A 72,089-nucleotide genomic window follows, 5' to 3' on the forward strand; every position below is an offset into this window, starting at 1 on the left:
AAACGGATACACACAATATGATAGAGACAAAAACAAAAACAATAAGGTTGTGTTTAGTTAATAGATTTTGGTAGAAATTTATAAAGGAAAAGGGAAAATGAAAGGGAAAGGAAAAAGTGTTAGTCCAGCAAAATAATAAACAGGATAATTAACATGAATAATATAATTTTAGTGTCAATAAATAATATATATAAAGACAAAAAACTAAGAGTAAAGAAAATAGCTGTGAGATTTTAGGAGTTGTGTTATTACCGTCTTAATTTTTTTTTTTCCTCTCATCGTGAAGATACAATCGGAAGAAGCAATTCAAAAATAAAACCCAAGTAGCTTACAGCGTCCATCATCTAGTGTTCACGACCACCAAGAGATTTGAATCAAGCCCCATGAGCCAAAATTATCCAAAATACATAAAAATAGATGAACAACACTCTTAGAAAATCCTTTCTTGAATATATAAATCTCTATATCTTTCTAGTCTACAAAAACACTTTTCATCTCTCAAATCATCTTTTGTATCTTCTCAACATATCTTCCCTCATAGATATGACAAAGCATATACATATAAGAAAATAGGAATAAATAATATAATAAACTCTCAGTTAAACTCAAATTAATATCATAATTGTTTTTTTACCTAAAACCTCATAATGATATGATAATAGCATTAGAGTTTTGTAACCACAAAATAATAAAGCAATATAAATTATAATTAATTAATTTTTTATTAAAACATCTCAACAATCCCCTATTTTTAATAAAAATAAAAGTTTAAATACTATTACAAAATGTATGCTATACCCCCACATTTTAAAACTACTTCTTGAAAACAATATAAACAAAAAATATATAATATGGGGGTAACGTATACTGCGTAATAGGTGTAGGTGTCTCTCAAACTTGAACCTCACTTAGTGTTAATAGTTCCCCTTCAAAGAATTATAGTGAACTGAGTCTTGAACAAGATTCTTTGGACGGAAGTTTAACATGTTACACACACAACACTGATATTGGACAATAGTTCACAAGTTAGTGCTTTTATTGGCCGTGCACTCTAATCTTGATTCTTATGGAAATTTTAGAGATTAGCCCAAGTTCCACGGTCGCGGCTTCACGACAGTTCCCACTTAAGAGAATTCTTTGAAGGTACGGTGACGAAATGCAACTTGCAGAGATCGCCTGCCTTGGATTCATTCAAGGTAACACCCTTCCTATCCAATCACTCATCAGTACTGATGCCTTAGGGATGGGTAGGAGAACCACTCTTATGGTGTCTCCTAAAATATAAAGTGCTAGAATCAAGTCACGCCATAAGGATTGTTTCTATCCATTGAACCTCCTTCATGAGGTTGTCAATCATAGAGATTGAGTTACTTCCTTAGGTGACTTCATTAATGCTTAGCCCATTCCCCTCGACAAATAAAATGCAGATCTAGCATCGCTAGTCCGGAGGCAATAATTCCTCGAGTTAAATAATTTGAATTTTCCTCAAATTTGACTTCACAAGTCATAAACAATTTGAGCTTCTCAAGTTTCAAATTTATTTTATTATATCGGCTTCTCAAGTCTAACTGTTGATCGACAATGTATTTCTCCATCTCATGGAGTATATATAAGAGTAAACTACCAATATGTCCTAATAGTTTTACTTAATTCCCATTAAATCTTATTGAAAATAAGTCTTAGTAAAATAGTCTCTAAAAACAATTTTTTATGATAATTTTTTACAGATAACCAAGAAATACACAGACTTTAGATCGAGGTTGAAGTTTGTGAGAGGTATAAGACCTTAACTAGGGGTAACACTTGCAGCCAAAAACATTGAGAAAAGCATAATCAGGAGGTGTATAGAAGAGAAGTTCAAAAGGACTAAGATGGTTTAGTTTAGGACTGGTCATTCTATTAATCAAATAAGTGGTAGTGGCAAGAGCCTCAAACCAGTACTTGAGAGGTACAGAAGACTGATCAAGCAAAGCAATAGCTGTTTCAATTAGGTGACGATGCTTTCTCTTAACCACTCCATTTTGAGAAGGAGTATAAGGACAGCTCATTTGATGAACAATACCAACCTGCTACAAAAAATGCTTAAATGGACCACTAGTATATTCACCACCACCATCAGCTCTTAAGACTTGTAAAGAGGAAGAGAACGGTCTTTTAGCATAGGCCTTAAATTCGACAAACTTGGAGAACACCTCACTCTTATAGGACAAAGGGTATAGCCAAGTAAAGTTACTAAAGTCATCAATAAAGACAATGCAGTAAGTATAAGAGGCATTAGTATGAGCAAATGGACCCCAAACATCAAAGTGAATTAAAGCAAGAGGTACAGTGGTTTTATTATTTGACAAGACAAAAGGAAGTCTGTGACTTTTGGATACACAACACTAATGACGAGAAGAATTACAATCTTTATGAGAGAATGAAAAACCAAACTTATTTGCAATAGTATGAAAAATAGCAGTAGAAGGATGTCCTAGTCTCTTTATGCCAAAGATAAGCAAGAGAGCTAGTTCCATAGAAAGCTTTAGGAAATGTGGAGGCATCAGACAGTAACTGATACAATCCATTGTGACGATGACCTCTACAAAGTACCTTGTTGCTGAGTTTGTCCTGAACAACAAAGGACTTATCATCAAATGTAACAGTACAGTTATTATCAGAAGTGAGTTGATGCACAGATAACAAATTGGAGGAAATTTGAGGGACATGAAGTGTATTATTAAGCTTAAAAGTAAAATCAGGTGTAGGCAAGATACCAGTGCCAGAATTGTAGATAGGAAGAGTGTTTCCATCTCCAATCAATACTTGATCCTAACCTTGATAAGGTTGGTACAAATGCAAGTTACTCAAATCATTAATGAGATGAGAAGCAAATCCTGAATCAACATACCATGGAGTAGAGACATTAGAAGGCATAGAGGAAATAGTAGATTGAGTAGAAAAAGCTCTAGGAGTTGCAGAAGAAGGACCCATAGTGTATGATACGAACACTGGTTGAAAATTTGTATTTATTCTATGTCTACACTCCAAGGCTGAGTGATTGTTCTTGCCACAAATTTGACAAGCCAAACCATAGCTTTGTGGTCTACCACCTCTTCTATAATTGGTGTACCTGCCTCTGCTAGGCTGGAAATTTTGACCACGACCATCTCTGTTATATGAATAATTTCAAGTAGAGTTGGTACTACCATAGCCACTTTGGGATGATCCACCAAAAGAAGCAGATAGACTGGTTTGAGAACTAGTAGTAGTAGCATTGAATGCTACTGTGAGATCTGAAGAAGCTCCTTGTTTATGACTTTGTTCAACATGAATTGCTTCTGAATAAAGCAAAGCACACAACTCATCCATAGTTAAAACTTCAGATTTAGCACATATAGTTGTTTTGAAAGAATTGTATTCATCAGGTAGCCCATTGAGTACAAGAAAAATAAGATCTTCATCACAAATAGGAGATGAAGCTAGGGCTAGTTGATCAACAAGATCCTTGACTTCTTGAAGATATTCTTTCATGGATCGTGTTTTCTTTGAAACAGTGCTCAATTTATTTTTGAGCTGATGAATATGAGAATGCGAGAGAGATGTAAATCTTTTTTCAAGTGCAAACCACAGATCCTTACAGTGCTTCAAATGAAGTACTGAAGAGAAAATTGAAGATGTGAGTGTGGCTATTATACAACTAAGAAGACATGAATATGTGAGCTTCCATTTTTGAAATTCAGGATTAGCAACTGTTTGATTATTTGTATCCAAGACTGTAGCAGATGGACATATAGATGATCTATCAAGGAATCCAAAGAGCTCAGTAGCTTCAAAGAAATTTCAAATTTGTTTCCTCCAGATAGAGTGATTTCCAGACTCAAGCTTTACTGTGATCAATGAATTTAAACTTGAAACCAGTAGAAGAACATTGGAAGGCAATGAAGCCTTCTTAGATTGGATCGCCATTGTTGCTCGTGAGAGCTCAGACTTGATGCTCTAATACAATGATAGAAATGCAGAATCAGAAAACAGAGAAAATAGAAAGAGAAAATATCTATGATTGATATTCAGTTCATTACAGATCTATATGATCAAGGTAATTATTTATACACAATGAAAAATATCTACTATCTAACTAAGTCTAACTAAGTTCTAACTGTCATGGAGTTAGTTAGAAGAGAATTAATATGCTATAGCAGCTCTATAGTATGGTGATACACCTACAAGTTCATTTGAACATCTGTTACATTTACCTGCTCTGCTCTCAACCTGGTTCAACTGAGACTTGGCCTCTGCCTCTTGAGAAGACTTAGACCTGGCCTCTACCTTTTAAGATCCCGTAGAGGGTATTTTGTGGAAATGGCGTGGTTCCTGTCACGACCCCAAACCGCCCCTAGTAGTTTGGTGTCGTGATGGCCAGTAATCCGAGATTACCGAAGGTCAACCTTCAAAATTCACACACAATCAGAGTATAGATATAGGGGGCTCACAAGTGCGGAAGCAATAATCTAAAATACAAGTGGTCCATAAGAGCAGTGCATAAGTCAAATGAAATGGCATACATCTTTATATAGCTTTTAGAACTTGAATACAAATAAAATAAAGTACAAAATACATGTTACATCTTGATAAAAGGCTTCTCAAACCGATATGTTCAAAATACATAAGCTTCAAGATTGTCGACATAAACAAAAACACTTGAGCCACAAATCATGAAACATAATCTTCAGGATTGCCGACATCCTTACAGCCGGCCTAACATGCATACAAAACACACATCTCGGCGTAGCCGACCTCTTGCTTGTTACCTACATATATACATAGGGAGGGTGAGCTTGGATACTTAGTGAATGGTACAAGTAATAAAGGGGTTAAATGAATGATTCCCGAGGTCTTTCAAAACAATACATAACATATCTTTGTCAAAACCATACTTATCATAGCTTGTACAAAACATGAGATAAATCTTGTTCATCAAACTTGATCTTACAAAACTTACATACTTCACATGCATCAAATCTTATAACATAACCTCGGCATAACCTTGGTCCTTCAAAACTTACTTACTCACTTACTTACAAGACCCACGCGATAAACCGCCAATGGCAAAACAAGACCAAGCAAGAGCCCGTAGCCCTTTAACACTTGGGTGCTGCTCAAGTTTAGAGTCCTCCAGCACAAGGGACCTATGTTACAAGAGCCCGTAGCCCTTTAACACTTGGGTGCTGCTCAAGTTTAGAGTCCTCCAGTACAAGGGACCTATGTTACAAGAGCCCGTAGCCCTTTAACACTTGGGTGCTGCTCAAGTTTAGAGTCCTCCAGCACAAAGGACTTCCCGAGAATGTCATCAAAACAAAACTTGCTTGATACATTGCCATTCAAAACAAAGCTTATACTTGATACATAAAACAAGGATATCATTCATGCTTAACAAATACTTTTATCAAAACAAGGCAAAGCTTTATTAAACCTTAAGAACATAACTTTATTAAAAATACCACTCACTTAGTTCTTGGGACGTCGGGGTCAAGGCAAAGGTCCAAGTCCTACAAACACATGGCAAAATCTACTGAACATACATCTCAAAACAAGTCTTATATGCATGCAAATGATCTCGGAAAACATGCTGGAAGTCAAATCACAGTTTTACATGTCAGGAAGACATGCTGGGTACCAACCAGGTCTTTGCCGAGGTCCCACACCTTCTAGCCGAGGTGTGGCTACCTAGGCTTCGGCATGCGGCTGCATGCCGAGGTGCGCACAAGGCAAACTAAAGGTGTAAGTGATCATGCAAGGTAGGCCAAGGTGAGATACGATGCTTGGCCTAAGTGTGAGGTCTAGGTAAGAGTGATCTCGGCGACTACACCTCGGGAAGTGAGGTCTAGAGATCTGGGTTTCCACCCGTGAAGAACATGAAGAACATGGATGCTAAAATCATAACTTCTTTGTTACAAAATCTGAAATTTCATGCTATGAGCTCGAAAACATGGACCTGGGTACCCATACTTGAAAATCATGCGAAAACAAACACAAAAACATGGATCTAGGCATGAGCCTTCGGATCAAAACATGACTTTTCTTGAAGAACACATGAATGCTATTTTCTCTTTCTAAAACCGAACTTCAAAGCAATGCATGACTCACAAATCATATTCAATCATGCAATGCAATAACATGAACATAAAGAACAACATGAGCAGATCAAGAATCTAACCTTAGAACGCGGATCTAACGGTTCGATCTCTAGGGATCAAGCTTAGAAATCCACTCTCTCTCTCAAGAACTCTTCTCCCTCTTCTAGAGCTTCTCTCTCTACTCTTCAAAACAATATAGGAATAAATGATGGGTTTCTCTCTCTGCCGGCTGACTTAACTCTCAGGTCGGACACGTGGCAGCGGCCGATTGGTTCTCTTCGAAAAGGTGATAGATTGACAAGACAAGGCAATGACAAAGCGTATCTAACAAGCTACTCGGTAAGGCACTCCGGCAAGTGATGACATCGGCTAACAATAAGACTTTGGCGACTAAGGTGACAATGACCTCGGCTAGGAAGGACAACACTTGACTAAGCTGTGCCACACCTCGGTCTAGGTCATACCACTCCAGGACAAGATCACTCAGGTGCAAAGGTAACATCTCGGCCTTGGTGATTCACACCTCGGCCTAGATAATGACATCTCGGCCAATATGTCAAAGCAAAGGTGGAGGTCAAACGAAGGGGTTCCAAGATACTTCTAGACTGAAGATGACCTCGGCTTGGAATGATCTAGGCGTAACATGACCTAGGCTTGGCATAACTTCGGCTAACATAACTTAGGCTTGGCGTGACCTAGGCTTCACATCAAGGAAGGGGCAAAGCATGTGAGCAACACTTAGACAAATCACATAAACACAAAGCAAGACAAGATTCAGGGATGCAAACTTAGCAAGGCAAAGTTGTGTAAGTGAACATGAGCATGACTACAACATGAATATGGGTTGCTACAGCAATCTTAACATGGCAAAACATATAAATGCATGCAACATGACTAGGACAAAAATGTGGGTTGTTACAGTTCCACTCCCGTACTTGATTTTTGCTATGAAAGCTGTTAAATTGCTTAGAAAGGGATATAGGGGTCATCTGTGCTGTGTCTTGAACGTGACTGTTGTTGATCCTAATGTGGAAACTATAGTGAGGAGTCATCTGTGCTGCATATGCCTGCTCGCCCAGTATCTTCTTACCCCTAGTGACAATGGGGTCTGCATCTGACTGATCGAGGTCGCCCAATGTCTCAAGGAAGGCCAAAGCTGTATAGGCTTGTCACTGGCCGAGACCATAATGGGTTTAGATGCCTTCCAGAGGGACTGTTGTGCGACTGGATGTGCAGTAGATCTGTGACTGACATTGTTTGGCATTGCCCCTGGCTTAATTTGACTGAGATGAGCTACATTATGTCTTGCTAGCTAGGTGTACAGTTGATTGGCCTCACATACAGCGTGTTTTACTTGCCGTTCTGGTTCAGACGCTAGTTTGGGCATAATCAAACTCATCCAGATGAGGGGGTGGAATACCCTGCTCCATTTTCGGTTCGTGCTTCGCACTTGACCCAATACCTCGCTGCTTGGAGGATGAGAGAGCTTCTGGCCCCTACTGCTAGGATTAGTTATGCCCTTTCTAGCAAGTGCTTGGCTTGGGTCGAGGACGAGACATGGGTTGGCCCGTCCTTGGCTACAGAGACTTCTGAGAGTATGGGCAAGAGGTAGAGAACTACTACCTGACTTATCTGTGCCCTTAGTTTATTGCTTTGAATTTTCTTTTCAAGTTTTTGTGATATAAAAGCAACTTTGATTTAACTTGAGAGTTGGAGGATGTACTTGTGTTGAAATCATGTAAGTAAAGTTGTGAGTACTAAAAATTTTCCTTCTTGGTCCAAATAATGGTCTATTTTGCAAAAAGTGAAATTTTGAGAAAATCAACTTCATTAAAACTTTCCAAAACAAGCTTTCGCAAATGGTCACTACCTGACACGCATGGAATCAATCCTCAAGACACACAGCCTCGAATAAAAAGATCACAACTGCCCATAGAAATTCACCTTCACTGTCTAGTACTACCTTTTGCAATTGACCTTTTTTCCAAGTGGAGGTAAAATAACCAAGCCAATAGATGATGAGATGGATTGATTAAACATGGCTAGGGCAGTTGAGTTGACAATGGTTAGAGCCGAACTTCAAGATGAAGTTTCCTACGTATCCTAAAGATGGGAATCAGGCCTTACCTAGTTCACGATTAAGGTTCACTCGAGTATTAACTTTTTCCTTTTGCGCTCTAACTTTTGCCAAAGCCGCCATTTTGGATTTTCAACCTTGCGAGCTTTATTTTTCTTTATTTCTAATTTTTTATGCTCTAACTTTTGCATAGGTGGTGCTTTCAGGTTTTCGGCCTAGCGAGCCTCTCAAGGATAGTATTTTTTCAACTTCTCCATGTTGACTGGTTGCGAAAAATCCAAGCCATTTAAATCCACGAGGATGATTGCTCCTCTTGACCAGTTAGATTTGATGATGTAGGGACTAGTCCAATTAGGTTGGAACTTTTCCCTAGGGTCATGGATGGGGGCTCGGTTGTCTTTAAGCACCATATCTCCCTATTTGAGGTTTTTGGATTTGACTTTCTTGTTGAAGGCCCTGGTGATTCTGCACTGATATCCCTTGATATGATATAACACCTTTGACCATTTTTCGTCAAACAACATCAATTCTTCGAATCTGTTCTGCTACCACCTCTGTTATCTGGCATTCGACCATGATTCTTAGCGACGGTACTTTAATGTCGATCGGCAGAATAGCTTCCATCTCGTATACCAGAGAGTAGGGGGTCAACCCCGTAGATGTTTGAATTGACATTCTATGACCCCAGAGTGCAAAAGGCAATTTGTCTGGCTAGTTCTTGTAGGTTTCCACCATCTGTCGCAGGATGTTCTTGATATTCTTGTTTGCGGCTTCAACAGCTCCATTGGTCTGTGGTCTGTATGTTGATGACTTATGAAAAGCCACATTGTATTTCTCAAGAAAATCCATTGCCTCCTTTTTGAAGTGCAAGCCATTATCCAATATGATCTCATTTGGTACCCCATACTTGCAGATGATGTTATTCTTGATGAACTTGGCCACATGTGATGCTTTCAACACTAAATACGACTACGCCTCGACCCACTTAGTAAAATAGTCGATCGCCACTAAAGTGAACTCCTGTTCGTTCGAACCCTTTGGCGAGACTGCTCCAATGACGTCAATTCCCCAGACTGAGAAAGGCCATGGTGAAATCATATTGTAGAGCTTCGACGACAGGATATTCATGCGATTAGCATGGATTTGACACTTATGGTGTCATTGAACAAAGTTGATACAATCATCTTCTATGGTTGACTAATAATATCCTTGCTTGAGGATCTTCCTGGCCAGCATCACACCATCCATGTGTGTTTCACACTCTCCTCCGTGGATGGCCTCCATGAGACATTTTGACTCTTCCTCTTTGATGCAAAGCTTGTGCATTCCCAGATGTCCCTTTCTTATACAACTTACGTCCGCAGATGATGAACTAAATTATAAATGTCTTGTTTTTCTTTAATTGAAACGGTGCCATTTTATGAATAGGAGACGTTTATTAACGCCTTCAAATGCGTGTTGCCTCACACACTTCCTTTTTCAATCTGAGAATCTCAACTCCCAAATTGAACCGATGCACTCGCAAATAATCTCTCTCTCTCTCTTCTCTCTCTCTCTCTCTCTCTCTACTGTCTAAACCCTGATTATCACAGAGATTCAGTTGCTTATCAATGGAATCCTCAGAAATCGAAGTTCTCTCTCGAAATCGAAGTGATTCATCAGAGCGATTTCGAAGTTCATCTCAGCAACTCAGATCTCGAAATCGAAGTTCATATCTCGAAATTTTAAAATTTTGAGTTCATATCACTTCGATTTCATATTGCGATTCAAATCTGAGTTTATATCACTTCGATTTTGATTTAGATTTGAGTTCATATCACTTCGATTTCGATTCAGATCGTGATTCAGATCTTAGCGATTCAAATCGGTCTCAGTGATTCATATCTCGAAATCGAAATCGAAGGTCATCTCAGCGATTCAGATCGATGATTCAGCTTGGTGATTCAGAGGTTCAGATCGATCTCAACGATTCAGATCGGTGATTCATCAGAGCGATTTCGAAGTTCTCTCTCAAAATTGAAATCGAAGTTCATCTCAGCGATTTAGATCGGTGAGCTCCACACTCTCTCTCTCTCTCTCTCTTAAGGTGAAATCAATCCTGTGTTATTCTATGAATGGTTTTGATATTTGATTTGAAATGATCCTGTCATATCCCTCATTTATCAACCTATATGTATTGACCCTTTCTCATCTATAAAAATTATACTAATGCCCTATTCTAAAAATTATGGTTAGGTAAAAAAACCCGGGTTCTGATTTCTATATTGAATGATTTGTAGGAAGAGATAGAGCTTGGACTTTCCAATGTAAAAGTTCAATCATTTCCTATATCATTCTCTTCTCCTTCAACTTTATTAGTGTTTCTATAGATTCAAGCACAAGAACCTTATTCTTGTTTTGTTGATTTATTAAATATCATGTCATTGCAACTTTATTACTTTTGTTTTTGTAATACATCCTTTTTCAATTGTAGTAAAGTTATTATCAAGTATATCCATCCTTAATGTGCTGCTAGTTGTCAAAATCTACTATATCTATCTGCTGCTTAACATTTGGCCAAGATTATTTTCTAGACATAGGCTTGGTTATGTTGTGCTAAAATATGTTCTTTCGATTGGGAAGACTTCCTAATATTCCGGTATAAAAACTATGTGCAAAATGTAATGTCCTTCAATATGAGGACGTAATGTCCTGGGGTGATGTTCTATGAGCTTATAGTTTTGAGGGTTTATTTGTCGAAACAAATGGCAGTTGATGCCATTCTTGACATGATAGAAAGATGGCTTCTTATCCTCTCATCGGTCAGTTCGAGCACAAAATCACCACCATGGGTATTTTTTTGGTGATTTTGATACGATTTCTTATTGGATTGTTTTGTTTGTGATTTCGTTTTCTGATGTGTTTTCTATTGAGCCATTTGTGATATTGTTTTCGGATTCCCAACTAAAATTGATTATATTTATATAATAAGTCATAAGATTTATATAGAGCAATGAAATCTTTAATTAAATATGCTTTTTTAGACACTTTCTCACAGTTTCTGGGTTATGAGGTCTTCTTTTTGTTGCACAAATGACTTACCAAACATTTCTTTGTTGCCCCTGTATCATAACAGATAAGCTGAAATGTGATTAACTATACATTTCTCTATCACTTTAGTACTATTTCTTGTATATACATATTACATGCTTAAATAAGAATTATGTAGTCACATATGATTAACTATATCTGGATTAGATGGAGGTTGGGGTGGTATATTTTGAAACCTGAAATGGGTTAATGTTAATATGATGCTATGTTGCCTTTTAATCATGTCAAAGTCAGGCTTTTCCTTCATCCTCTCCCTTCTTCCAAGTTTTTGAAATCCACCCATTGCCATTCACAATCCTGAAAGGAACATACTTGAGCCTTTTGTTTTCATCTGATGCTTTTTAGTTTTTTTGCTATGGCCTCCCTTATACTTGTATGTTCTAATAAAATAATGTAATGTAGGGACTCTGTCAGCCCATTTAACTGCTTAGACCAACTTCTAATTGCATGCGGTTCTTTGAACATACGAGCCATGCTGCTTTATACCGCTTTTGAAAATTAGTGCATTGAAGAGTTCTGCATTTTGGTTTTTTATTAGAACATAATAATTGTTCTAATAATTGTTCATAACCTCTAAGATTATAGGCCTATCTAGAAGCTTCCCATTATTTTTATTTCTAGGTTTTTTTTTTTTTTTGGTTTTTGTTTATCACAATTTTTTTGTTAGCTCCAGCATCTACAAAAAAAATTTTGTACTTGCGCTAACTTGTAGGAATTAAAGTCAATTTATTCCATTGTTAGTTTATTTTATATTGTGAGCATGTGGTTGTGATTTATTCCATTTTCTTTTTTCTTTCTGTCACTATTCAGCCTTGGGAGGAAAGATTGAAGAGTGCACATGAGCAAGGAACACTTGTCCACCTTTCAAATTTGGATCCAGAATATACTTCCGGAGAAGTGGAGGTAATGTCCATATTATTTGGCAAGATCAATATATTGTGCATGACTCCTGTGTCAGTTTTCTTTCGCAATTTTTATTGCACATCTAGATTTCTACAATGCTTCAATCTAAGGTGGGTGAATTTATCATCATTATTATTGTAATCGTATAGTAGGTGTTCTTTTGAAATTATGGAGAATATTCTTTTGGAGAAAAGTACTTTTAGTTTCACATTTTTGGTCTAGACATGGTCAAATGACCCCAATTTGGCAGAAATGCATAATCTACAAATTGTTCCCGCTTGATCTCCAATAATGTTTAATTTATTCTGCAGATGGCTCTCCCTACAATCATTGAGTGACATTAAGTAGAGAATTATCGAGTTTTGTTTTATTTTTTTGTTTTTATCATAGTTGATGACTACTAATGATGTACTTTGGGGTACCTAATGAAGTTCAAATACAAGACCTACATACTACATTTCTAAAGCATAATCTTGCCATGGGATCATAAGCACCTTAAACAATATACTGTGACCTCCCATCCCATAGCACACAAATAGTCTCTACTTTCTCTACTGTCTCTATCAATTTTGAAAAATGTAGGTAATTCCAAATAAGGGGGACAAAATGTACTTAGTTCCCCTCAAACCTGTTCATTCCTAATCTCATATTTCCCAAATATTCAACTTCCACAGCTGTGTCATCAACAACTCATTTCACAAGGCCTCTAGTGGGATATAATATTGTTATGAACAAGTAGCAACAATAAAGGCATAGAAAGACGTTTTTTGTTTTTAAATTCTTTCCCTTGATTCCTTGTTTGGCTAATGTGAATAAGATTCATTTACCATAAGTTAACATCTTGACAGCTCTTGATTCTTTGGCAAATCTAGATATATTTTGATGGTTTAGACTCTTTGAGGAAGAAGGGAGGCATTTTTTTTTTCTTTTTTATTTTTTTGACATTTTTGCCAAAGAATGTCAAAAAGGTGGGAGTTTTTTTTCTGTTCAGTTGATGGTGCATTGATGAGTTGGGCATTGCTTACATCTGCCTTTTCTGTTTTCTCATGGTTAGTTATTTTCTTTTCTGTTTTCAGTCAATTGTTGGAGACAAGAAATACAACAACAACTCTCCTTAGGAATGAATAAACCAATGACGTACAAAAACCAACAATAATTTTATTTTTATGGCAATAAAAATGGCACATGCTATATGTATTTCTCTTGGGAAAACTAAACCAATGATTTAAATATATTAGCAATATAAATGATGAGGGAATCCCCTCTTTTGGTCCAATGACTTAAATATATTAGCAATATAATGCTTTGTGGATAAATAGATTTGCTTATTTGTGTTGTGTGTGTGTGTAGCATATGGATTTTTCCTTCATTCTAATGACAAGCTGAAAGTAGTTGGTCTCCTATGCATGAGGAGTTGCACAGATAATCTTCTCTCTGGGGCTCTATTTATTTTTTTTTTCATTAAAAAATAAATAGTTGAGAGGGATAGTAGTTGGCCTTTTTGAATGCAAGAAGTGTAGCTCTATTGGTTTGTAAAGAGTGTTGAGAGGGATAGTGGCGCCGATAGCTAGAAATTGGTTGTCCAGTTATTATAACCAAATATTGCAGTAGAAAAAGGAACATGGCTCTGTTGAAGATCATAATGGAGAGATTGGATGCTCGCAATGATAGTTTTCCTTTATTGGACCCTCTGTTCTGCCTTTCTCTCCATGTGCATACTAATAGAACAAGACTGGCATACTAATGCATGTTTCCATGCCACATGTGTGTATGGGAGAGAGAGAGAGAGAGAGAGAGAGAGACCAGAGAAGGCTGATGACTGAGGGGCTTGTGTGAAATAGGGGTGGTTGTTAATGGAAGTGGGAGGAGATCTTTTGGAATAAATAGTTATTGTTCAATTTAGGCATGATTTGTGGAAGGACTAAAAAACCCAATCTCTAATCTTTGATGAGGTTGCAACCATGATGAGTAGATTTTCAACTAAACTTAAATGGAAGCCCATAACAACATCCATGTTTAAATGAGGACATTTATAGCCACATAACAACATCCATGTTTAAATGCCTAACTAGTTCAGTTTCTGGGTATTTCAAATATTGATTTCTCTGTATTCACCTCTCATCTTGGTACTGTTTTTGCAAATAACTAGTTCAGTTTTAGGTAATTTGTTGGATGTTGTTGAGTAGGTACAGATTATTGGACATATCGGAAACAAGACACGGCCAGTTAGATATGATGGCCAGCATCATCATTCTATCCAAGCAGGGCCTGCCTACATACAACTGAATACCCAAAATGTAAGTAGTGTGATTTTACTTGGCCATTTCTGCTGCAATTTTCTTCCTAGTGGTTATTTTTGTGTTGTGCAACAGGATTGAGAGATGTTTTTACTGTTTCATTGTCAGTTGTTCATTGATTTTCTCAGGTAATGGTTGGACAATTGGGGCAGCTCATTTACATGCATCCATTTTCTCATGTAAGATATTATCATTTATGTGAAACTTAAAAAGATTGCATAACAGACTATATTATACCACTTTGAAATTTTTATTAATTAAACTAATGCAAAATAAAAGTAGCTGGGACTGCTATAAAATCTGCATTTGGGTGTTTCTCCTATGGTATGGTAAGCAAGCAAATCTGCTACTGCCTCATGCATTTGTATTTGTTGCTTTGTCCCATTTTGTGCACATCAATTTATGACTTCGCAATTCAAGGAAATGGATAGGCAAGTTCCTTTAATGGACGAGACTGACACTAAGATTTGAGAACACATCCAGTCCTGGTAATATTTGAAGCTACAATTATTCTTAAATTATTAATGGTGTATTTCTTCACATCCTACAGGTCGACAATGCGGCATCTGACCTTAAGAACATCAATGTGAGACTTAAGGATACTGTTAACCAGGTGATTGAGCTGCCACTGTATTTTTTGTAGTTTGCATCACTTTGTGTGTTGCAGAGAGAGAGAGAGAGAGAGAGAGAGATTCAGCTATGCTATGTCGTAGATCTCTTTGCTGGATTTGACAGAAAGTTTTGATTTGTTTCAGCTGAGGTCCAGTCAAAATTTCTGTATTGATATTATATTGTTGTGCATAATTCTTGGGATTGCTGCCTATCTATACAAGTAAGTTTCACTTTCTCAAAAAAATGGAGAGGAAATGTTTTATCTAATTCTTGGTAATAGCTGATATGCTTGATGGACTCTAGAAAATAATTTCATGCATAGGTGAACTTATAGTTAGAAGCCAATAATTGAACTTATAAAATAAAGCTGAGTGCATGGTTGTTCTGGTTGGACCTTCTTCTTGATTTATTATAATGTTTTATGATTGGTAGAGACCAGGAGGATTCACTACAGGAAATATGGGTTTTGGTGGCGTTTTTTTAACGACGCTTTTTGAAACGTCACTTTTTTTAACATGTAGCAACGTTTTAAAAACGTCGCATATTTCTTCAATTAAAACGATACCGTTTTGTAATAAGAGGCGTTTAAAAGCCCCTCCAAATGCGTTAGGCCTCACGCGCCTATTTTGAGTCTGTGAATAATGGTCAAAGCCTTTGTAAACCCTTATCATTCTCATGCCTTCAAATCTCGCCTCTCTCAACCCTCCCTAAACCCTTATCATTCTCACAGATTCATCTATGAGATTCAGGGCGATTTCAATTTCGAAGCTCCACCATCACCACCAGCGAGGTAGCGAGCACCATCGTTACTAAGGTGAGCTCCACCATCTCTCTCTCTCTCTCTCTCTCTCTCTATCTTTCTCTAGATATCTTTCTCTCTTGGTCAACCCTCTCTAAACCCTTATCATTCTCAGAGATTCATCTTTGAGATTCAAAGATTCAGATCGGTCTCAGTGATTTCATCTCAGAGCGATTTCGATTTTGAAGTTCTCTCTCTCGATTTCGAAGCTCCATCGCCACTGCCACCGCCACCGCCACCGCCATTTGCACCAGCGAGGTATTGATTTCTCTCTCTCTCTCTCTCTCTCTCAAGCTCTTCCTTCCCGTCTCTCTCAGTTTGGTTATTGAAATTGAAATTGTAAGCAAGAAACTACAGTTTTAATCAGGATTTGAACTTGTTATGATTTTTTATTTTATTTTATGACTGTTTTTGGGTGAATTCTCTTTAAAGATGAGCTTTAGGCTTTTGTTGATTCCATTTAGTATTTGTTGTGCCTGTTTTCTATTACTTGGGGTTTTACAAAGCACAATATTTACATATTTATATTTGACATGTTTTAAGTTTTTCTTCTCGTGCCTGTTTTCTTTCAGTACTGTAATTTTACATTATCTCACTATAGGAAATACGGGTTTTGACATGTTTCAGTATTGTTTTCACCTGTTTCTGAGCTTTGTATGTATGACCTGTGAACCTGCTATTGGTATTTATTTGCTTGTAAACCTGTTCAATTTCTTCTTTTGTTTGCTTTGTCATTCTTCCTTAATATGTTGTTTTTTGTTTTGAGAAAATGCCAAATGTGCTTGTGATTATGACATTTGTTGGATTTCAGATCATTTACACTTGTGTATGACTAGGTTTCTTTTTTGCAGTGATGAACAGTCAAAGGGGCCATATGGTTTACTAGGTATAAAAGTGGGGTTCTTAAAGAACGAACAACGAGAACCTTGCAGACATGGACAAGCTTTTCAAAGAATAGTCGAGGACCAGCTCTTGCTGGAATGAAGGCTAGTAAGAAAGATTTATTTTTTAAATGTCGTCTCTCATAATTTAAGTGGACTCCAAAAACCTGCATAAACAGAAGAGTAGCTTTCTATAGAAAATGAAAAAAAATAGAAAACAATGAGGTTTTGAGTTTGTAAGTTTACAGGTAGGATTTTCATGATGTCTTGTATTTCTCTCTTCTTTTGGATGTTTCAGACAGAAAATTGTAGAAGTACCCTCATTTCATGATTTATTAAATCCAAGAGGTGATGTCACTAATAGATTGTGGTTACTTTTCTTAATAGCATTGTTGTTAGGGCTGTGGTAACAGTTCACTATCTGCTTGTAAATTGCACTAATTACCTATCTGTTGCAGGTTTTAATAGCATTAAAATAATTCTGTAAACTCAATATGTTGATGTTGTAATTTGATGATAAATTTTGAACTATTACATCACAATAATTTCAAGTATTTTATGCATTAATCTCTTGCACTTGATTTTAGAAAAAAATGGGACAGTGGTAGTAAATATTTGTCAATCTCTTGAGTGATCAGTAGTTATTTATTTTGTTTAGACATGTATTTGGAATAGAGTAGTACTAGTAGAGTTCAAAATCTGCTTTGTGGAACCAGGGATTGCAAAGTTTAATGGTTCTAATTGATTTTTAGGAGTTAAGTTGGTGAATCTTTTGTACTTATGCCAATCTCTATTTGTCTCATGAAATTAATTAAATAGATAGCTACATAGCTACTGTGTTGATTATGAATAAAATTGATGTGAAATAGCATCATTTTCTTAAATAGATTATATGCATGTTTGTCTATGATTGTGCTAGAATGATGATAGATATGCATACTTGCTTCTGTAGAGTTCTGAATGGGCAGGACCCCCCAAATGGCAAAGGAAAATAGAGGGAGGACCTTGACAATCATTTTTAGTTCAAGGGTGTGTGACGATGTCGAGCTTGAAGTTGGGAACTTGATACACATTCACTGTCCATGGTATGAATGATACAATTTACTTATATCTTCTGCAGGACTTTACTCATCTTGATGTAATACAAAACAAATAATGGTAGGGTTAGATATCACCATCAAGGTGTGCTTAGTAGTATCTTGTGGTGTCTGCGGTACTATTTCAAGGAAACTGACATAAACACATTTGTTGATGAAAAGCAGAGTGGCATTTGCAAAGATAACTTTCAAAAAGCCTCCAATTCTACTACTAGATGAGCCATCAAATCATCTTGTAAGTTTGTGTCATGTTTTTATTTGCTTCATATATTGTAAATCTCATCTTGTACTTATTAGAGGAAGGTAAAAATTATCCTTTGTTATTATGTGATTTGAAGATTATCCAGCTCATTGTTCAACTGGATGTTCAGGATTGTAAATATTTCAATATTTGGCCTTTTGTGCCTCTTCTCCTTCAATTTCCTGTTGCAATTGCAACAACAGTATTTAATCATGTCTTCAATTGTAGGTGAGTCATGATGAACATCTGATATCTGGAAGCGTGGAACAGCTGTGGGCGGTATCTGAAGGGAAAGTGACACCTTTCGCTGGGACATTCCAAGATTACAAGAAGATACTTCAGTCCTAGGATGACTTGCAGTGTTTTTTTGGCTGGTAAGGTAAGGATTATCCTAGAAAGTTTTGTGAGAATTAAAATGTTGTGAGCAGCCCTTGTAGAAAACAAAGAGGTAGTGGAGTTAGTCCCACCATTTCCGAGTCATGATACAGAAGAATATACAGCATTAGTGATGTTTTGTGGATTTACTAAATTGGGAAGATGATTATGGAAGCTTGTGGATACAATCAAAAGTACATGTTAATTGTTCTCACAAGTTATTGTGGACGTCCTAGGTAACTAATTCAGATGTTTTCTCTTAAGTTATAAGTTATTTCAATATTAATCGTGTACACCTTATCAACATGTTCTTTGGTGAAGTCAATATAACTATATAAACAATAGTGATTACAAAATAAATAATTTTTGGAATGCTTGGAGAATAAACAGCAGTGATTACAGGCAACAATACCATAGTTTTATCTGGTGGAAGCTTTGAGATGGGTTTTTTCAGCCTCGACAATTCCCAGAATACATACTTTTGGGTACCTTGCTCCCGAGTATTTCATGTATGGAAAAGTCAGCGACAAGGTCGATGTGTACTCTTTTGGAGTAGTTCTTCTTGAATTGTTATCGGGGAGGAAAGCGATCACTTTTGACGCTGACAAGGGCCAAGAAAGCTTGGTCATGTGGGTAAGGATCTTTTTCTTTGACATGAAAATTTCACAGTTTCACTGCCTACAACTTATAAGTTATGTTTATGTGTATATAACTTAGAAGATTTATATTCAGGCAAAATTAAAACTAGAGACTGGAAATCTAAGAAGCATACTCGATTTGAATCTAGAAGGAAACGTCGATGAGACTCAAATTTAGAGAATGGGTCTTGCAGCCAGGCTCTGCCTCACAAGATTAGCTCAGCTTCGTCCTAAAATGAGCCAGGTAATGTAATAGTCCTACTATTGGTTGCTTAGATATACAAGATCACTACTGAACGTATAAGAGCTCGGATTGAATTGGTATTGAATTGTTCATTCAACGAGCATTCTCAATATTATGTTTTGAAGAGAAATGGAACATCCATGCTCTTTGGTGCTTTCTTTAGTCATGGAAGTAGTGTTTTCAGTTATGCTATTTTCCTATTCTGTGAATCCAATTGTTAGAAAGATATGTTGGCCACTTAGTTAGGCAGATTTTTATAGTAGATGGAGCTTTGTGATTTAAAGTTGCCAAATGTAGAGAGGGAGTGTATTACTTTACATCAAACTCCTTTCAAAGTGTATGGGAAGGGTGTCATTAGTGGTGTTGTGGAGTTGATTCCAACTAATATTTAAGCATGAATATTGAGGATGAAAGAGTTATCCATATCTGAATGTCTCCTCGTGTCATTAGATGTTTATGGGTTTCACTTGTATTGGCAATGCTCTTTTTCTCTGAAAATGTGCATAGGATAGATTAGGGACTTTTGAATTCTAAAGGAGAAGTGACTCCAAAATATTTTGGCTCATCTTTGGTGTTTGTGAATTGGGTTTTGCTATATCTTTTCTAGTTCTGACTTTGAAATTCTGATTTCTGGTTTGGGTGTGTAATTAAATATATTTTGATTGGATGAAACCATTTATTTGAATCACTTTGGTTGGATGAAACCATTTATTTGCATCACTTTTCCATGCTTTTGAGGTTTTGGAAGGATTTCACACCATAACATATTATTATTACCTCCTTGCTATTTTTAAAGTTGCATATCTTTCAGTTATATCAAGTATACTATAATAATTACATTTTTTCGTCCAAGTAGAATGCAGGTTGCTTTTGACTTTGTTCTATTGCTGGGACATTTGCTGCTATTTTGGGAATAATCGGAGCTGGTTTTTTTGTTGAATTAATGGGTTCTTTCCAGGGATTTTTTGTATTTTTTTGCTACTCTATCCTGGAACTTATATTCTACAGGAGAGAGAGAGAGAGAGAGAGTCAATTTGTGTTTTAAGACAATTCTAATTGTCTTCACTATTAGATTATTGTTGGATGATTGAGACCCCTGTTCCTTTTTTTTTTTTGGAGTGCTAAAATGGCATGCTTTTTGGCCTTTCTGGCTGCTGTTTGTTTAATGAGAAATCAGTAAACATGTTGGGAAAACAACTATTTGTTCCTGCACTTCTTCCCAATTTACTTTTGTTATTTTTTCAACACTCAATTGAGAATTTGTATCTGTGGAGATCATATGATATGCTTGTTTTAATTCCTCTGGTTTTGGGCATTTCTTGTGGATATGGACGGTGGGTGAATAGCAATGTTAAGTTGGATAAACTTCCATTCTCACAAGATTTTATGTACATTAATGTAACAGGAAGGCTTTTAAACATAGCAACTTCATATTAGTGTTATTTTTCAGTTTTATTACAGGTATTTTTTTAGTTCAATCACATAAAATTAACACAATTAAAAAATTAATAAAAAGTCTATCGCGGCGTTTCTAAAAATGTCACTAAATATCACACTAACGGTTGGATTTTTTTTAAAAGGAAGATATGGCGGTGTTTTAAAACGTCGCTAAATAGCATGGTGATGTCATGTGACTCTTAGTAGAACTTTTAGCGCCTATAGTCATATAGCGACGTTTCTAAAGCGTCATAAAGTTATAGCGACGGCCGTATCTTCGGCGTTTGGTGCTAAACGTCACAAAAGGATTAGACGGCGTTTTGGGGACCTATAGCGGCGTTTTTTAAACGACTCTAAAGCCCCTTTTTCCAGCAGTGTCATCAGATGTCCTAACTGCTTCATTCTTCAGGAAATGTATAAAAATAATCACCGTAGAAAGATTGTGGTGACTTGATGCAGGCTGTTCTTCCCTTAAGGGGTAAAATTTTGAACATTGAAAGAAGGGATAAAGTAGCAATCAAGGTTCTAAATATCGGCCGGTACGTCCCGTACCGGCCGGTTCGTACCGGAAAATGGGAGGGCCGAGTCGGATACTCACCGGTATACCGGCGAGAATGAATTTCACAGCCGTATCGGCCGATTCCCAACACGTATCGGCCCGAATCTGATACGTAAACGATTTGTTTCCGATACAGTCCGATACGGCTGAAATTCACCTGCAAAAATAGTTGAGAAAAGCAAAACAAAGCTGAAGAAGTGATGCTCTGTTTTTCTTCTGTTTGTTGATGCTCTGTTTTTCTTTTTCTTTTAGCTAAAGAAGTGATGCTCTGTTTTTTTTCTGTTTGTTGAAGTCATCGGTTTGGATGCCTTTAGCTCAACTCTTTGTAGTTGCAGCTTTTCTTGATCCAAAAAAAAAAAAAGTCATGGTTTTTGTTTTGTTTTGTTTTTTTTTTTTTTTTGTGGTTCTTTTTTTAAATGCAATTTTTTATATAATTTTAAAATGCACATAAGTTCAGAAGCTGAATAGAACTCATAATTTTATAACTCAGGAGCAGGTTAGTTCTCTCATAATTTTATATATATATATATATATATTATCAGCATAGAATATAATTTTTTATATATAAAAATATTTTTTATATATATTTTAAATGCACATATGCTCAATATATATATTTTATATATATTATTTAAAGAGATTTAATCTGTCAGATTTTTTATTTCAGATTTTTTTATTATTTTAGATTTTTTAATCTGTCAAATCTTTTTATTTCAGATTATTTTTATATCAGATTTTTTTTATAAAGGTTTAATTTGTCAGATTTTTTTAAAGAGGTTTAATTGTTAAGTAAAGATGTTTAATAGTTTAGATTTTTTATTTTTATCTTAAATGCATTATTATTACTAACTAAATTAGAATTACAATATTTGTTAATTGAAAATTGTTATTGTAGATAATTGAAAGTTATAATTGGGCACAGAGGTAGTTCTAGTGGAAAACTTCTAAGTGGTGATATTGGTTGGAAATTTGGAATTCCACTAGAAAATAATAGGCATAAAATTAGGTGTAAATTTTGTAAAAAAGAGCTAAATGGTGGTATAACTAGGTTGAAGCAACATTTGGCCCATATGAAAGGTCAAGTCGCACCTTGTGTTAATGTCAGTGGTGAAGTTCGAACACTAATGATAGATCATTTGAATAATTATAAGGGCAAAAAGATTAACAAAAGGAAGATGAATGAGGAATTGACAGAAAAAAAAAGTGCCAAATATTTCCACATCAATTTTATATTAAAAGTTTAACATATATGCCAAATAAAAGGTTGAGACTAAAATAAATATATATCATTTAGTTGAAAATGAGTCAAAAAAGTGCCCCTACATATCAAAATTTTGATTAAAATGTGATAAATTAAGGCTAAAAGAGTCCAAAAAATGCATAAAATTGAGTTTTAGATAGATTGCTAATGATTTTTGAAATTTCAGAGCCGTAACGCCCGATACCCGATACGTACCGGTCGATACTACCGATACCGATACTCCGCGATCGATACCGTTACGTTACCCGATACCGCGATTTAGAACTATGGCAGCAATGTGCAAGAATGAAGAGATTCAAAATCTTATTCTAGCTCTGGGACTTGGAGTGAAGGTTGACTTATTTTATGCTATTTTATTTCTTGTCAACTGTTTCACCTATTTCATTGACTGAAATTTCCTGGTTTCAGGGAGAAGATTTTAAAAAGGAGGCTCTCCGTTATCATAAAATCATAATCTTGACTGATGCTGATGTAGATGGCGCTCATATCCGAACATTACTATTGACATTTTTCTTTAGATATCAGGTACATAATTGATAGAATCCTTGTTTACATTTACTGGTGCATAAAAGAGTAAAAATTATAAAGGTATTCTGTAATTGCTTCGGGGGAATCAGTTACACTTTGGTTTATGGAGTTTTTTTATTCCTTGCAGAGGGCTTTATTTGGTGGAGGATACATTTATGTTGGTGTCCCGCCTTTGTACAAGGTTTGCCTTTGATGATGTAGTTCGTCTTAGGTGGATGGGTCGGGCTGATCCAAGCTCTTTAAGCTACTTGATTCAGGCGGATGATTCCACCAGATGACCTGCAAGCAAGTCCAAAGGGGAACGGGGTAGTCCCCCAGTGAACCCTTCGGCGAGCAAATCAGTAGAGGAATAAGGAAAAATGGAGAGAGAGAGAGAGAGAGATAGAAAAGCTTAACCTTCCTCTTGTCTTCCATTCTTGCTTATATCCTTTGGTAATCATTTCACTGTCCCTTGTGACGTGCCCCGTTCCGCCGAAAACCTGTGCTGTAGCTTACCTTGTTCAGGGTGAGGGGGCTCTGTTCCGACGGGGAGGTGTTGTCGTAATAAATGCTGTGATGGGCTGCATTAATGGTGATGTGTTGTGGCAATAACTCTGCAGATCTTTGTCTGCTGATGTGGCTTATGTTTCACCTACCATGTGCCCGAATGCCATTGGCCCTCCATGCCTAGATGGCCTCCAGCTGTCCTGGGCTTTGCCAACCGGGTTGTGCTATGGGTCCCAAGCGATGGGTTTGGGGTTGTTTGCTATGGGCTGTAAGCCTTATGGGCCTATCCATGTCAGTAGTCCCCCATTTCCGAGTGCAGCTTTAGTCCAACGAAGGGAATATTAATAAGAAAGAGAAGTGTGAACCGAGTGGAGAGGCCGACCGTTAGGCGTGCCGACCGCGAGGTGTGTCGAGCAGGAGAAGTTGACCGTGAGGGTGGCCGAGCGAAAGGGGTCGACCGTTAGGCATGCCGACCGCAAGGGTGGCCGAACGGGAGGGGTCGACCGCTAGGCATGCCGACCGCAAGGGTGGCCGAGCGGGAGAAGCTGACCGTGAGGGTGGCCGAGCGAGAGGGTCGACCGTTAGGCGTGCCGACCGCAAGGGTGGCCGAGCGGGAGGGGTCGACTGCTAGGCATGCCGACCGCAAGGGTGGCCGAGCGGGAGGGGTCGACCGTTAGGCGTGTACACCGCAAGGGTGGCTGAGCGGGAGGGGTCGACCGTGAGGCGGGCTGACCAGGACGGCGCGGGGCTCAAAAGAAAAAGAAAAAAGGGGGGGTGCGATGTGATGATGTGAAATGGAAAGGACAGGGTAAGGGGAAGGGACAGTGCATCGTGGCCATACACGTGGCACTATCGTGGGGGAAGTGAAGTGTTGGAGCAGAAATGAAACGATAGGTCACGAGGGGGGTTTTGAAAAGGCGGTTTTGGCGGTTGATTTGAAAGGTTTTTAAATGGGTGAAAATTAATGTGGATCCATGGAATATGGGTAAACCTTGGGTTTTTGGTATAATTCGTTGCACCTACCTTTTGACAAAAACTCAAGATCCCCAAGTGTTAATTCCTTCATTGCTCACGCCACACCTGTGCAACATTTTCTCAACTTCGTTGCTCCTGCATCAGAAGTGATTCGTAAGCAAACCCTAGAAATGGCACAAGAAAAAGTGGTGAATGTGAAGGTGGACCCTCTGGGAGACGATGATGCAGAAGAGCTGGCAGCGCGATATAGGACGGAGACACGGATGGTGGGGTTGGGGGAACCGGTGGGACAATTACAGGCGTCAGCCCTGATAGTGGCACCAAAGCCAATAAGCCAGGTAGAGCCGGATCATTGGCACACAAAGGCTGACAAATCCACAATGACTGCGGCAGATTTGGAGGCTATCAGGGAAAAATACCAGATTTTGGCGGAGGTGGAGTTATTGCTGCCAACGTCAAGGGAAAGGCCGTCTGATGCCAGGCCAGGGGAGTTTTCCCTTTACGAGGAGGCGCTAAAAGGTGGGTTGAGGTTGCCACTGCCCCAAGTGGTGGTTGATGTACTGAACCGTTTGGAAGTAGCACCGGGGCAATTGATGCCCAATGCATGGAAGATTCTGCTGGCCTGTGCTAGCGCGTGGCCCAAGGCGAATGGGGGGGAAGCCATGGCGGTAGACGAGTTCTTTTCGTGTTATAAAGCTTCGGGGCAGCAGGAGACGTGGGTCACCCTACAGGCAGTGATATGGAGGGGATTGGTGGCGGGGCTGCCGACATCAATCAAGGGGTGGCGGCCACGGTGGTTCTACGTGTCTGGCAATGGGGGACGGGGAGTACGCACTATCTGGAAGGTGCCCATTAGGTCGATGGAGCCAAGACTGGGGGCAGCGGCGGAAGAGAGGGTGAAGAGGGTGAAGGAGTGGAGGGAGAGAGAGAAGGCCAAATGGGACGAGCTTGTTCAGCCGTCCGCATTGTTTGAGGCAGGGTTGGGACCACAGCCGAGGGGTGGTGACCTCGACCGAGCCGAATTGGAGGCGAGAAAGGAGGTTCAGGAAGTAGAGGATCAGGCCATACTTGCCAAGGCCACGAAGTTGAAGGAAGCGCGAGGAGATCGACCGCCTCAACCGATCGCGGGGGAGAGGATCCGACCGCGCCCAAGGCCGCTGGGGGGAAGGACTTAAGCAGTTTTGAGCCAAGATCGCCCCCCGTAGATCCTATAAAAGAACAGGCCAGAAAGGAGGGGGAGGCTCTGAAGAAAAAGAGGAGTGCCCCAGAGGGAGCTGCAGATGAGTCTGGGGCCAAGAGGGCTAAGGTGCCCCCAGCTGAGGTGGAAGTCCCTGTGGCCAAGGATGCCCCAGAGGTGGTGGGGGTCACCCCAACACTAGAGGTTGTTGAGACTGCCCCAACAGTGCAAGTAGGAGCTGAGTTGACTGAGGCTGCGCCGAGCGGGAGGGAGCAGACCCAAAAGGGTCCTGCCCCCCAGGAAGGAGGGGTCCGTCTGGCTACGGCTATTTATCATGCTCGCGCGGTAGCTGGAAGGTTGGAGGGAGAAGAAGGCCCAGCCAGGGCGGGGGCAGACCGCTTGGTGAAGATTGTGGAGGAGACAGCCCTGCGCTCGGCATCCGGATTTAATGAGGCTGACTTGTTGAGGGGGTTGTGTTCCGCCCAAATGGAGGTAACCACCTTGGCAGGGGCTCTTCTAAGGAAAGCAGGAGCTGCCAAGTTAAAAGCTGAGGAGGCCAAGGCCCAGTTGGCCAAGTTGAAGAAGGACAGTGCTGATTGGAAGACTGCTCATGCTGAGCTCCAAGCATTCAAGTTGGAGCTGGAGGACACACACCGTAAGGTCGTGTCGCTCGAGTTCCAACTGGCCGGCGAACAGAAAAAGCTGGAGGAGTCTGAAAGGGCCTGCGCCGTAGCGGTCGAGCGCCATGAAGAGGCCATGAGCAGCAATGAGGAGCTGGTCAGGCAAAAAGATGAGGCAGATGCCAGAATTGGGGATCTGTTGAAGGAGTTGGAGGATGGACGCGTTAAAGCAGAGGAAGAGAAGGGGAGGCTTGTGAGAAAGTTGGAGATAGAGAAGGCGAAGGTGATGGCGGAGATGGAGGGTCTGAGGAAGGGAATGGAAGAGGAAAGGGCAACGGCGGCTACTGAAAGGGGGGCCCTGCAGAGAGAGCTGGACGAAGAGAGGGCAAAGGCGGCTTCTGAGAGGACGGCCTACCCCGATCTGTGCGTCGCAGCAGTAGAGCAATACAAAGGGTCTCCCGAATTTCAGATGGCAGTAGATGCCGCAGTCGCCAAGAATCTAGCTGGGCAAGAATCTGGGGGGGTGGGCCCATCAAGGACGACTGCTGGAGGTAGGACGGAGGCAGAAGTTATTGAGAGCTTCCAGCAGTCAGACTTCTACAAGCATGAAATGGCTGAGTTCTGGGACGACGGTTGGAAGATGTTCAAACGCAGGGTTGAAGAGCTGTTCCCAGACTTGGACCTGAGTAGTGTAATGATCGGTGAAGATGATGTGGCCCAGACCCCCCTGGACGAGGGCATTGAAGAAGAAGAGCTTGTATCCAGCGAGGAGGAATAACCAAGATAGATGAAGAGCCCCCTCTCTGTACCTGTTTTTGTTTTGTTTTTGTTTTTTTTTTTTTTTTGTATTGTAATGAACTTGTGTACACATTGTAAATGAATAAAATTCGTTTATGTTGTCAGTTGATTGTGTTGGCCTGTATTGTCTAAAATGAATGAAGTCTTCTCACAAAAACTGGTCATAAAAATTGTGCAATAAAAATTTCGTGCAAAGTTAAGTTAAAAATGCCTCCCTGCAGAGTGAGATTGGATTTGTATGAAAATTGAAAGGATGATAGTGGTTGATTGAAAAAGTGGATTATGAAATTGTAGAACATAATATTTGAATGGGGTTAGTACTTCCAGTTTAATAAGTACGGATGAAGAATCCATGGATGAGGACAGAAAAGTAGGTTGCAAATCGTAACTAAACGGTTAATTGTAAATTTGTAGAGAAGAGATTGGAGAAACAAACTGAGTGGGGTAGGAGACTGCATTCATTTTAGAATCAAAACTTGACAAGTCAAAACTTGAATTCTGTGGAATCTAACTGAGTAAAAACGTGGTCCTGGAATTGTGAATAAGCTTCAAAATGTGACTAAGTGTTAAAAATGTGGTCCTGCTTGGCTTTGAAGTGCTCAGTCTGGCCGAGGCTTTGAAGTGCTCAGTCTGGCTGAAGCTTTGAGTGCTCGATCTGGCCGAGGCTTTGAAGTGCTCAGTCTGGCTGAGGCTTTGAAGTGCTCAGTCTACTGATGATGCAGTTCGTCTTAGGTGGATGGGTCGAGCTGATCCAAGCTCTTTAAGCTACTTGATTCAGGCGGATGATTCCACCAGATGACCTGCAAGCAAGTCCAAAGGGGAACGGGGTAGTCCCCCAGTGAACCCTCCGGCGAGCAAATCAGTAGAGGAAGAAGGAAAAATGGAGAGAGAGAGAGAGAGAGATAGAAAAGCTTAACCTTCCTCTTGTCTTCCATTCTTGTTTATATCCTTTGGTAATCATTTCACTGTCCCTTGTGACGTGCCCCGTTCTGCCGAAAGCCTGTGCCGTAGCTTACCTTGTTTAGGGTGAGGGGGCTCTGTTCCGACAAGGAGGTGTTGTCGTAATAAATGCTGTGATGGGCTGCATTAATGGTGATGTGTTGTGGCAATAACTCTGCAGATCTTTGTCTGCTGATGCGACCTGTGTTTCACCTGCCATGTGCCCGAATGCCATTGGTCCTCCATGCCTAGATGACCTCCAGCTGTCCTGGGCTTTGCCAACCGGGTTGTGCTATGGGTTCCAAGCGATGGGTTTGGGGTTGTTTGCTCTGGGCTGTAAGCCTTATGGGCCTATCCATGTCAGCCTTCAAATTTGATAGGTTCAGCTGACTTATGGAATAGTAACTTCCATAATTTTTTTCAGTTCTCTTTGTTGAAATAATTAGGTTGAAAGGGGAAAGCAAGCATATTATTGCTATGACGAAGCAGATCTGAAACGACTACAGAGTTCGTTCCCTCCAAATGCATCATATAACATTCAGAGGTTCAAAGGTAACATGAAAAGTATGATATTCTTTATTCTCCACATCATGTTTAGAAGGAAATGGAGTAGGGATGCCATATATCTATGTTGTAAATCAAAACACAAAACATGCAGCGGAATAAAATCATCAGATCATACCTTTTGATGATTGAACCTCGTGGATAAATCACGTGCTTCCAGAATCGATATCAGCATATTCTGAATGTGGTGGGTTGCATGTATTTTAGTTGAAGTAAGACGATCTCTATTGTATCAAGGGTCGTACACAAAGAAAGAGCTCTCTGAGCCTAACGTTAGATTAGTTTTCCATGTGTCTTTCATTGCAGCTCACAGTGTCGATAGTGCTGAGAGAATTACTTAATTTAACTCCAGCTTCATTTCATTCAGTAAAAAAAACAAAATTGGGAAATAGAATGTGTGATGATGGTATTGTGTCCAATGATTGGAGCATTATTCATGTTGTGATGATGTGCGCCAGCAATTATGCCAATAAATAAAACTTCAAATTTATGGAAGCCATTTTCCTTTAATTCAGAGCTATGTAGAGAGTTTCTTATCGAGCAAGCTGTCATTTGATTCAATTGGAACACATGTATGCTCCAAGAACTCTATAATTTCCGTGAGTCTTTTGGTTCATGCCAAAATTTGAAATATCCATGAACAGCAGAGACATGATGTGAATCCACATCTTCCATCTGTTCTTGTATTGGGTTGATTCAAGAGGAAACCCTTTTTAATTTGGAGTTCCATTTCTCATGGGCAATGTCCGTGATTCCAAATTCATTTCTTTCAAGTGGCAACATATTTTGGTTGTTTATGCCAATTTTTATTTTTTGAATTGCAAAAAAAAAAAAAAAAAAAAAAAATGTGATTCACGTGTTCACTGTGCTTGTGCTTGAGGGGACACATTTTCTGTGGCCGGCACAAACTTCTGTATGCTTTTTTAATTTGAGCATTCAACTCATGCCAGATATTATGTCATTCCTAAGTTTAGTCTTCCTCTAATGATCCCCAACTGTTTTCATTGAACTTGCTTTGGAAGTAGATTCATGTTCCATCCTTTCCACTTGTTTTTCACTTTTTATGTTTAAATAAATGGAACTCAGGTTTAGGAGAGATGATGCCTTTACAATTATGGGAGACAACACTTGATCCAGAGAGAAGATTGCTAAAGCAACTAGTGGTTGAGGATGCAGCAGAAGCGAATGTTGTTTTCTCCTCTCTTATGGGTGCCCGGGTAAGCAGATGCATTAATTATTTATTTATATTGAATGGAAACAAAAGAGAAATAATGTTAAAGAGAAAAAATGAATTACAAGAGAGTCGAAGGACAAAAAGTCATCCAAAAAGCCAAAAAGAAAAAAAACAATATCACAAATTACATGTCACTACACACTGTCCTTCAATCCCTAGAAATAAAAAAGGATGGTATAACCTAAAAGTAGAGGAGACCAAAGCCCAAGAGGAAAACAAGAAACAAACTCTATCCCATAAAAGGTTAGTAGATGCACTATAGCTTGTGTTGGAGTTGGTCATGATATTCTGAAGCAACTAAGGTATTATGGCTTCCGACAGAGAAATTTTGCAAGCTCGGAGCTTGTACCTACATATGTATATAAATCTATATATATGTGTATATATATAGAAGAGAGTGACTTGGGTCTTTATTGTGTGGGAAATCACCAGAGAACATTCTTGCCAATGTGTTTAAAAAACTTGAGCGGATTATTCTGTCAAGTTCATGCACACATACTGTAACATGTTTTTGGCTGCTTATGGCATTTGATTTGTGTTTTCGCCTGGTATGTGGTCCTGTATGAGGGCCAGCACATCGAACTGAAACCTGCATAGAAGTGATCATTCTAGCTAAGCTTCTCAATTGCCATGCTAAATCAATCTTGTTTATATATGCATTTACCTTTTTGGATTTTAGTTGTGCTTGTACTTGTAAAAAAGATAAAAGAATAATAAGATCTTACTTTTGTAATTTCTGTTTTAGGTGGATGTGCGGAAGGAACTTATTCAGAAATCTTCAGGCATGATCAACCTTGACCACCTCGATATCTGAACGGGGTATATCATCAACTATAGAAGGTTGAAAATTGTTTGCACTGTATATTTTACGAGGTCAATCAAGTGTAAACGCTTCACAAAGGGGAAGAGGCAATCAAATGTAGACATTTTTATAATTTTGTGTGAAGCGGATGCATCTTTATTGCATTTTGTCCATTTAAGGTGTACCAGTAACATGTATGTGATGTTCTGGAAGTATTGAAGAATACATGTTAAATTTCTGTATTCTCATTCCTAATACACTAGTTGCAATAGCTTGTGAGATAATGTGTTATTTATTATTTAGCAATAGGAAAAAATTAAGGGTTGGGCTTCTCTCGTATTGAGATCTTAACATAAGAGAACTTGAGGGGCTTATAGGGCCCATCACAAGTCTCATTTTGATGATCTGAATCGTTTATTTTGTAGAGCTCTCAATGTATAATATTCATGAAAAAATTTAGGCTAATTTGATAATTGTAACATTTTTATTTTATAATATTTTTTTCTAAAAAAATGAATGGTTTATTTCAAAAATATATCGGTTGTCTTTTTTTTCAGTGGCAAATACAATACAATGAAAAAGTTACGAATATTGGATAGAATTAATTTTTTTCATGAATATTACACATTGAGAGTTTTATAAAATTAACGTTTTGGATAATTAAAACGGAACTCGTGGTGGACTGTATAGGCCCTTCAAGTTCAACCCAAAAATTAATAATGTTTGGATCTTGAATTTGAAAGAAAAAGTGAAATCTAACGTCTAATTCTTTCACTTTTCCTTGCCATACGAAAATCTGTCTACAAATTCTAGATTCAAGTGCTACTTATGTTGATATCCATTTTACTATCTTAGTTGTCAGCTGCTCTCCTTCCACTATTACTTTCTCTTCACCAACTTTACAGGGGTTGTTGATTGATGATGTAGTTGATGATGGGTGATCCATATTGAAGGACTTCACAGATGATGATAGATCAGTGTTGTGGTTCAATTGATTAGTCAAGACAATCTCCAATGGAGAAGTTGAAATTATTTGTTATACAATGTTACATGACAAAAAGTCATAAAGTTGAAATTTAATTGTCTAGCGTTTGTTAATTTAGTGATTGTACTATTGCTTTGATAGAGATGTTGAAGTGTTAAAAATCGAATAAAATGTATAAAAATATGGGATTTTCTGTTGCCCCTTGTTCATTGCCCTGTTTCTTCTCTCTTGTTTAGTGCCTTGGCACAGTTTAGTACTTGTGTTGTTGCTTGACACAAGAAGCTTTCAATTAACCCGATCCATGAGCCTGAACCTTCCACACCCGGGCAAACCAAGTCACGTTGCAGGTCATGTTCTTGCATTTCTTTCATTGGAAAACTCCAGCTCGTGATCCATGGACGGCTTTGATCTTGGTGACCGGCATTCTGGAGCAGCGGGTCTACAAAGGTGAAAAGAATTCCTAAAAGAGTAATGCTACGTATCTTGAGTTTGACCTTGGCTCGAATTTCTGTTCACCAGTTGTTCGGCAAAAAAGTTGACAGTTGCGGTCGACAAGGTGACAACCGCAGTTGTCAGCTTTTTTGCCTGACGACCGGCCGGGCGACTGGTGAACAGAAATTCGAGCTATTTGAGTCAAGGTGAATTCGAGACACCAAGGATTACACTTTCTAAAATTCTAGGACGATTTTTTTGTGATTTTAGAATTGGGACAGTTGGACACTAAAAATCATACATAGATCCTACACTGACTAACAACTAACATTAGGAGAGAGTTAGCATCTCCATTATCAAACTGATCAGTGCATTGTAGAATTATATATTGTCACATATAGCAAAAAGTTTCTCCTATAACTTGGATTTAGAGGTTTTGATAACTTAATTTAACACTTAAAATTAACTTTATTTATTATGATAAGTGATCATTTATTTTCTTAACATATATTAAAATGTTATGTAATTATGTTTTTACATTTAAATCAAATGAATTTTCCCATCATCTATGCACAGTTACACCGATTTTTTTTTTTGAGAAAACAGTTACACCACTATTGAGATGCAGCACCATTACTCCACTAAAAAAGTAAATAAATAAATAAATAACATTGTGCAAAGTATACATATTTTCGTTATTTTTTGGGGAGAGAATACTTTATTTCATGTGTAGTTTACTCCTTTGACATTTGAAAATTATATGAGTTATGTATTTATTTCACAAATTACCCAAGTTACATATTTATTTTCAAATGATAAGTGCAGTTCGATATATAAATAAGTTAAACTTAAACACAATCTTAAACTTATTTAATGTGTTTGGTTTGAGTTTTCTGAATTAAGTTTTTTAAAAATTGAATTTTTTGATTTTCATATTTTTTTTGTTTTTAGTGAATATTTTTAAAATTTTAAACATTTTTTTTACTTTTTTAGATGCACCTTACTTAGATGTATCTAAAAAGTAAAAAATTTGTAAAAAAATATTTTAAAAAATTAATAAATACATAAAAATATAAAAAATGTACTGAATTCTTGTATTTTTTTTTTTGTATTTTTGGTATTTAGTGAATTTTTAAAAGATTTTTTTTACATTTTTTTTACTTTTTAGGTGTATTTATGTTAGGTGTGTCTAAAAAGTAAAAAAATTGCTTAAAATATTAAAAAAATTCAATAAAAACAAAAAAAAAAACGAAAAATAAGAAAGTAGAATTTTCTAGAAAGTGCTTTTAGAAAAATGAAACCAAGCAAGCTGATTTAAGTTTTAAAATTAAATTTGAACGACTCACTACTCGACTCGATAAGTTTATATGCATTATAACAACTTAAGTTACTCGTGTTCGGCTCATTAAAAACTCGTTTAAGATTGACTCGTTAAGTAAACAAGTCAAATTTAAGTATATTTTGAAATGCGTTAAATTTTCGAGCCAAACTTAAAATGTCTTATTATTTGACTCAACTGGTCTCAATTTATTTATTTAATTTTATTTTTTTTTGTGTGGATATGTAAGGGTATCTTAGATCAGTTTGCGCATACTAAACAAAGTTTGGTCTTCCCATATTTATTCCTTATAGTCTGTGGTACCAATAGTTTTGTTAGAAAGGGGAGTCGAACCTAAGATATTCAGGGAAGCTGACTCCCCAAATTCCAAACCTCATTTGCTATGCCAAACCCTTGGGATTATCTCATTTTGATCCTTAACATAGACTAATGTTGTGTTTAGTCCATGAATTTTAGTAGGAATTTAGAAAGGGAAAGAGAAAAACTATATGAAAAATGTGTGAAATATAACTGTATTTCGTTCACATTTTGAGAGTGTTTGGAAAGTTGGATTTGAGACTAAAATAGTCAATAAAGACAAAATAGGTTAAAATAACTAATAAGATAAAATGTCATATTCAAACCGTAATTATTTCACTTTTTCTCTCACAATCATCAAATTAACTACAAAAAAAAAAAAAGCCAACTATAATCCTAAATACAATTTTATTAACTAAATTAAAATAGCTTAAAAAAATTAACTAAAATAACTTATTCCCAAATAAACTATCTCTTTTTTCCTTTTGTATTTCTAAATCTCACACTAAGGCCTCGTTTGGCAAGTGACTTTTTTAGCTAAAAAGTCAAAAAATTACTAAAAAAACTAAAAACCAACAACCTATACCAAAAAGTCAAAGATTCCATTTTCTCTCTACTTTTTGCATATCTTTTCGTAAAAAATCAAAAAGCTATCCTAAATATACTAATTTTTTTTACACCATATTTTAGACAAAAAATCAAAAAGTTACTAAAAAAACCTATTCCCAGACGAGTCCTAAATTTATGAACCAAACCCCCCCTCAAGTGAATTTCTTTTCCTCTTTGTTTGTGGATAAAGATAATCACGTCTAAAAATCAACTCCAAAAAGGGTAGCAAATGATAGGGGTTTTTCACAAATTAAGTCAAATTAGCAACTTAATTCTTAAATTAGGCTTAGTTTGGACGGAATTCTCAAATTAGGCTAAAGCGCTATTATAAATCACATTTTCACTGATCCTATCACCCTCCCGCGAAAAATTTGTAAAATAGTAAAAGCGTGATTACAAACCACGCTTTTAAAGAATTTTTTTTTCTTCATAAAACGTGATTCCAAACCACAATTTATAAATTTTTTTAAAAAAACGTGATTTGAAACCACGCTTTCAATGCAAACTCACTCTTCTCTTCTCTTCTCTTTTCTCTCTCTCTCTTTCTCTCTCTCTCTCTCTCACACATGTTATCACACACACACACACACCAAACCACACTCACCAAACCAATATAATTTTTAATATATATAAATTTTATTTTATAAAATTAAGACTAATATTAAATATATATATATATATATATAATAATAATTTATAATAGTAAATAATAATCAATTATGTGAAATTAAGACCAATATTTTCAAATAATTTTTTTTCAATTAAATTTTTTTTCAATTAATTTTTTTTTTCTATTAACTTTTTTTTTTCAATTAATCCTTTATTTCAATTAAATTTTTTTCAAATATTTTTTTTCCCAATTAATTTTTTTTTCAATTAATTTTTTTTAAAATTAATTTTTTTTCAATTATAATATGTGTGATCCCATTGTTATAAATAATAAAAATAAATATAAATATTTTAGGCCTAAAAAAATATATTTTTTATTTTATGTTTTTAAATTTTTTTAAACATTTTGTTCAAAACAAATGCGTTTGTAATTTATATTTTTCTAAAAATAAACAAAAATCAGTTTATAAAATTTTTGTAAACTTAAACAAAAAACGTAAACGTTACCAAACGCTACCTTAGTGTTTAATTCTTAAAATTTATTTTTTTTATTTTAGGATTTTGGGTTTAATTCTTAAAATTTATTTATTTTTATTTTAGGGTTTAGGATTTATAGTTTAATTCTTAAAATTTATTTTAACTTCAATTTTATAAAAAAAAAAATAAATTTTAAGAATTAAACTATAAATCCTAAACCCTAATATAAATAAATTTTATCCCTAAACACTAAGGTAGCATTTGGTAACGTTTACGTTTTTTGTTTATGTTTACAAAAATTTTATAAACTGGTTTTTGTTTATTTTTAGAAAAACATAAATTACAAACGCGTTTGCTTTGAACAAAATGTTTAAAAAAATTTAAAAACATAAAATAAAAAATATGTTTATTCAGGCCTAAAATATTTATATTTATTTTTATTATTTATGACAATGGGATCACACATATTATAATTGAAAAAAAATAAATTTAAAAAAATTAATTGGGAAAAAAAATTTGAAAAAAATTTAATTGAAAAAAAAGATTAATTGAAAAAAAAATTAATAGAAAAAAAAATTATTTGAAAATATGGGTCTTAATTTCATATAGTTGATTATTATTTACTATTATAAATTATTATTATATATATATATATATTAATATTGGTCTTAATTTTATAAAATAAAATTTATATATATTAAAAATTATATTGGTTTGGTGTGTGTGTGTGTGAGATAACATGTGTTAGAGAGAGAGAGAGAGAGAGAGAGAGAGAGAAAAAAAAGAGGAGAGAAGAGTGAGTTTGCATTGAAAGCGTAATTCCAAACCACGTTTTCTCAAAAAAAATTTATAAAGTGCGGTTTGGAACCACGTTTTATGGAAAAAAAAAAAAAAAAATTTTAAAAACGTGGTTTGTAACCACGCTTTTACTATTTCACAAATTTTTCGCGAGAGGGTGCTAGGAACAGTGAAAGCGTGGTTTGTAATAGCGTTTTAGCCTAGTTTGGGAATTCCGTCCAAACTAAGCCTAGTTTGGGAATTAAGTTGTTAATTTGGCTTAATTTGGAAAAAGAGGGCTTTTCCCATATTAAGCCAATTTATTATCTTAATTCCCAAACTAGGCCTAGTTTGGACGGAATTCCCAAACTAGGCTAAAGCGCTATTACAAATCACGTTTTCACTGTTTGGAGCCGAAAATGTGATGAATAGTGAAAGCGCTATTACAAATCACGCTTTTAATTAAAAAAGCGTGGTTACAAACCACGCTTTTAAAATAATTTTTTTTTTCAAAAAACGTGGTTAGAAAGTACGCTTTTAAGCAAAAAAAAATTTCTACAGAAAACGTGGTTCCAAACCACGCTTTTACTGTGCTTATAATTAAATTTTGTTTTCTAAAGAAAACGTGGTTCCAAACGACGCTTTCACTGTGCAGAATTATTTCCTTAAGAAAAATTTTAATATATAAAATGTGATCAAAGTAAGACTTGAGTTCTTTGTAGCTCAAATGGTAGTGCAATTGTTATGTTTGGCAAAGGCACGGGTTCAATCCACGCCAACTCCTTTTTCTTTTTCTTTTTTTCTTTTTTTTCACTCTATACTAGGGGTGAGCAGCAGTTGTACCCATCTGCCGAACCAAACCGATCTGCCACATTTTGGACAGATGCGTGATGACAAGCAGATGGATGCGGATTGATTTTCTCCAATTCGCCAATTTGGCGGACGGATGGCGGATTTGAGGTTCCTTTGGCCGCAACCGAACCGCCAAACCGCGAGCACCCCTAGTAATTTATAAGATTTTGTATTTTCAATTTGTTTAAATATTCTATTTGTGTTTTTGATTGAAAAAGAGTTTAAATATTCTGTTGAAAAAAAATTTTCAACTTGAATATATTTTTTGAATTGAAAAAAATAAACGTATTATTTATTTATATTTTTTTGTTTTTAAATCTAATTCTCAAAATAATAAATAGAAAATATGATATATGCTGGTTGGTTTTTGTTTTCAAAAACATATATAGATGTAACAATATAGAGATATACAATCTCTGCTAGTGCCCTGTTCATGGTTTTGGTGGTTTGAATTATTTTTATATTTTTAAGAACCACAGATTGTAATACTTTATGTGGATGAGGCATTCTGTGATTGTAATATGTGGATGAGGCATGCAGTGATTGTGATATTCTAAAGTTTAAAACTTTCTTTCTATGGATGAGGCTGTGAAAACCCATCTTTTAATTATTCTTTAAAGAAAATTTATTAATTAATTTTGTCTACAGTCTATCTGAATTATACATTAGTGTAAAAGTTAATTTTAAATTGACTCAATTCAATCACTAACAAGACATTATTAAGAATAATAATTTTGTGGGTGTTCAATATTTGTTGTTTATAAATTATTTTAATTATGATTCAATATAATAACTATTCTTACTAAATACCTTTGTTAAAAATCTTAGTGTGTCAATTTTCAGAAACCCACACAAAAAAAAAAAATAATAATAATAATAAAAATAATAATAATAATACAAACAAACAAACCATGGGCAAACAACCCATAGTTTCTACCAAACCCACCATCCTTTATAAAATTTAGGGAAGAACTTATGAAAATTAGAGAAAGTCATTCTTAGAACTTGGAGAAAGGGAATGGAATGTTTTTGAGAAAATAAAATAATGGAAAGAATGAAAGGGAGAGAGATGTCTTCAATATATATATATGCATGCAAGCCTTCCTTGTGCATGCAAGCATTCGGGAGAAGAAAAAAAAAAAGAAGAAGAAGAGAGAAATACCCAAAGCAACCAAGCTTAGTGATAGGAGGGGAAGAAGAGTAGGAGATTAAGGAAGCCAAAATTCTCAACCATTTTGTCACTCTATTACTAAGTAAGAAAACCCTCTCAACCCTCTCATTTTTTTTTATAATTGAAATTTTTCAGATTATGTACATTTGATACATTGTCTAAAACTGTGTTGAGAATACTCTGTCTTGAATCTGCCAGCATGTTACCCGATTTTTTAGACAATTTTATACTCAGAATTTTGAGATGATTTCTTATACAAAGTTGTTGATAATGATGTCTAGTTTATCCAGGAATTTTTGGAAACAATTTTTGAGCTTTCTACGAATTTATACAAATTTTTAACTAAATCTGAAACTGTGTTGAGAATAATCTGTCTTGAATCTGCCAGCATGTTACCCGAATTTTTAGACAATTTTATACTCAGAATTTCGAGATGATTTCTTCTACAAAGTTGTTGATAATGATGTCTAGTTTATTCATAAATTTTTGGAAACAATTTTTGAGCTTTCTACAAATTTATACAAATTTCTAACTGAATCTGAAACTGTGAGACAGATTTTACCATGTATTTGAAAATTTATTTAAAATTCTATACTAAGCCAAATCTGGTAATTTCTGACTAGAAGATGAAATTTGAGAAGTCTAGTTTCATAATAAATCCTTAGATTATGGGTTTGATCTATAAATTTAAGCATGGAGTTAAAATAAGGAAATGTGACAAATCTGTGTCATAAACACCCTTGGAATTTGTTTAGAATTATTTATAAGTTATTTTTGGGTAAAGCTTTCTGAAAAATAACCATAACATGTTTATTGAGTATCCTGTAGATTGATATGAATTTTAGAGTTGTATAAGTAATGTATTTATAATTTTATTTGCAAGATATATACTTTGAAAATTTTCTGGACAGAATAAAATCACCACTTTAATATTATGCTAGTCTAATTTTGTAAATCAAAAATTTGTGCATGTGTGTGTTTAGGGTTTAATTCTTGTATCTAAGTTATTATTTCATACCATGGTTTAAATAAATTGTTTATTTAAATTCTGTACTTTTATTTAGTATTGTGTGACACATGCAATATTTTATGATTGGGAAATTTAATGAGTTGTATAACATTACTTGTGATTAAAAATTTGGAGTTATTTGTGATTAATATCAAAATTAACTGAAATGATTAACGACATATACAAAGTTAATAATTGACGGTTAATACCAGTTGTTCGGGGTGAGTCTTGGTTTAAAGACTGTACGGAATTAAGAGTTGACGGTTAACACCGGTTGTTCAGGGTGAGCCCTGGTTTTGAGAATTCTCACGTAAATTGTGTTGCGAAACTCTAAGATGGCACGGGACTTATTTGAACCCTTTTCGGTATTCGGTTTTGGAATAAGGGTGGATGTGCAGGTGGCACACAGGGAGGTTGCTTACCCCTGGCAGACCGTTTCCTTGGGGCAGACCACGGATGCCACTACTTGGGTATATAACTCCGGACGTGGGCATCCCTGGTAGTTACGGTTGGTAACACTTAAATATTTGACCAAGGGAGGGTTTCAAATTAACCGTTGCCATGCTTAGTGGTTGGTGAGTTAAATCTCTTTGGTGAGATTTCGAGTGTCACCTAAATTATTAAAATTACTGAAACTATTCTAATGGTTGTAATTTCTGTGTATAATTATATTATTATCTCATGTTTAGAATATTATTATTTGTCTCTTAAAAAGAATGGTAGGTTGGTTACGTTTTCTTACTGTGTTGCAAAACTCATGGCATATATCTTGTTGCCCTGGCGTTTCATGCCAGATTATGTTGAAGAAGCGACTGAGGCTGAAATTGGAGCTGCTGCCAATATCGAACCTTGGATGACTTAGAGTCAATATTTTGTCAGAATAAAATCCTGTTATCCCTTGTATTAGGATTAAACTATGTTGTGACGTTGTGTGTGAACTTGTAGTTTTATTCTGTCGTTGGACTTTGGCTTTGTAAGAACTTAAAAGTTCCTAATTAGTAGTTAAAACTTTATCTAGCAAGTTATTGTTAATTAAAATCTTATGACGTTTCAAAAAAAAATTTTTTTTTTTGGGGCGTCACAGAGGCATGCAGTAATTGTAATATTTTTTAAGTTATTGACTGTAATACTTTCTCTTCTTTTTTTTTTATTGAGGAAGTGAACAAGTTGAATTATGTTGAAAATTTATAAAATTTTAAACCGCTAAATCGATTCGCATCCATCCGCCAAACCGCCAATCCGCTCAATCCACATTCGCCGAATTGGCGGACGGATAGCGGATTGAAGGTTTTGTGGCCGTAACCGACCCGTGCCCACCCCTACTCTATACTTTATATATTTATTATGTAATTTTTTTCTCAAAAAAAAGTAAAACATTTGTTTGGTTAACTAAATTTTTTTTCTATAAAATACAATTTTTTTCAAAATGTCAACATAATTGTTTAAAAAGTATTCAGTGTATTTGGTTTGAGTTTTTTGGATTTAGTTATTTGCTAAAAAAATACTAAAAATACAAAAATATTTTTTCAGTACATTTTTTTGTATTTTTTATGTATTTATTAATTTTTTAAAATATTTTTTTACAAATTTTTTACTTTTTAGATACATCTAACTAAGGTATATCTAAAAAAGTAAAAAAAAAAATGTTTAAAATTTTAAAAATATTCACTAAAAACAAAAAAAAAAAATATGAAAATCAAAAAACTCAGTTTTCAAATAACTAAATTCAAAAAACTCAAGCCAAATACACTGAATACTTTTTAAACAATTATGTTGACATTTTGAAAAAAAATGTATCTTATATAAAAAAAATTTAGTTAACCAAACAAATGTTTACTTTTTTTTGATAAAAAAATTACATAATAAATATATAAAGTATAAAGTGAAAAAAAAGAAAAAAGAAAAAGGAATTAGGGTGGATTGAACCCGCACCTTTGCCAAGCATAACAATTGCACTACCATCTGAGCTACAGAAACTCAAGTCTTGTTTTGATCACATTTTAATATATATTAAAATTTTTTTGAAATAAATTGTGATTTGTAACCACATTTTCTTCAGAAAACAAAATTTAATTATAAGCACAGTAAAAACATGGTTTGGAACCGTGTTTTCTATAGAATTTTTTTTTTGCTTAAAAGCGTTCTTTCTAACTATGTTTTTTGAAAAAAAAAAATTTATGTTAAAAGCGTGGTTTGTAACAACGCTTTTTTAATTAAAAGCGTGGTTTGTAATAACGCTTTCACTATTCATCATATTTTCAGCTCCAAACAATGAAAACGTAATTTTTAATAGCACTTTAACCTAATTTAAAATTTCCGTCCAAAGTAAGCCTAATTTAAAAATTAAGATAGTAAATTAATTTTAATATGCGAAAAGCCCTTCGAAAAAGCCCCCAAATGCAACATTTGTTATTAAATAATCAACAATGATAGAGGGTCCTAATTTTTGTGGCTCAAATGGCTTAAATTTGTCAAAACAACGTCGTTTTGAGTACAAAACAATATCAAAATTGTCAAAACGACATCATTTTAACAAATTTAAATCATTTGAGCCACAGAAATTAGGGCACTCAAAATTTTCCTTAAATAATTTAGACAGAGAATATCCTACAAAGTATCCGGAATCAGTTGAGAAGTCAACATGCTCTTTTGAAAAAATTGAAATTTTAAAAGCTACCCACTCAAAGTTCACTTCATGTCTTGATGATTCTCCAAAACCCATTTCAATCACTCTTCTCTCAAATGCATTCAACTCTTCATCAAGGTAATATGCTCTCTTCAATAATGCCGTCTTTCTTCTGCAAATTTGCTTGTTCTAGTTTTAGCTGTCATGAATTTCATATTTATTGAAAACAGAAAAATACAACCCATTACTGCACCAAATCATATATATATATGCCTTTTTCCAGTTGAATGCCCACAAGTGAGAAAGTTGGGTATTTGTGGTTGGAATTTGTTTGACCAATCAAATTGATTGTACTGAATCTAATTATTTAGTATCCCAAAAATTGATTTCTCTTCAATATTTAGGAGCATAACTTTGAAATCTTTCTGCGTTGTTTATCTTCACAGTATGGAATCTTTGCTGCTGACAAAGTTATGGAAGCATGAAAAGAAGAAACCTTTTTATTTATTTATTTACTTTTATTGAACTTATTCATTCATTTTGACTATCATTTCATATTTTACCATATTAAATTCTACTCTACCTTCCTGGAGTTCATTCTCCGAGGAACTCTGTTTAAATTATTCTGCTGAAATCATATAAAGACAATTCTTATTTAGTATAGCTATTTACACAATAATTTGATGATTAAGAAGCATCTTGTCGAGTGTTAGGTCTAAATGGGTTTTCTATTGGTTCAAATTCGCGTTTAGGAGGATCATTTTTTTTTATGTTGAATTAGGTGCATTCTGCTATGTTAATTAGAATGTTGGTATGATACTTTGATGAAGCTACCCTTGTCATAGAAAAAATTATCTCCTCAAAATACTAAGAAATGGGAATGGAAACCATTTATTTTACTTTATGTTGACAGGGTGAAGAATATGGCAGTAACAAAGAATCAATCAGTCACATGCCATGAAGAGAAATGGTGATTTAATTTTCAATAGCCAGTTATCGAACTTATTTCCTCCAGCACTAAAGTTGGATAAAATTTTACCCAATTGTTTGATCCCCCTGATAATGCAATGCTTGATTTACCTTCCGCATCAAGTCTGTCTTCTTCTTTTAATCACCACTTTATCTCAGAGTCTCAATGTTGAATCTTCAACTACGAAATTTTCTCATGAACTCAATTAAGCTAAAAGAATATGAAGTACAGACTCAATGGAATGAAATTGCCACAAAAATGATGAAAGGGGGTAATACTCATACTCATTTTCCTAACAATGTTGTCATTGGAAATTCCTATTTGCTATGCGAACTAGATCATGAACAACAAAAAATATTCTCTTGTTGAAAGTAGGCTTTGAATTGTTTGGGCTTGATGTATTTATTGAACTTGTTGGGAAACTAAGGAAAAAAGTTTATGATGCTCATTATCTCTACTTACAGGAGTTAGCGCATTTGCTAATAATGGTTATTAAATATTCCATATTAGAAGTTGATGTGTGAGTCAATGATTCCTACAAACATTTTGGAAGTGGAATTTACTACACATCCATTAACCCAAAGTGTTAGTCTTTCTAAACAATTATTCTAGGGAAGTGCTGGATATGCTAGGCGAAGAGTATTAAGGTATTATTACTATGGGAATTAATGTACAAATGAGGGTAGTCTGTGAAGTGATAAGTATACTATGGGAATTATTGTAGAAATGAGGGTCATATAGTCTCTGAAATTATTTAAGTCTTGCCTCTTGCTGACTTAGCTTGAGTTGTATTGTCAGATATTCTATTATTTATAAATATTGAAGTCATTCAACATTTTTTCTAATTATTCACGAGATAACTGCTTTAGATTCATTTGCTTCAAATGTATAACATGCATTTCTGTACTCATTTTCACTCTTTTAACCTTCTTTATATTTTCCCTGAAGTTTTTGCTGAAATCCCTACCTTCTACTAGCATTTCAACAACTCCATTGGCTATCAGTTCCATATGAATTATTCATAATTAAGATAATACCTATATATTAATGAGGAAAGGAAGGCCAAAGTGTTAAAATCGTATATTTTACGCTTCAACTGAAGGATTTTCCTGTATCCTTTTATTCTTATCCTGGAAGATGTAACACAGCAAAGTTACCCATATGTAGACATAAAATTTTAATGTCAGAGCATTTCAACATCATGATGGGAGGATGTAATCACTGTAGATACCAATTAATTGTTATTAGAACAGAAGTGCATGCTAGAACATTCTTTGCTTTTGCATGGAGTAGGTATTTCTTTAGATCCTGAAAACAAGTGTTGCTGTTCTCTTAATGGTTCTTTGACTGTTATAAAAGTAAAAGTAATCATATGATAACAATATTAATCTAGTGCAAGGTAAAGAGTATGTGAAAAGAATTCATGATATGACTCCTTCAATTTTATGCATGTTACTTGAAGTTTAGTGAGGTCACAACCATTTTCCTCATATGTTTAAGTTTATTGTTGTTGGAAAACTATTTAGTGTTGGAAATGAAAGCCCATGTCTAGGATCTAAAAGTTGCATATAAGCATACTGAGGTGCCAGCTTACCCCCAAAACTGAAATAATAACATTGAATGGATTATATTTCAATGAACATATTCTGTTATCAACAAAAAGAATTGATTATCCTAGTAGTTAGTAAAAAAAATGTTGTTTTGAGATGGATGAGAAACACTTTTCAAGATCTCAAATCTTTACAAAATATCATATTCTCTTAGGTTTTTTAGAAAGGTCTCTCCAATGACTGAGTCAGCCTTGACGAAAATGGCAGGATAGCCAATTGGAGCTTCTACCCAAGCTTCAGAACCTTGTTTCGTGTATAGATTTCCTGTCCAAATATGTTTCCAAGAACAACTTTCTCCTACAGGAAAATACACCTTCACATTCTTTTTTCCTTTGTCTAGAACAGGCACAACTAATATCTCTTCACCAACCAAAAATTGCTCATAACTCAAGCTATGCACATGTTCGTCATCTGGGTAATGAAGGAATAGGTGGCGACAAACAGGCAAGCCTTTCTGAGAAGCTTCCTGTTTTAAAAAACAAACACATGGTCTTAGATTCATCAGTGCAACTGCAACGTTATTCAATAATTCATGCAAAGAATGTCTACGAAATTCTGTCTCACCTTAACAAGCTGGATCCTGTAAAACTTCCAAGCTTTATACACTTTTGCAAGCCGTGCAAAATGTGATAAAGTCTTGTGGTTTGAGTAAAACTGGCTGTTGCTGGCTGGTTTATTTCCCTGATAGGAAAATGTTAACATCAGAAACTTGTAGAATCAAACAGGATGGTCTCTTCAAGGATGGCATTTCAAATTGAAATCATGGGTTAATATATTTATTTTATTTTCTAGGTTAAATGGTGTTCACAAGGTGTTAGAGAATTTCATGCATAATATGGGAGTTTAATGCATGGTTTTATCGTAAATTCGAATTACTAAAAAAGCTTGTTGGCTTATTGTCCAACTACACATGTCAAACACATTATTTCATATCCTTACCCTAATGTTAAGTGTCTAAAACGGGTAGTTCATACATTTAGAAGAGTTCATGTAACATTAATATCTATTTATGAATTTTAAAGCTAGCTTCGAAATGTAACTCGTGACATGCATCAGGGAAAGTGCAATAATGCAAGTCATGGTTTTTTCTTAAAGAAAATTTCATGTAAGAATAAGTTTCCATGATGAAGCCTTTATATCAGGCTTCACAGAAGGGGAAAAAAAACCCTTTTGCAGATAATTGGAATTTAAGAGATTAATACCACAACTAGTTCTAGAAGAAATTCAGACTGTTTTGGTGTTTGAGATAGCATAAGAAGTGATGGTTGTGGAGATTCAAAATTCTATCTTTAAAGGTACATCCTCCGCTAGTATTTTTATGTTTCTTTCTGTCCCTAATATGACATATGAAGAATGTTACATGGACTCTTCTAACTGTGAGAAGTTCTCTTGTTAGATAAGTAGCATGCGAATGGGTATAGGATATATTTCTAACCTTTCTGGTAAGGTGTAACTAGCAAGCATCTCTGGTAGTTGAAATTACTACATAATTGTACATCAAACTCTCACTATGTTCCTTCCTTACATAGTTGCTTCAAAATGAGTGAAATGCTTATTTTGAACACTATGTTTTATAAAACACCTTTTTACCCTAGGAATATAGATTTGGATATTCAGAGCCATCCTGGTGTTGTTGGGATAGGGTATTAAAAAACTCATAATCTTAGACACATACTTACATTCTAGACATGTCCATGTAATATAAAATATAAGATAGACCATTAAAAATTATGATTGTGATATTAGAAGACATTCTAGAGGTCATGACCTGGAGCAATAGCAAGTGTTATTCGCCTCCAACACCATCGTGCAGGCTTGAGTCACTAGAATCAACCTATCTACCATCTCTCCCATACCCTACTATAAGTAGGAGTTTTGTGCACTAATCATGATCTTTTTATGTTGGCATTTCTCTGCCCGTTGTTTCCAATGTCAAAGCAGCTAAAATTGTTAATTGCTAGGGGTGATAATGACTTACCTCATGGGTGCGGAAGACAGTTGTAAATGCATTAAGTTCCATCCATCGCAGAAGCAATTCCTCACTTCTTTGATACTTGAAAAAAGGTAAGTTTACAGCACAGTAGCCTCCGATATCGCTGTGATTGAAAGCATACCCCGAAATACCGCTGCTCAACAAGCCAACAACAGAACTCTTTATCCCATCATTAGCCTGCCAACTCACCATTTGGTCGCCTTCCCAGAATAGCATTCCCCATTTGGGGCTGTCCCTGAAACCAGCCCTCATGAAGAAAACCAAGGCCTCTTCTGGGTCTTCGCTCTCTTCACCCGAACAGTTACTTTTCCATTCTTCCACAAATTCCCGGTTTATTTTGGCCCATAATTCTGGATATCTGTTATGGGCTGAGATGGGATCTTCACCTAAAGAATCATCCTGATTAGTTTTGGTACATGTACAATTGTTTAGAGAAATAGTAAAAGAACTTTGCATGTGTGTGTGTGTGTGCGCGCATGCATATTTATTGTCCTTCTTGTTTGCTTGGGGTAGTGAATAATGAAAGATAAGTTGAAGAAAATTTTATTTCTTTTAGATCTGAAATAACTCTTTTCTTTATGCTGCTGTACTTTCTCTCATTATATCTTCGTTCAAGTCTGAGGAATGAGTTTGATAATTTTGACATCCATGTGAAGTTCAAAGATATATAAAACTAAGCACTATAACTGTGTAACTAGTTCGATAGATGTTGATGTTTGAGTCTTGGAAACATTACAAAATAAAGTCATGATGCCTCAAGCTATGAGCAGCTTGTAGCGGGATGACAATATTTTGCTTTTCAGTATTTAGAAGCCTCGCACATTAAGACTTCTTGGATGATTTCATTCTTCTATACAAATTTCCTTTATAGAGAAAGTAGGAAATGGGTACAATTCAAGCAGGTTGTATTGTTCTACTACATGCATCATGCAAGTCTGGATGTGATCTTACATGCTATATTTGTTTGCAGGATTGGATTAAAGGGAATTAGTAATCCCTTGGGATAATTCACTGGATTATACATACTATTTATGAGACTCAATTTGTTTGATAGGATTTCTTTTACTATGTTTGATTAGGGTTGGATAAAGTGGGACCAATTATTTCTGACCATTGGATGGTATGCTAGAGATAATCTAATGCCAGGCCTTATTGCAGCATAACTAACACCACTGGATTGGTCTTAGTTACCACACAAAGTGCAGGATCACTAGTTTGGACCATTTTTTCACAACCAGAAATGGGATTATGCAAGCCCTATTGGGCCATTAATCTCATATTTTTATCTTGCAAGGAAACATAGATATGGCATATGTTGGTAGAATTCTTGCTAGTTCAAAAAGGAAGTCTGAATGTCAAACCTGAATAAAGGGTGGCATCCACAGGAAGGCCTTCACCAAAATCAGCCATCCATCCTCTGACACCATCATCCACCATTTCCTGTAAAATTTGCTTGAACCAACTTGCCGTGTGCGGGTGCGTCAAATCCAACATTCCCACATCAAAAGCTGTATTGGGAACCATGTATGGTTCACCATTCTTGTCTTTGATTAAGATATCCAACTCCTTTGCCTCCTCATAGAGGTTTCTCCTTCTGTTTGGCTTCTCATCCATCTGCCATAGCAAGTGTACATGTCAGAAATTAACAATCAACGCGTTTATCATATGCTGACTGATATGTCCCCAAATATAACAATTTCGAGAAAAAAAAAATTAGAAGAGCATTAGTAGGGTTGAAGATAAGCACCAGAGCTAGGCAAGGGTTGCAGTATGTCATCACTTTAATATGCTGAGCACTAAGATGTCTAATTAGTTGCTGCCACCCAAAATACCTCATTGTATCTACTTCCCAATTCCACCAAAGCTGTGATCCAATTACTGTGTTCCTCTGACCTACCCAGTCCTGCATATAACAATTACAATAGAGTGAGGCATTATGCTTGTTGCTTTAATTTTAATGTTTTGTCCTTTATGTATATATGGTTAATGGTTATTTTCATAGGCAGATTTTTTCTTTTAATATCAATTTCGACATTAGTTTTGATATGGAAACAAATCAGGTTCCTGAATTTATTTTACATTTTTTTTCCCTGGGAGGAAGTTGAGACTTATATGGCTTAAAATAGACAGTATAAAGGTTTTCTAAACTTTTTTCTGAATCAGTACATAAAATAGAGAGAAAGAATTTGCATGTCATTGATAGTGTTATTTCATATATTTTCATGTAGGTACATGCATTACCTGTAACCAGAATGCTGAAACGGGGACATCGTAGTTCTGTAGTTTGTCCCAAACATCTCGTACTAGATCTGTGCCACCCTGCATTCCAACCACGGCACCAGATATAATCCACTCAGGAAGCTCTGGTGGTCTTCCGATGACTTCTGTGAATTGTTCAATAAACTCCAAAGGTGAATTCCCATGCAATATCCTACCTTGAATAGAATCTCCATGCATCTGCAAACATACCCAAAACAATGAAAATGAGAAACTGATACTATGCAATTTAAATGGGAAAATATTGCAGACATTAACCTTTTTCACTGCCTCTCACAATAGAGTGGGGCCTATACCATGTGATGTGTGGGCGCGCCTCCATTGTTAAGGGCAGTCAAAAAGTTAGATTTCACCTACCCATTTTTCCTTTTCGTAAAATGTCCTTTTTTTTTAATTGAGTCTATTTTTTTAATCATGTATTGGTTTGCTTTTCGTTATAATCATCTGAAAATTCGGTGCTTGATTTTCATCAGCTGATTTAACTCCAAAGTGGTAGAAAAAAGAAGTAAAAACATCCAAGTGTTACCTGTATCTGAACTCTGTCATGTTTTGTTAGATCGAAAACTGAATAATTGTATCCTTCAAGGTACAGAGATTTCATTTTCGATGTTATATAGAATGGTGAAGGAGCGTAGGTTGTACTCCAATCTCCGCCAGCCCTGCATTAGATAACTTTTTCTAAGTACAACAATCCTAGTGATTAATAATTAAATGCTAGTGATTCAAAGACTAGAATTTAGTCTTACCTGTAGCTAACCAAGTTAGCAGCAAAGGTTATTGGTTGATCTCCTCTTCCAATCCCCTGCTCTTGAACAAAAATAGGAACCCTTTTTCCTTTGAAATCCATGTGAGAAAACTGCTCTCCAAAACCATAAAATCTCTCATTTTTTTCACTTGAATACGTAAGACAGACCCTGTTGAATTCCACGCATTCAACACCATTCATTATCACATTTTCTTGATTTGTTGATGCAGCTGCTACAACAGCTGTTCGCTTTAAAAGATGCCCAGACCAACCAAGTTGACGCCTCCTAAACTGGCTCAGCCTCCGCGAAAAGCCCTGGTGAGTTCCATGACTTCTTGGTGAAATGCTTTGTTGTGATTCAAAATTGGGTTTTCCAAGCTTCACTTCAAACCCAATTTGATTACTGGTCTTTTGATCAAAGAAAACCCAATACCTTGCAGAAACAAAAGGTTCATCTTCCAAAACCTCTGACTCCTCATAGATTCCAGAATTTTGAATTTTCTTTTTCACTCTGTTAACACTGAAAATTCTACCTGTAATTAACAATACAGGGAATTGGGTATCATTTGGATTTGTTTTTTTATCATACCCAGATGACAAATCATTGTCTTCTCCCTCTAGGCTGTGATCAGATTGGTTAATCACCTTTATATCTTCGACAGTTTGATGATTACATACCAAATGAACATATTTGTCTGTGATAACAAATGATCCCCTGCTTTCTTCAACCTCTGTTTCAGCTAATGCTGCAGAGACAAAGGCTTGTCCAGGGATGGTAGACCATATGGGTCTGTTGGGCTGAGATTGATGAGAAATTGAGAGAGACCCACCATTCTTGGATTGCCAAGTTAACTGAAAATTCTTCCCAATGCAAAAGATTTTTTGTGAAGGGAGTGTTGGGGGATTGAAGGATAGAGTTCCTTGAATACAAGGGAGAGATCTTGGATTTGAAGGGAAGGGGTTGTTGAGATGTTTGTGGTGCTTTTTTGTGATTTTGAGAGTTTCCATTTTGGATACAAGAGAGAGCTCATGGAGTCATGGGTATATATATATATATAGGTTCATATATCAATATTTTTTCATTGAAAAAGTGTATATATATATTGACGGTGGTATGTGGGGAAAAGAAAAGATAAGAAACTTCTTGCATGAAAATGCCTGTTGTTATCCACACTAGTGATAGAGATGGTTTTGAAAGATTGGTTTGGAACTTGGAACAATGAATTTGTTTAAGCAGTTGTACTAAATTGACCAAGTTTCCCTCATTAATTAACATTTATAAAATGGAGTGTATTTTATGAATAATACTATATGTATCAATTAATGTACTAAGTAATATACTAATAAATGATGTGACATAATTTTAGAAGTTTTAGATATTTGTAATTTGTATAATAGGTGGGATCAGTAATAATGACATAACACTAATTGATATACTAGTATGTACATTAATCGGTGCATGTCGCACCATCGGTATTTTATCAGTTGTGCCCCAACTGTTGTTGTCATTTGTTTATTACTTCCTTGTTTGCCATATTTCAAGTTTTTATACTATTGCCCTGGACTTCAGATTATTTTCAATGTTACCCCTTATTTTTAGAAAGGTCACAACAATGTTGGACAAAATATACCTATACCCCCTGTAGTTTGTCTTTTTTGTCGATTTTGTGCTTAGGAGTTTACATTGTATCAATTTCTCTCTTTAATTTTTCAAACTACTTCAATTTAATCTAATTGATAACATCCGTGAAGAAATTGAACAAAAATCAAGGACAAAATAGTCCATTTGATTTCAGTTATTATAAGGATTAAATTGACATAAGACATAAATGATAAGGGCTACGAGTGCAATTTGCCCTATAATTTTTGTTAAACCTTTGACAAGAAAAAAAAAAGGAGGGAAAAAGGAATTTTAGTTGCTTCGATATCTAAATGCCTTTTTTTTTTCTTTCCTATTTTAATTTACCAACAATTTAGAAAACTTGTTTTGTGAACTATTTTTGAAGCCTATTTTCTAGAAATAACTCACTTTTTAACATCAAAAAATTGTTTTGCAAAATTTAAAAGTTGTTTTTGCAAAAGATGTGTGTTTTCGAAATTTTAATTACTTGTTTTTGAAAACACAAGACAGAAATTAAAAACAAAAATGAAAACACAAGACAAAAATTTTAAAAAAAAGAAAAAAAAGAAGCAGAAACTGAAAACACAATAAAACATTTACTAGTAATCCTAAGCTCTATCCAACCCCACCCTATACTTGCTACAAATAGTTCATGACTTGCTTCTAACCTAATAAATGGATAGTTGTATAGTGTTTAGCACAATGCATTGAATAGTGTTTGGCAAAGTCCAAGAATAAGTAAGTGATATGGGGTTGGCTTTCTTGTGACCATTTTCGTATTCCTGTGGCTGAGAAGAAGTTTTGCTTTTTTTACTCACCTTTTAAATTATAAAAAATAAACCCTTTAATTTTCTCTTATTAAATTTTCTCTAATAATAAGGTAAGATTTAGAATTGACAGAATTTTCCAATCCTGCCTTTCATTGAAGTAAATTTGGAGTGGAAGCAATTTTTACAACAAATTCAAAATGAACTCGATGAAGAATCTAGTGATCTCAGGGGTCAATTGAAAAAAAAAAAATAAATTCGGGTAACAAATTAAATTTACCCAAGTATGAGGGGTTCTATTATAAAATGAAACATTTACATCCAAGTGTCCGTCTTGCATGTACTCCACCAATACAATTGACTTTGAATCTTTCAGATTTAACCAAAAGCTAGAGAGAGAGAGAGAGAGTAATGAAATGCCACTTATCTCATTTATTTTTATTTTTATTTTTTTTGTTAATTTAAAAAATAAAAATTCAATTCAAAGTCATAAATGGTGGTGAGGGTGGCTCAGTGAGAATCCAATCTAAAAACTTCGCGGTCCAGACAAATGTTTTGACTTTTTTTTCGTTTCTTTTTTCTTTTTATTTATTTTTTATTTTTTTAATCCTTTTATTTATTTATTTCTTACTCGGCAGGTGTATCCAAATAAGTAACTTATAAGTTGACGTTTGTAACCCTATTAAAAAAAAAAAAACTTTATTAGGAGATAAAAAGTAATATTTGATTATTTTATTGACTTATGTGCCTATATGCAGTATAGCACCACTATCTGGGGTTATTACATCCCCAATGGTAATTTATAATTATTTTTTCTTCGCCTTACTAATGTGATATTTCCCCTTTCTTTAAAGGACTCTTTGGTCATTTTTTGTGACAAATTATGGAGATATTCATTTTTTATGTTATTTTATTTATTTATTTATTTATAAGCATTATAATTCCAATAACATCGACTAAAAACAAAACTCTAATACTATTTTTGAATTTTTATTTTTTCATATTTTTTTTGTCTTTAGTAATTTTTTTAATATTTTAATCATATTTTTTACTAATTTATTTATTACTTTTTTTCAGAATTTTTTTGTCTTTTTAATTTTTTTTTTCATATTTAGTGAATTTGTTTTATATTTCCTTAAAAATAAAAACTTTCTAACTGCGCATTGATTAAGTGCATTTAAATTTTTTTTTAAAATATTTAAAATAAGATTTTTTGTTTTTTTTACTAATGGTAACAAAATATGTAAAACAAAAAAATCCAAGTTAATTTTCAAAAACTAAACTAAAACAGATGTTATTCCCAAAATATTTGACAAATATATTATATAAATTAGTAAAGTTACGGTGACTAAATTTTAGATATCATTCAATAATTTACTAGCGTCGTTATATTAATGGATTGGTTTTTCTTTTTTTTTTTACCAATACATTGGTGATATTTAGAATTTAATATTCAAATTTGGTCAACATAACATTATTATAATAGTTAAATATATTTGTTTTGACAATTTACTAGAAAACCTTAGGCAATATTAAAAGAAGTTCTACAAATTTTATTTTTATTTTTGTATAAACAAAATAAGAATGAATATAATGCTAATTTTCCTGACAAATTATATTTAGCTTTATATTATATTTGTTATTTATAAAACCATTTCAGAGTTTTATTAATTTAAGTTATAATGTGAATCCGGGTATTTGATGGAGTTGTTTTCCAATGTGGTCAATACGTACTTTGAAATATTCATGTTTGGCCACCTTTCTTTTAGTCTTTTAGAAAGGTCTATATTATATTCTAAAAGTTTGAAATATCAATTTTATTAATGGTCCCCCCTTGACTTTTATTTACTTCCACTTGAATCATTCTAGATGCACTAAGGGGCTGTTTGGTGGACATGAGCCAGGACTCACGCGATTTGTTCCCAACCTATTTTGACAATTTAAATTGTTTAATTATAGGATTGGTCAAATATATTATTTATAAAAAAATAAGATTAATTAGGTTTACGTGACTCCATAATTAACTCTTAATTGTTTTTTAAAAAATTGTCAAAATCATGTTGACGGTTTTTTATTATTATTTTTTTTAAAGATAAATGTGATCTTGTTATAGAGTTATAAATGTTGAATTAATTTAATTTTTAGTGAATAATCTATTCGATGAACCTTATAATATGAACTGTTTTGGTCATCGAAATAGGTTTGGGACATGCCCAATGGGCTTCACAACACAATGTTCTTAGGCACACACTACAAGAAATGTCACTTTTGGCTACCAAAGTATTGGTCGCCAAAAGTCACATATTTAGTCGCCGAAACGATTTAGCGACCATAATATTTTGTCGCTAAGCTTGTCGCCTTTACCCTATCGGCGATAGTATTGGCGACTAAAATTTTTTTAGTCGCCGAAAGTGACCACCTTTGGCTACTAACTTGTGTTTAGTCGGCAAAAGGTATGTTTTCCGCCACTAATGTATTAGTCGCCGAATGACTACATTTGGCTACTAACTTCTTTTTAGTTGGCAAAAGGTATCACTTTTAGCTACTAAATTGTTAGTCGCCGAAAGTACACATTTGGCTACTAGCTTGTACACATTTGGCTACTAGCTTGTACACATTTGGCTACTAGTTTGTATTTAGTCGGCAAAAGGTATCACTTTTAGCTACTAAATTATTAGTCGCCGAAAGTACACATTTGGCTACTAGCTTGTATTTAGTCGGCAAAAGGTATCGCTTTTAGCTACTAAATTATTAGTCACCAAAAGTACACATTTGGCTACTAGCTTGTATTTAGTCGGCAAAAGGCATGTTTCCACCACTAAAAAATTAGTCACTAAAAGTGCTACCATAATTTGAGAATAACTATTATAGACCAAAATATTTGGTGGCCAAATAATTTGAGAATAACTATTATGTATTTGGCTACCAAAATATTTGGTAGCCAAATACTTTAACGTGTTTTTTTTTTTTTAAATAAAATTTTCTATAAACAACCTGTACAAATTAATCCATCACTAAATCTATTATTAATACAACCTGTACCCTGTATAAACAATATAATCCATCAACGGTAAATATGTTATCAAGCATTCAACAACGTGCACACATTTCAGTTCCAACCATCCAAAAAATTAATATTAAACGTCCACTTATATATATATTACAAATTTCATAAGAACCATGTCTAATCCCATGTCAAGAATTTAATTCCATACATAATACTGGAATAACGAAATTAATTGTAAACCTATAACTTCTGTACCACAACAAAAATTATATTCTATACTGCCACAAAACTATTTTGTACCACGTGCTATGTTAATTTCTACCAAATTAGCTGATATTTACTCTACCAAAAAAATATTTTGTACAAACCACTATATAAAAAACATATCCAGTTTTGTACCACAATGTCCTAACGTACTTGTCAACAAAAACATATCCACTTTTGTATGTCCAAAAACATCTGCAAAAAAGGGGAAAAAAATCATTAGTTCGGTACGTGTAGAGGCACTTCTGGACGACATATATATATCGTAATAATTTCAAACATTAAAATGACGAGGAGAGTAATATCTATTAACTAATGCAAGACATCCAAACATGGGCCCATAATAAGGCGGCAACAACAACATGCGTGCACACACACAAGTGATACCTGAGAGTTCTCAGAGATCCACACACCCACACACCTTAATCAACTAGAACGAAGTGTACAAGACTCTTCATCAATAAGTTCAATTATGTCAGCATTTCTGATTCAAATGAGTCGCACAGAACAATTTTAATTCATTGCATTAAGAACAATTTTAGAAAAAAAGTACATTGAAAACTTTCCAAGAAACAGTAGTGGGAGGGGAAAAAATAAGTAAAATAAAACAATTTTCACATTTTCAAAAGTAGTGGATCCATCAAAAGGGAGAATAAAAAAAAACCGAGAATGTATGAAAAAAGAAAAGAAAAAAAAAGAGAACCAATAACAGTAGCATTCTTGATCATCTGACCTTTTCATTTTACCAGATATCAAAATGGAAACCAAGAGTAAAATGAGTTTTTGAAACTTCTAAATATTTCAATTTCCCAGATTCCCAGCTAGAAAGAGGGTAATAAAATTGAGTTTTTAAAACAAAAATAAATCATAAGCTCTTTCCCTAATTTAAATTATCAAGCAAAATAAACAACCCAGCAAAACCAAATAATTTTCATATAAGTTCTCATCCAAGAGCTCGTCAATATATAAATCTTTGAATGAGAATATAATGCAAGTATAAGCTCTTTCACATTGCATAAGAAGCAATATTTCTCTTATGCAATAAATGGTTGAGTTAAACACAAAAGTTTCCTGGTTAAAAGGCATATGGGCCTAGTTATATTATAATGCCTAGAAACATGGCATATGCAATCAAAGTCATGATCAAACAAACAGGTCAGAATATATATATCCTCATTCTCGATCGAGTAGTCACCATATTTTGAGATATCAAGCTGAAAACCACCCTCACAAATCCGTAGGTAATAGATTTCTTTATCAAGTACAATTTCAATATCAGCTAATAACTGAGCTGTATGCAACCATTCACATGAAACCATTACGCCCTCAATTAAGATAAAAACCTATAGGATATATATATATATATATATATACATGTTCTAGAGATGGGATATTTTGTCTTTTATTTGTGAATTTTGATTTATTCTTAATTTATTAGTGTTATTGAAATATGATGATGTAAAAAGTATAAATAGTTTAATTGTACTTTTTAAAAATAATAAATTTATTATTAAAAATTAAATTCATCAGACTGTCCTGTAACTATGCCTTTAAATTTTTGCAATGTAAAACTATCGACAAACAACCAATAACAAGTTGCCCATTTTAGCATACCTTTCGCGTGAGGGCCCAATTATTAAAAGATGTGTTCAACCATCAAATGAAAGCCGACTACTTCTTCCATCTAAAAATAATAATCTATTTTCAAAAGTTAATTTCTTTTTATAATACAATTATTACATTTTAAAAATATTAATTTTTCAAAATTACCTTTTGATAGTATATTTTTTTAGACATATCAATTGTCATAATTGTACTTTTTGTATTATTAATGTATTTAAAAAAAGGACAAAATAAGAAATTCATATTATTTTAATAATTAATTTTTTAAAAAAATTAATATTTTGAGATAATAAAAAAAATAAGATATTAATATTTTTGGATGGTGGGTGTACAACCTCTTAATAAAAATAAAAATAAAAATAATTAATTTTTTTATTTTCATTCGGCTACCAAACAATTTAGTAGCCGAAAGTAGGTATACAGCGACTAAAAGAAATTTTGTCGCCGAAACTTGACATTTGGCGACCAAAAGTTTGGTCGGGAAAGATTAAAAATTAATTTTTTAATTTTCATTCAGCTACCAAACAATTTAGTAGCTAAAGGTACCTCTACGGCTACTAAATTTTTATTTAGTCGCCAATTGTCATATATTTAGCTACTAAAAATTGTTTTAGTCGCCAATTGTAATATCTTTAGCTACTAAATTTTTTTTAGTAGCCAATAATCAACATTCCCCTACTAAAAAAAATTAGTAGCTAAAAAGTTGACTTTTGCCGACTAATATTATTTTTGGTAGCCAATTCCGTGACTTTTGGCGACTAAATTAGTTTTGGTAGCTAAAAGTGGTCGGCAAAAATGCTTCTTCTTGTAGTGACAACACCAGCATGACTTCACAATTTAGTTTTTTTTTTTTTTATTTATGAAATTGCTTGGTGTAATTTTTTGTTTAAGTTTATTAGGCAAAAATAATTTAAAGAAATTAAAAAAATTAAAAAGTTAAAAAAAATATATTTGACTTTTGGTGCAGCTAGTATGAATTACACAATTTGTATTTATTTATTTTGAGAATCTGCCATAAATTGTTTAGCGTGATTTTTGAGTAAACTTATTAGACACAAAAAAAAAAAAAAAAAAATAATAATAATTAAATATATAGAAGAAAAAAAGCTAATTATTTAAAAATTAATTTTTTTAACTTCTAATTATCAATTTTCTATTTATAAGAAAGAACACCGAATAAAACAACTATTCTTTCAGTGGCATTGTGAATCACAACCTAAATTTGAGAGACCACAAATGTCACTGATGGAGGTTAGGTTGAGGCTCACGTGTGATAGAAAAAGTCGTGAATACAATCAATTAGGGTGTGAATTTAATAAAAATTTTAATTTAATATTATTATTATTATTATTATTATTATTATTATTATTATTTTGAAGTTATTGCCATGGTTGATTAATGGACACACCTCTAAACAAGGCTCAATTTGAAATACCGCATAAACCCTTTATTTATTATTATTATTATTATTATTATTGTTGTTGTTGTTATTATTATTATTTTGATTTTTTCAATAATAAATTAGATATCTTAAAAGGATTTTGTTAATGTGTGCCTTAGGGCATATGCTTGGTTTGTTTGTACGATATGCATGTAAGTGAGTATAATAAAAGATATACAGTATTTCTAAATTTTCTTATCATGTGTCATAAAGGTATATGTTAACAAAACTTATCTTAAAATATATTTGTCTATAAAATGTATATAATCGAAATATATAAAACAATTATATATAATTGGATGGCATGGAACCTAATGAAAATTGGTGACGTATGAGCTCAACTCAAACCAACAAGATAAATTTGTTGATAAAAAAATTCCTGCATCTCATTTCTCATTAAAAGCTTTAGCTTTGCTTAACACTACAAATGAGTTGAGTTGAACTTTGAGATTTTCAACATCGGCCTAATTTAAATTTTTCTACTTTTTTCCCTGTATAATTAATGGCATTTAAGCTCCATTACAAGTTGGTTGGACCCATGAATTCTGAACTTGAATTAATATATGAGATAGGAAAATGCTATAAATGTCAATTTTTTTACCAAATAAATGATCAAATATCTCACATAGATATTGAATGGTGTGGGGTAGTAAAAAATTTAATATCCCTAACATTACCCTATCAGATATGGTTTTGGTAATGCATAGATGAAACTAGACGTAAATGTGGCAATGTTCATCGAAACAAATTGCAAAATGATTTCTCTGTATGACAGTGCAAAATCTTCTTTCTTTTTGTTTTATTTGTTTAAGTGCAATGGATGCTTAGAAGTTAGACCAACCAACCCATCATAAATTTCAATCTCTTCCCATAAATATGAGTTCCTCTCTTGAATCGCTTTTGAATCTTCCCATACTTTGAGTTCTTATTCTGAATTGTTGCACTCTCATTATGCATGTGACCACGTTTCTGGCTAGATTCAAATTACCAAAATGCCAAAAACAATCATCAGTGATGTTGTTAGTGTTGAAAAAATTGTATAAAGTATAAAAAATATATTGAAATATGTGAAAGTGTTTTATAATAAATGAAGAGTATATTCAGATCGTAAATATTTGATATTTAGTAATTTTTATTGACATTTCTTAGAACAGTCATTAGTAAAACCCTACAGATTATAGTGTTATTTGGTACAACTTAATTTTTTTTAATTCATATAGTCTTTTCCAATCTATTTGTTACTACAAATTAGAGAAAAAAAAAATTGATTATTTAAAAATTATAAAATAAGTATTTTTAGCTTTTACTTCTAATTGTTAACTTTTAATTTGTGAAAAGGTGCACCAAATAAATCGGCTCTATGTTTCTGTCACATATGGCAATTGATGTCTTGTTTGAACATCTATATGACTTCAATTTAATTAGACAGATTATAGCATACAAATAGAATAATTAATTCATGTGACTCTAACATTTGAAATTTTTGTTATTTAGATTAGATTTTGATACACATTTCACCCAACAAAATTGATGATTTTTTTAATCTACAACTAATAATGCAAAACAAATATATAATTGAGCTTATATATTTACATAATCATTAGAAAACAATTATGAACAAGAGGGGATTATGTTTTGCACTAATTTAATTAAATAACTAATCTTACACTAATTTTATACGGAGCGGGGTCACTGCTGTGCCCCCTCCCTGCTGTGTTCATGCTGTGCCGTGAAACGGCACAGTTTCACATCTTCTTCTTCTTCTTCTTCTTCTTCTTTTTTTTTTTTTTTTTTTTTTTCACACAGTTTCTTCTTCTTCTTCTTCTTTTTTTTTTTTCTTAAAATTTATTTATTTTTATTTTAGAGTTTAGAGTTTTCTTAAAATTTAATTTTTTTATTTTAAAGTTTAGGCATAATTTTTTTATTATTCTTTTAGGGTTTAGGGTTTAGGTTTAATTCTTAGAATTTATTTTATTTTATTTTATTTTAGGGTTTATGGTTTAAGGTTTAATTCTTAAAATCTACAACATACTTGGTAAGAGTTTTCCAAAAACTCTTTTCAGAAAATTCTACTTTCTTATTTTTCGAGTTTTTTTATTTTTATTGAATTTTTTTAATATTTTAAGCAATTTTTATTTTTATTTTTTAGACATACCTAACATAAATATACCAAAAAAGTAAAAAATTTGTGAAAGAAACCTTTTAAAAATTCACTAAATACCAAAAATATATAAAAAAAAATACGAGAATTCCGTACATATTTTTTATTTTTATGTATTTATTAATTTTTTAAAATATTTTTTCACAAATTTTTTACTTTTTAGATACATCTAAGTAAGGTGCATCTAAAAAAGTAAAAAAAATCTTTAAAATTTTAAAAATATTCACTAAAAACAAAAAAAATACGAAAATCAAAAAATTCGATTTTCAAAAAACTTAATTCAAAAAATTCAAACTAAACACACTAAATTATTTTTATTTTAGAATTTACGGTTTCATTTTAATTTTTTTATTTTTATTTTAGGGTTTACGGTTTACGGTTTAGGTTTAATTCTTAATTTTTTTTTATTTTACGATTTAGGGTTTAGGATTTAGGGTTTAATTTTTAATTTTATTTTATTTTAGGATTTAGGGTTTAGGGTTTAGGGTTTAATTCTTAATTTCTTTTTTTTTTTTTTAAGGATTTAGGGTTTAATTCTTAAATTTTTTTTATTTATTTTACGGTTTAGGGTTTAGGATTTAGGGTTTAATTTTTAATTTCTTTTTTATTTTATTTTATTTTAGGGTTTAGGGTTAAGGATTTAAATTTAATTCATAGTGAGAACATAAAAAAGGGGGAGGGGGTGAAATTAAACCCTAAATCCTAAACTCTAAACTATAAAAAAAAAAAAAGAAAAAAAAAAGAAGATAAAACTATGTGAGAACATGAAGAAGAAAAAAAAAGGGGGTGAAACTGTGCCGTTTCACGGCATGACAGAACACAGCAAGGAGGGGCATAGCAGTGACCTCGCTTCCAATTTTATAAATTATTAATTCTCTAACTATTAATTTTACTAATCAAACAGATCTCTACAAGTCTTACAATGCATATCGTGAACGTATTGAGAAATTTAAGAGGTGTGTGAATTTGTTTATGCGGCTATACCAAATTGACTTATGTTGCTCTCATTAATTAACAATTTAGAAAAAGAATGTATTTTCTCAATTGTGCCCCAACTGTTGCTGTCATTTGCTTTTTCACTTCCCTGTTGCCATATTTCATGTTTTTACACCATGGTCCTGAACTTTGGATTATTTTCAATGCTAACTCCTTATTGTTAGAAGGGTCATATAATTTGTGAGAAACTTCTAAAATGAAAAAGAGCAACGAAAAAGGAATTCTAGTTGCTTCAATGGCTAAATAAATTACTAAGGGCCTGTTTGATTGTGTTTTTTCTTTTTTCTTTTTTCTCTCTATTTTATTTTATTTTTTTGCTGAATTATTTTAGAAACCTATTAATTTTTTTTTAAAATAAAAATAACTCACTTTTTAGAAAATTCCAATTTTTTTTCATTACTTAAGCCCTTAACCCAAGTTGGGATGAACTCCCAATGTTTTAAAAACCGGGCCGGTGAGCGATTCAAAAAAGAAATTGGGTGGATGTATCACCTGTTCAACTGTCAGTTCAAAATAGAATGAAACTGTGATGTCATAATTATTTTATAAATATATTAAAAATTATTTAATAATAATATAAAAATTAAGATACATTTATTTAAATTATTTGTTTTATATTTTAAGATACATATAATTACATAAATATATTTATTTTTATTTTTTTGTAAAATATATTAATTATAAATACTATTCGAAAGAAAATGTTATAATAATTTATAGGAAAATGCCTGGTAGCTCGAAGCTACCAGGCTCGAAAATGGCTCGAGAGGGAGAGAAGAAAGAGAAGGGAGGGAGAGGAAGAAGGTCGGCGTCGCAGCTCCCCGCCCCGCCGTCGTCGCAGCTCCCGCCGTCGTCGTAGCTCCCGCCGCCGCCTCTGCTTCCTCCTCCGTCGCAGCCCCGCCGATGTCGCAGCACCACCGTCGTCTGCCCAGCCTCCCCTCCTCCTCAAACCGGTTTTTATGGCCCCCTCCCCTCCCTCCTCCTCCTCCTCCCTTCTCTTCTTCTCCTTTCTTCTTCTTCTTCTTCTTCGTTCTGCAAAACCAGGGAAGAAAGAAAAAAAAAAAAAAAAAAATCGACACCAAAACGACGTCGTTTTGGTGTCGAGCCGCGTTTCGAGCCGCGACATTCGAGCTACGTAGCATGATCGTAATTTATATTTAGCAAACATAAACTAAAGTTAAAGGTGACATAGTGTGTTTTTTTTTTTTTCTTTCTTTTTACTGTGGTATTTTTATGTGAAATTAGTTTTGTAAAATTATTAAATATATGTTTTTTTGGAATAAAATATAATAAATATCTTAATTAATATTTTTTTACAATATATAAGCAAGCAGGTTTGGTGACTCAATAGAAATAAGCTGCTCTTTCAACCAAAGGTGTTATGCTTGAATCTTACAAACATCTTTTTGAAGTTTAGACGGTTTAGAGGGTATATTCAGACGATTTAACTGGTTGTACCAGCTAGTTCAATTTGATTTTAAAATATTTTCCATATCTTTATCTCTTCTTATCAATCGATATTTCTTATTGTGAGTTCCAACTAGGGCATAAGAGAAGTTAAACCCTTTCAATCTATACTATATATATAACCAAATATAGTTGTATTGGTAAAAGTCTCCAAATATTCATTCCTAAATTCTCATAATTTTAAAGTTCTCGCTTTCCTACGTGCAACCCTCTTTGATTGTCTTTCATATTTTCTATTTTCCTCCATTTTCTATTTGTTTGATTAATTGAAATGAAAATTAATTTCATGGTTTATGGATAAAGATTTGAATTTCAAAATTCCTCCATATAGATAAACATATAAAAATTGATAAATAATTTATGAAAATTATTTTCAAGGTCTATAGATAAAGATAAAAATAAAATAAAATAAAATAAATAGTTGGCTTTGAATAAGAAGAGTATTAATAATGAAATAATGAAGGCTGCATGGGAGGAGGTAGCACAAAAATCTCACAAAATTAATTTTCGTCACTATATTTATCCAATGTAACAATTTCATGTTCTTTCTCTTAGTTGTTAAAAATAATTTGTATTAGATCATTGCTATTTTTTATTTATTTATTTTTTTAAGACTGTCATTTGTTATAGTATTTCTTCAATCCCATCTCTAAATTCTCTCTTTGAAATTTTTGTTTTTTTAATAATAAAGTTTAGAACCAATTTCTTATCAAATTTGTTTTCTCAGTATACTACAACAAAAAGCAGTTTTGGCGACCAAAAATGTAAATTTCGTCGCTGAAAGTAGGACAATTGGTGACTAAAATTGAATTAGTGACGACTAAAACAGTTTAGTAGCCAAATGTATACTTATTGGCGACTAAAAATCAGATTAGTCGCTGATTACATGGGTTTTAGCAACTAAAACAATTTTAGTAGCCAAAAGTGAAGGTTTTTTGCGACTAAAAAAAATTAGTAGCCAAAGGTATAGGTTTTGGCGACTAAAAAATGGTTTGGTCGTCGATTGTAGGTGTTTTACCAACAAAAAAAAATGTTGTAGCCAAAAGTAAAGGTTTTTGGCTACTAAAAAAAATTTAGTAGCTAAAAGTGGACAATTGGCGACTAAAATTGAGTTTAGTCGGCAAAAGTGGCGGTTTTGGCGACTAAAAATCAGTTTAGTCGCCGAAAGTGGTTTTTTAAGGCGGAAATTAATTTTTTTTGCCACTAAATTATTGGGTAGTAGCCAAAACTAAGGTTTTTGGCGACTAAAAAAAAATTTAGTCGCCAAAAGTGGCTTTCTTTTTTTTTTTAATAAATAATTTATTTTTTACATAAATTATATTGAATAAAAATAACTATGTTTATATATATAGTTTAATATTAATACGGGTCAACATAGTATATAAATAATATATTTTGCTTATATATTCATGTGGTGTTATTGTGGCATAGGGGAGAAAGTGTGTTGCTAAAGGGTTAGAAAGTGAAAGGTTGGTGGTTCAAAACTTGGGAAGAGCAGAGGGTTAATTTTTTATTTTATTTTATTTTATTTTATTTTTTTTTTTTCTGAAATAACCTTTTGGCGACTAAAACGGGTGGTCACCAAAAGCTTCAGTATTGGCGACGAAAAAAATAGTCGGCAAATGTATAAATTAAAAAAAAAATAATTCACTATTGGTGACTAAAAATTTAGTCGCCAAATGTATAATTTAAAAAATATAAATGAGCTTTGGCGACAAAAAATTTAGTCGCTCCAGACTTGGTTTTTGGCAACTAAAAGTTTGTTAGTCGCCAATACCTTTCGCGACAGTTTTCCAGCGACCAAGCCAGCGACTAAAAAATTTAGTCGGGAAAACTCAAAACCCGACTTTTGGCGACTAAAAATTCACTTTTGGCGACTAAAAATTTAGTCGCCAAATGTGTTTTTTTTTGTAGTGGTACTTATTTTATTAAGAGATCGAGACAAGTAAAACTTTAATATAATATATGAAATTAATAAACATAATTCATGTAACGTCCCGAAAATTTTAACATCATATAAATACATCAACCAACATTCATTATAAGAGAAGGTGTGATTCTTCAACCTTTACATCATTGATCATTAAGGTTTGTACAAAAATAATTCCACATGCGAATTATACATTTAATGACATCAAATACATGAATCTATAGCATGTAGAACATTAAATTCAAAAATAAATAAATAAAATGCCCTTAGGGCTTACAAATTCTAAGGCTTAAGCTCGGTTATACAAAAATGGTCTTTCGGACGCAAACAGTTATAGCCTGTGGCTAACAACAATATACTACAACAAAAATAAAAGCCCTATGCTCCCAACACATACGTCTACGCTCTAACTTGACAGGATCACCACATCTTTTCCTGTACCAAAATTCCATAGAGGTGAGTATAAAGCCCAGTAGGAAATTCTTAACAAAGTATATACATTTTATACATGTTCCTCAAATGGAATGCACATGCCATGCTATGCCTTTTGAAAGAAAATCACATATTTCATCATTTGAAAACCATCATGCTTAATGATAAATTGAAATCTCAACAATTCAAAAAATTTTCAATTTAGTTCAAGGGGCGGTAAATATGACTCAGGTAATTCCTAGGTTGGTGTCTGCAAGTAGGCATAACTAGCACTACCAAATCCCCACTTTGCCAGTAGCTAACCGGAAGGCAAGTAGTACCTACTCCACGCGTGTTTTTTGTCTTTCACCCCGAACACTTAGGCCAACTTAATCAAATTCATCTACACTTCCTATCCGGACTTACCACCGTATTTACCCTAAAACATTTCAATAAACCTCGTTTCACAATATTTCTTTCTCAATGCAAAATTTCAAATCCAAATTCAATATTTATAACAAGCAAGGTATTGAAGTGTCAATGTAACAATTATCCATGCGATGAAATAATCAACCATGCAATGTAATAATTATCCATATGATGTAACATCCTACCACTTACAATACTTCTACACAAATGTTCCATTTGTGATCACAATTTCCATTTCCCTTTCCGAAACTTTTCAATATACATCGCATATGAATTTTACCTCTATACAAGTATAGCAACATTTCCACCTCTCATGTGTTCTCAACATCTTATCATTTCATGACTATATACATGTTTACTTAAACAATAAATTCCAAAAAAAATCCACTAATTCTCATGTACTAAGAAAATTGTCATTTTGTATATAATAATAAGAAATTCCTACTTAGTTATTAATTTGGCACAAGAAAACCCATAGATTCTCAACATCTTCCAAAACCCCCAAATTTCTAGATTTTTCATCAAAACTTGACATTTCCTCATCTTTTGGTAAAACCTTACCAAAAAAAAAAACATCTTTCTTAAATCAATGTGATTCAATTCCTCAAGAAAAAAATTATTTAAAAAAAACAAAAGATGAATCCATTTTCAAACCACCAATATTCTTAAGCCAAAAACCAAGTTTTCAATGCCACCAAAGGAAATCTCGAAATTTACATAGACTTGCAAAAATTTATATATAAATCTAAGAAAATCCCTACCTCAAGCCTTGAAGAAGAAATGAGATGAAACTTCAAAATCAAAGGTGTTGAAATCTAATCTCCACCACACAAGATGAAGCCCTCGGTTAGCTCTCTAACTTTGATGAAGAAACTTGGGTTAAAAATGTAATGGATCTAAGGATATCAAGGTTTTAATCTTATTTGGTGTGGGAAATGTAGAGAAAATGAGGAGGAAAAGAGTGTTTAGAGAGAGAGAGAGAGATGTGTAAAAAGTGATATACACACAGCCCAAGAAGAGAGAAAAGCAGAAAATTTCAGACTCAGTGACTCCCGCACGTGCGACACTCACTCCTGCATGTGCGACACTCCTATTCTGCACCTCCTTCCGCACCTGCATATAATGCAGTAGACAACCCAGAAATTCCCCTGATTCCCGTACGTGTGGCCTTACCCCCCGCACGAGCGGCTCCCTTCCCGAACGTGGGGCCCAAGACCCCGCACGTGCGGCGTTGCCCATCCAGCTAGGAAACTCTTCAGCTCAATCCAAGCCACTCTGGATCCAACCTCGCACCTTCCGAAACATGAGAAATTCGACACAAAAATAAATGAAAGCAAGGATTTGAAACAAGTTTCCAGATACAACAAAACGAACCGATAACAAGGCTCTCGGTTAAACTCGACACGCTAATAAGACGATCCCAAAGTTAAACAAAGAGGAACGAGGCAAAATAACACACCCGGTCTGTTGGATCAATCTTCTGTGTAATAAAATAAATTGAAACTAATTCAAACAAAATAAAATAAAACTTACAGAATTTATTTTATTGAACCGAATAAATAGTTAAGACCAAGTCGAGTGTGTGACACTCTGTCCTTAAGACAGATTCGCCCCGCTATGGTGCTTACGGTTGAGTGGCGTCTATCTCCCAAGATACAATGATCTTCACAAAATTGTTGTAGCACACCAAACAAAATTGTACGGCGAACCAAACCTTGTATTCTATACTCTCTTTGATTTTTTTCCTAAAACTAGAATGAGGAAAAAATGCACACAATAAAATCTGGACAGCAATGAGACAATTTCAGACTGAATTTTCGGATTCTTAGACTGTTGGAAAATGGCTCTATTTATAAACAAACACTGCTGTCCGAACAGGTTCCAATTTTGAATGAACAGAGGAGATTCAAATGAACAGGTGCAAACTGTTTCAAACAGTTTCTGCCGTTGCACATGGAATAGTTTTTCCTTCCAAACAATTTGAAAAACAAATAGCCGTTGGTGGACAAAGTTCTATACTGTTGGAATAAATTTTATTAAACTATTTGAATAGTTTAATCATAACAAAAACCTTCACAGTTTGGAATAATTATATTAAACTATTTGAATAGTTTAATCATTTTTTACGAAACCACTTTAGGAAACCAAAAAATAAATTTATATTTAAATAAAATTCCCACAATAATTTTTATTGAAAAAATTCAAATGAACTTTGTCTAAAAAATTAATGTTAAACTCGAAAACGACGTCAACTTCCCATTCACCCATAAATGGTTTTGACGTTCTGTCTTCACCGTGTGACTTGTCACGCGGCAAGGAACACGTCACCTCTTCGGACCTACCCCAAAAGATGTTTGGGGCCCACTTAATTGTGGCCTTAAAGTTGGCCCAAAATAATCCATATAAAACACCATTTTTTCCAACAATCCCCCATATGAATGGAATTTGACGGAGAGAAAATGCAACAACATGACCTAATTACAGAGAGTACATAAATAGGAAATATTCTGCAAAGGATAGGTAGCTTTTGGCTTTGAACCTTCCCTTGTGAGACACCATCGGATTTACTAGCTAACCAGTGAACATGATGTCTTGAACTGTTCAGCCGTTTGTGTAAACCAAGACAATAGAACTCACACAGTATATCCCCAGACACAGTTTAGTTCTCATTATTGTGTTCATTTTGGCCCTGAACAACCTGGTCTTTCATGAGCGCTCTAGAGAATTGTAGCCCTTCACAGATCTCATAGAACCGCCCCAGTTCACACTCACATAGGTGATTCTTATGAAGAGTATCCTGCCATACTCCACTAGGTTTACCTAGATATAAGAATCATTAAAATTTTACTTAACCTCAAACGCTGCAGACATCACTATTTCTTCAAAGAAATGGGTAGGAGTTAGACTCCCCAGTGATCCTTCTGAGTCATTCACAACTCGGTTGTCCCTTTGAACCTAGATCTTGGGATCTGCAGTCAACTAGGTTGGGTTGCCGTTGTGGTAACTCTTATTTAATAGGCTTAAGTCCCATTCCCCTCGATGGATTCTCAACTAACTCTCTTGCTAACCCTTTGGTTAGTGGATCCGCTATGTTGTCTTTAGACTTAACATATTCTATGGAAATAATTTCATTAGAGAATAGTTGTCTCACGGTGTTATGTCGACGACGAATGTGTCGTGACTTATCGTTATACATATGACTCTGTGCTCTACCTATAGCTGATTGACTACCACAATGTATGCATATAGCAAGCATCGGTTTTGGCCATATTGGAATATCTTCAAGGAAGTGGCGAAGCCATTCTGCTTCTTCCCCTGCTTTGTCTAAAGCTATGAATTCAGATTCCATAGTAAACCTAGCAATACAAGTCTATTTGGAAGATTTCCAAGATACAACCGCCCCACCAAGAGTAAAGACATTCCCACTTGTGGACTTCGAGTCTCTAGTATCCGATATGCAATTTGCATCACAGTATCCTTCAAGTACTGCTAGATATCTAGTATAGTTTAGCCCAATGTTATGAGTGAATCGGAGATATCTTAAAACCCTTATAATTGCTTTTCAGTGTTCTACTCCTGGATTACTCGTATATCTACTTAATTTACTTACTGCATAAGCTATATCCGGCCGAGTGCAGTTCATCAAGTACATTAAGCTTCCAATAATTTGGGCATACTCTAATTGAGAAATACTTTCCTGTATATTCTTAGAAAGATACAAATTAACATCTACAGGTGTTCTAGCAAGATGATCATCATCTTTGCTGAATTTGTCAAGTATTTTCTCAATGTAATGAGATTGTGACAAAGTATATCCTTCTGATGTTTTGGTAATTTTCATACCAAGAATTACATCAGCAATGCCTATGTCTTTCATGTCAAAATGTTTATTCAACATTTTCTTAGTTGTTTTAATCATATCATTATTACTACTTATGATGAGCATATCATCTACATAAAGACATACAATGACATAACCTTTGTCTGCATTTTTAATGTAAACACATTTGCCACACTCATTAATTTTGAATCCATTTGACATCATTGCCTTGTCAAATTTCTCATGCCATTGCTTTGGCGCTTGTTTTAAACCATATAAAGATTTAACCAATTTACACACTTTCTTTTCTTTCCTTGGAATAGAAAACCCTTCTGGTTGTTCCATGTAAATTTCTTCCTCTAACTCACCATTTAAGAAAACGGTTTTAACATCCATTTGATGAATTTCTAGATTGTATAGAGATGCAATGGCAATTAGCATTCTAATGGATGTTATTCTAGTAACTGGTGAGTATGTGTCAAAGTAATCAAGACCTTCTTTTTGTCTAAATCCTTTGATCACAAGTCTCGCCTTGTATTTGTCTATTGATCCATCCGCTTTCAATTTTCTTTTGAAAATCCACTTGTACCCAAGAGGTTTACAACCTGGTAGCAAATCCACCAATTCCCAAGTGTGATTTTGCAAGATGGATTCAACTTCACTGTTGACAGCTTCTTTCCATAAAGGAGTTTCAGGACTGGACATAGCCTCTTTAAAAGTTAAAGGCTCATTTTCTAACAAATATGTTAGGAAATCTAGACCAAAAGATTTTGAGGTTCTAGCACGTTTACTACGCCTAGGTTCCTCTTCCTCATTTTGATCTAACTCTTGCTCTTGTTCTTGATCATGACTAGTAATATCATCATGAGATCTTTTATTGTTACTAGTCTCTTGTCCAGTCTTATTTGGAAATACATGTTCAAAGAATGATGCATTCCTTGACTCAATAATAGTATTTACATGCATTTCGGTATGTTCTGATTTATGAATCAAAAACCGATATGCACTACTATTCTTAGCATAACCAATGAAAATGCAATCAATGGTCTTATGACCTATCTTAGTCTTTTTAGGACTAGGAATAGCCACTTTAGCCAAACACCCCCACACTTTTAAGTATTTGTAGGATGGTACTCTTCCATGCCACAATTCATAAGATGTTTGATTCAGTTTCTTTCGGGGTACTTTATTAAGTATATGATTAGCAGAAAGTATTGCTTCCCCCCACAAGTTTTGAGGTAATCCAGAACTTATTAACATGACATTCATCATTTCTTTTAAAGTCCTATTTTTCCTTTCAGCAATTCCATTTTGCTGAGGTGAGTAAGGAGCGGTGGTTTGATGAATTATTCCATGTTCTTTACAAAATTCACCAAAAGGTGATTCATATTCACCACCTCTATCACTTCTAAGTTTCTTGATTTTCTTACCAAGTTGATTTTCAACTTCATTCTTATATTGAATGAAAGTTTCCAAAGCTTCATCCTTGGTTCGAATTAAATAAACATAACTATATCTAGTATAGTCATCTATAAAAGTGATAAAATACTTTTTCTCACCTATTGTTTGAATTGACTTAAAATTATAAATGTCACTATGAATTAATTCAAGTGGTTCTATACTTCTTTCAATTGAATGAAAAGGAGTTTTGGATAATTTTGCCTCAACGCAAATTTCACATTTATGTTTTGAATCAATGTCAAATTTAGGTAAACATTCCATATTAATTAATCTATGCAAAGATCCATAATTAACATGTCCTAGTCTACCATGCCATAGATTTGAAGACTCAAGCAGGTAAGAAGAAGATGTATTATTATTAATAACTGAGGGTACAACGGTTATTACATTTAACTTGAAAAGGCCATCAGACATGTAACCTTTTCCTACATACATCCCATTCTTAGTAAGTACAAATTTATCACTCTCAAATACTAGCCTAAACCCATTCTTACTCAACAGAGATCCGGAAACAAGATTCTTGCGAATTTCCGGTACATGCAGCACATTGTTGAGAGTGAGTTCTTTTCCAAATGTCATCTTAAGTACAATCTTTCATTGTCCTTCAACTTTGGGAGTTGAGGAGTTGCCCATAAAGAGTTGTTCACCATTGTCCACTGTAGAATAAGATGCGAACATCTTTTTGTCGGCACAAATATGGCGAGTAGCACCAGTGTCCACCCACCATTCTTTAGGATTTCCGACAAGATTTGCCTCGGAAACAACTGCAGAAAGATTGATGTCATCGACACCATTGGAAATATTGTCCACTTTGGTCATATGGGCTTGAGCAGGCTTCTTGCTTGTTCTTCTTTTGTTTTTGCCTTTGCTACAACAATCTTTGGCCCGATGTCCCTCTTTGTCACAGATGTAACATTTGCCATTAAACTTGTACTTTTTATTTTCCCCCCCTTTAGAGCCTTGTGATGAACTTTCTCCAGAAGACTTTCGTTTCTTGGTTTTTGAAGCATGTTCCACCACATTTGCCTTAGACTCCATAGGATGCTTACCAGCCCACTTTTCAGAATTGCGGTTGTCCTCCTCAATCCTTAAACGCACAATTAATTCGTTCATAGAAATTTCTTTGCGGTTGTGTTTGAGGTAGTTCTTGAATTCCTGCCAGC

At 34.3% G+C, this 72,089-nt stretch overlaps 2 protein-coding genes and 3 long non-coding RNA genes across 12 annotated transcripts; 4 read left to right on the top strand and 1 right to left on the bottom strand.

Annotated features, from left to right (window-relative positions):
• Positions 1 to 15,649: 15,649 nt before the first annotated feature.
• LOC114303309 (uncharacterized) lies at positions 15,650 to 19,117 on the top strand. 3 transcript variants are annotated; one of them, XR_003643665.2, is made up of 7 exons: positions 15,660 to 15,909; positions 16,010 to 16,152; positions 16,746 to 16,884; positions 17,728 to 17,860; positions 18,038 to 18,107; positions 18,342 to 18,724; positions 18,891 to 19,117. It is a non-coding gene; the product is annotated as an uncharacterized LOC114303309 (long non-coding RNA). The 3 variants fall into 3 exon arrangements; XR_014329866.1 differs by having other exon boundaries at positions 15,650 to 15,909; positions 16,746 to 16,880; positions 18,342 to 19,117; XR_003643664.2 differs by having other exon boundaries at positions 15,656 to 15,909; positions 18,342 to 19,117.
• Positions 19,118 to 19,318: 201 nt separating this feature from the next.
• Positions 19,319 to 20,622, top strand: LOC145790750 (uncharacterized). Its single transcript, XR_014329868.1, has 2 exons — positions 19,319 to 19,370; positions 20,227 to 20,622. It is a non-coding gene; the product is annotated as an uncharacterized LOC145790750 (long non-coding RNA).
• Positions 20,623 to 22,893: 2,271 nt separating this feature from the next.
• LOC114303306 (DNA gyrase subunit B, chloroplastic/mitochondrial-like) lies at positions 22,894 to 30,991 on the top strand. The gene is made up of 6 exons (XM_082871916.1): positions 22,894 to 22,959; positions 23,036 to 23,152; positions 23,283 to 23,336; positions 28,597 to 28,702; positions 29,801 to 29,931; positions 30,694 to 30,991. Exons 1-6 carry the CDS (start codon positions 22,894 to 22,896, stop codon positions 30,760 to 30,762), a joined length of 543 nt encoding a protein of 180 aa, XP_082728042.1. The 3' UTR covers positions 30,763 to 30,991.
• Positions 30,992 to 41,900: 10,909 nt separating this feature from the next.
• On the top strand, positions 41,901 to 51,012 carry LOC114303305 (uncharacterized). Of its 6 annotated transcripts, none has more exons than XR_014329871.1 (5): positions 41,905 to 42,071; positions 42,380 to 42,903; positions 43,062 to 43,174; positions 48,735 to 48,917; positions 49,759 to 51,012. It is a non-coding gene; the product is annotated as an uncharacterized LOC114303305 (long non-coding RNA). The 6 variants fall into 6 exon arrangements; XR_014329872.1 differs by having other exon boundaries at positions 41,914 to 42,071; positions 42,847 to 42,903; XR_014329870.1 differs by lacking the exon at positions 43,062 to 43,174 and having other exon boundaries at positions 41,909 to 42,071.
• LOC114303304 (uncharacterized) lies at positions 44,507 to 50,601 on the bottom strand. Its single transcript, XM_082869387.1, has 8 exons — positions 49,530 to 50,601; positions 49,310 to 49,442; positions 48,748 to 48,963; positions 48,254 to 48,409; positions 47,868 to 48,120; positions 46,492 to 46,892; positions 45,078 to 45,194; positions 44,507 to 44,979 (listed from the first exon to the last, which is right to left on the bottom strand). The coding sequence occupies exons 1-8, from the start codon at positions 50,534 to 50,536 to the stop codon at positions 44,644 to 44,646; spliced, it is 2,619 nt and encodes an 872-aa protein (XP_082725513.1). The 5' UTR covers positions 50,537 to 50,601; the 3' UTR covers positions 44,507 to 44,643.
• Positions 51,013 to 72,089: the final 21,077 nt, after the last annotated feature.

Source organism: Camellia sinensis, chromosome 5 (genome assembly GCF_055761805.1).
Source record: "Camellia sinensis isolate YWXY chromosome 5, ASM5576180v1, whole genome shotgun sequence".
NCBI classification, from domain to species: Eukaryota; Viridiplantae; Streptophyta; class Magnoliopsida; order Ericales; family Theaceae; genus Camellia; species Camellia sinensis.

Bases quoted from the DNA above. Each gene is read 5' to 3' on its own strand.
- LOC114303306 (XM_082871916.1), top strand. From the start codon at position 22,894: ATGGCAGCAATGTGCAAGAATGAAGAGATTCAAAATCTTATTCTAGCT. The intron at 22,960-23,035 runs GTTGACTTATTT...TCCTGGTTTCAG, and splicing joins CTCTGGGACTTGGAGTGAAG to GGAGAAGATTTTAAAAAGGA. The intron at 29,932-30,693 runs GTAAGCAGATGC...TTTCTGTTTTAG, and splicing joins CCTCTCTTATGGGTGCCCGG to GTGGATGTGCGGAAGGAACT.
- LOC114303304 (XM_082869387.1), bottom strand. From the start codon at position 50,536: ATGGAAACTCTCAAAATCACAAAAAAGCACCACAAACATCTCAACAAC. The intron at 49,443-49,529 runs GTAAGACTAAAT...TATCTAATGCAG, and splicing joins GCTAACTTGGTTAGCTACAG to GGCTGGCGGAGATTGGAGTA. The intron at 48,964-49,309 runs GTAACACTTGGA...GTATGTTTGCAG, and splicing joins ATGACAGAGTTCAGATACAG to ATGCATGGAGATTCTATTCA.